Source organism: Bubalus bubalis, chromosome 6 (genome assembly GCF_019923935.1).
Source record: "Bubalus bubalis isolate 160015118507 breed Murrah chromosome 6, NDDB_SH_1, whole genome shotgun sequence".
Lineage (NCBI taxonomy): Eukaryota > Metazoa > Chordata > Mammalia > Artiodactyla > Bovidae > Bubalus > Bubalus bubalis.
In genome coordinates this window covers 105,279,271-105,338,323 of record NC_059162.1, presented here as the reverse complement: position 1 = coordinate 105,338,323, position 59,053 = coordinate 105,279,271, and the positions used below count along the sequence as shown (strand labels likewise).

At 41.5% G+C, this 59,053-nt stretch overlaps 2 protein-coding genes, 1 long non-coding RNA gene and 1 pseudogene across 14 annotated transcripts; 2 read left to right on the top strand and 2 right to left on the bottom strand.

Moving 5' to 3' along the window:
* Positions 1-10,716: 10,716 nt before the first annotated feature.
* LOC123334153 lies at positions 10,717-11,305 on the bottom strand (annotated as a pseudogene).
* A 1,542-nt stretch (positions 11,306-12,847) lies between these two features.
* On the top strand, positions 12,848-27,075 carry ZFP69B (ZFP69 zinc finger protein B). Its single transcript, XM_006047965.4, is given in 8 exon segments — positions 12,848-12,974; positions 16,913-16,926; positions 18,171-18,242; positions 21,180-21,249; positions 21,252-21,305; positions 21,570-21,665; positions 25,660-26,473; positions 26,475-27,075. Coding segments are annotated over 8 exon segments (1,590 nt in total). The 3' UTR covers positions 26,818-27,075.
* LOC123334154 lies at positions 20,898-30,405 on the bottom strand. 2 transcript variants are annotated; one of them, XR_006551966.2, is made up of 3 exons: positions 30,279-30,405; positions 21,536-21,750; positions 20,898-21,049 (listed from the first exon to the last, which is right to left on the bottom strand). It is a non-coding gene; the product is annotated as an uncharacterized LOC123334154 (long non-coding RNA). The 2 variants fall into 2 exon arrangements; XR_006551967.2 differs by having other exon boundaries at positions 21,588-21,750.
* Positions 30,406-30,514: 109 nt separating this feature from the next.
* On the top strand, positions 30,515-49,026 carry ZFP69 (ZFP69 zinc finger protein). 11 transcript variants are annotated; one of them, XM_044945195.2, is made up of 8 exons: positions 30,528-30,703; positions 31,019-31,103; positions 32,073-32,154; positions 32,306-32,771; positions 34,701-34,786; positions 41,969-42,095; positions 42,442-42,540; positions 46,408-49,026. In XM_044945195.2, the coding sequence occupies exons 4-8, from the start codon at positions 32,645-32,647 to the stop codon at positions 47,541-47,543; spliced, it is 1,575 nt and encodes a 524-aa protein (XP_044801130.2). In that variant the 5' UTR covers positions 30,528-30,703; positions 31,019-31,103; positions 32,073-32,154; positions 32,306-32,644; the 3' UTR covers positions 47,544-49,026. The 11 variants fall into 11 exon arrangements, with proteins under 11 accessions (XP_044801135.2, XP_044801134.2, XP_025144783.3 ...); XM_044945194.2 differs by lacking the exon at positions 32,073-32,154; XM_044945196.2 differs by having other exon boundaries at positions 30,528-31,103; positions 32,391-32,771.
* The last annotated feature ends 10,027 nt before the right edge of the window (positions 49,027-59,053 follow it).

Here is a 59,053-nt window from a genome sequence, read left to right as displayed (position 1 = left end):
TATAATCGTGACATTGGCCTTCCACTGAAGAGGTCTATTTTCTCTTCCTTTGAACATGAATAGACCTTTATAACTGCCTTAACCAACAGAATATGGCAGATACTGCCTCACTTCCCAGGCTATGGTTATACAAGGGCTGTATGGCTTCTTCCTGGTTCTCTCTCTCTCTCTCAGGACTCTTGCCCTTCATACCAAGCCAATATATTTTTAAGAAAGCTCAGGCCACATGGAGAAGTCACGTGTGGGTTTCTGGTCAACGGCTCTGGCCAGGCCTAAGTGAAGTCACTCAGTCATGTCCGACTCTTTGCGACCCCATGTACTGTAGCCTACCAGGCTCCTCCCTCCATGGGATTCTCCAGGCAAGAGTACTGGAGTGGATTGCCATTTCCTTCTACAGGGGATCTTCCCAACCCAGGGATCGAACCCAGGTCTCCCGCATTCCAGGCAGATGCTTTAACCTCTGAGCCATGTGACAATAAATAACCTTCAGATGATTCCAGTTCTTTGCCTTTGCATCTTCCAGTTAGGCTCCCAACATCATGGTGCAAAGACACGCTGTCTGCTCTGTGCCCTGTCTGAATTTCTGACTTACAGAAACTGTGAGAAACAATAAAATATTATTGTTGTTTTAAGCAGGAACTAATAGGCAATCTATCATATAAATCAATCTGTAAGGAATCCTGCCATATCAATGAATTATTTGAGGCATGTTGGGCTGATCCTTTTAAAGGAAGGAACAAGTTGTTTTCTGTCCTCTGTATTAAAAAAAGAAGTGCCACACCAGATGAGTCCCTTTGGATTTGTGAAGCACATACACCATAGTCAGATGTATTGACCCAACCGATTTTGGGGCTGATGTGAAAAGCTGCCTATTTCAAGTAGAGCCCAGAACGACAGATGTTTCTCTTATTCAGGCTACAGGCACTTCTTCCCTCAGCTCTTGCAATTCGGTAGATCAGTAGTAGATCAGGATACTGTATGGACCCTCTTACAAGCCCTAAGTAAAGAACCAATAATGGGACTTCCATGGTGGTCCAGTGGCTAAGATTCTGCACTCCCAAAGCAGGGGCCTAGGTTCGATCCCTGGTTAGGGAACTAGATCCCACATATTGCAACTAAGAGTTCACATGCTGCAACTAAAGATACTGAATGCTGTAACGAAGACCTGGTAAAGCCACAGAAATAAATATTAGAAATAAAAAAGAACCACCAAGGAGGCAATTATGGTTTTCGAAACTAAGCTCTCTTTGGCAAGCAACTCTTCCTACTTGGCCTTGGTGTGGATTGAATGCCAGATCAGGAGATCCCAGGTGCCATGGGCTTTCCTGGTGGCTCAGATGGTAAAGAATCTGCCTGCAATGTGGGAGCCCTGGGTTCAATCCCTGGGTTGGGAAGATCTCATGGAGGAGGGCATGGCAACTCACTCCAGTATTCTTGCCTGGAGAATCCCCATGGACAGAGGAGCCTGGCAGGCTACAGTCCATGGGGCCTCAAAGAGTCGGACACAACTCAGCAATTAAGCACACACAGCACATGGGACCAGAGCTGCCCGTAACTGAACCGAGTAATGGTCTGCCTGCATATCCTTGGAGAACCTTCAATGTTAGTATCTTTAGATCTTTTCCTCTTTGGCTGGATGGAGTCACTGGAGAAGTTTTTCAAATTTGCTGCCCAGGGAGTATAGACCTGGGTAGAAGCATTCTGGAAAGAAGACTGAGAGTCTCAAGTTCAGTGTGTAAATGTTCACATATCCTTGCCCTGTTCCCTATATTTCCAGCATAGTGCCCACCCCTCAACTCTGCCTGTTCTTCTTCAGTTCAGAGACCCCTCTGTTTTATCTTTTCCTTAAAGGACTCCTCCAGTCTCCTGCAGAGATGGTCAAAGGACAGTCACCTGACTGGAGTAGTGTAGAGACACTGAGAATCTGCTTCTAACAGATTTATAACCAGTATTCTTCGGCTAGCATTGCCTGAACTCTCCATTTTCAGAGGGACCCCTAGCCAACCAGTTTGTTTGCTTTTGGGGATTCTGGAATGTAAATTAGGTTGCTTCTTGGCTTTCCCTCTGCTCACTAAGGATTCAGCCTTTTCAGGACTCATAAGACTGTCAGCACTCATCCATTCGTTGTTCAGTTGCCAGAATTTTGTTTTTTCCCTCTCTATTCAATGTATCCTTGGGTTTATGCCTTTGGTTTTAAGTCCTTTTTTCTGCAGTTATGATGGATTTTTGTGAGGGAGTGGAGCTAAATACATGTGTTCCATCTGCTCCCTTTAACTAGAACTTAAGACCATATGACAAGGACTAAGAAGGCAGAAAGGACAGGGGATGAGACCCTTCTTTTGGAAAGGGGTGTAGTTTTCCCAGGGAAGAGAGTTATGGACAGACAGCCTCAAGGAAAAGAACACCTGTAGGATGAGGGTTGTGGCTACAGTCCCTGTGAAGTTCAAAGTGCCAAGTACTTTCTTTTTAAGAGAGGTCAAGTTAATTACGACCGAAATTCTGAATTTCCCTGACTCTCCTATAAAAGTTATCATAAAACTGTTCAGTCTGGTGTATGAATCCTGTGAGGGTTTAAGGAAAGCAGGAAGAAGATGGCTTTATTCTGTCCCACTATCTCCACGGAGATCTTTTAGAGCTAAATAATATCTAATAATATTAAGATCTAAGATTTAGATCTTTTAGATCTTTCTCCAGGATGGAGAAAGGGCATTAACTTTGAGTGCCCACCCTGTAGTGAAAGCAATAGATCCTGGAAGATTGTTCCAGAGAGGACAAGAGAAGAAAGAAGATCATCTCTTTACTCTCATGTGTTAGTGAAGGTTGTTCCTTTGAGGAGAAAGAACTCCAGCAAAATCCTGAATTATTTAAGTGGAATGACAAGTTCATTTATAAACCAAATGAATTCATTGGAAGCAGAAGCTCAATGCTGGGGTGACTGTGATGCTGAAAGACAATTTTTATTTTTGATTTTTTTATTGTGGTTGATTTAAAATGTGTTGATTTCTTCTCCATAGCAAATTAACTCAGTAATACAGATTATACATTCTTTTTGATATTCTTTTCCATTATGGTTTATCCCAAAACATTGAATATTGTTCCCTGTGTTATACAGTAGTACCATGCTGTCTGTCCATTCAATATGTTATAGTTTGCATCTCCTAACCCCAAACTCCCTGTCTGTCCCTCCCCCTCACCCATATGTGAAAGTTCACAAATTGTAAATGTGCTTGTATTTATTTTTAATGTATATTAGGAGAAATAGAATTGGTATGTTAAATATAGAATATAGGATTTTATTGCTTTGGATGAGGGTAGTGTGCACTGGTAAGACACTCACTTTACAGGGACCACATGGAAATACCCTGGTGGTCCAGGGGTTGAGACTCTGCTCTTTCACTGCAGGGGGTGAAGATTCAGTCCCTGGTCCAGGAACTAAGATCCCACATTGGCACACAGTGTGGCCAAAACAAAAACAAAAAATACAAAGACCGTATGACTTGTAGGATCATTGTTCATGCCTTCAGTGACTGTCTGATTTGGGTTCTCTCAGAAACATTCTCTGACAAAGGATTGGGCCCAAGTAGTTTATTTGGGAAATACCAATAGGAAATGGGAGAAGGAGGTGGAAGGGAAGGTAGCCAGTAAAAGGTACATTATTAAGCTAGTTACCTCTGTAGGAGTGTTGTGTGCTTAGTCGCTCAGTCATGTCTGACTCTTTGAGACCCCATGGACTGCAGCCTGCCAGGCACCTCTGTCCATGGGGATTCTCCAGGCAGGAACACTGGGTTGCCATGCCCTCCTCCAGGGGATCTTCCCAACTGAGGGATCGAACCCAGGTCTCCCGATTGCAGGTGGATTCTTAACCATCTGAGCTCCCAGGGAAGCCCCCTCTGTAGGAGACTGGAGTTTAATCTCACTGAAACTCTGGGAAACTGCATAATAACCTCAGAATCATGCCATCTAGTGGTGAGCAGTCTGGGTACTGTCAAACCAACTGATGAGAATCATTGGTCGAAGGCTGGTGGTGGGGGTGCTTACATGTCTGCTCAGTCGTGTCCAACTCTTTTCAACCCCATGGACTATAACCTGCCAGGCTCCTCTGTCCATGGGGCTTCTCCAGGCAAGAAGTGGGTTGCTGTACCCTCCTCCAGGGGATCTTACCAACCTGGAGGCTGAATCCACACCACCTATGTCTCCTGCATTGCGGGCAGATTCTTTACCCACTGAGCCACCTGGGAAGCCTGGTGGTGGGGGTAGTTGGAGGGTAATCAGTGTTAATTCCCTGCACAGCTGCAGAGATGCAAATACAGGCAGCTGGCATCGCTGAAGCACACTGGAAAGTCTAAAAGGTATGCATACGACACAAACAGCATCAGCCCCTTACCATTGAAGTGCTTGGAAGCGTTGATAGTATAGATAATTATGAGTGCTAGCATAGATTCCTCCTGCATTTTTTCCATCATTCTTCTGCTGGAAGTTGACAATTATTTGTGATGGAAAATACTTAGAAAGTTAAATAATTATACATTGAAATTGGGCCTCACTCTGTCATTACTCATAATGTTAATTTCTTTTTGACCCTATCAGAAATCAGTGGTGAAAATGGTAATTCTAAAGAATAAGGCCAAACATTGTAATAGAAATGTGAATAGCAACGGTGATTTGAATAAAATTTACAAATGGAAAAGATTAGTTTTCATTCTAATCCTAAAGAAGGGCAATACCAAAGAATGTTCAAACTATCATACAGTTGTACTCATTTCACATGCTAGTAAGGTTATGCTCAAAGTCCTTCAAGCTAGGCTTCAGTGGTATGTGAACCAAGGACTTCCAGATGTACAAGTTGGGTATAGAAAGGCAGAGGAACCAGAGATCAAATTCCCAATATTCCTTGGATCACAGAAAAAGCAAAGGAATTCCAGAAAAACACCTACTTCTGCTTCACTGACTATGCTAAAGCCTTTGCCTGTGTAGAGCACAACAAACTGTGGAAAATTCTGAAAGAAATGAGAATACCAGAGCACCTTACCTGCCTCCTGAGAAATCTGTATGCAGGTCAAGAAGCAGCAGTTAGAACAGGATATGGAAAAATGGACTAGTCCAAAATCGGGAAAGGAGTAGTCAAGGCTGTATATTGTCACCCTGCTTATTTAACTTCTATGCAGAGTACATCATGCAAAATGCCAGACTAGATGAATCACAAGCTGGAATCAAGATTGCTGGGAGAAATATCAATAACCTCAGATATGCAAATAATAACACCAAAATTAATGCAGATGGTGACTGCAGCTACAAAATTAAAAGATGCTTGCTCCTTGGAAGAATAGCTATGACAAACCTAGACAGTGTATTAAAAAGCAGAGACATCACTTTGCTGACAAAGGTCCACATAGTCAAAGCTATGGTTTTTCCAGAAGTCATGTACCGATGGGCTTCCCCAATAGCTCAGTTGGTAAAGAATCCGCCTGCAATGCAGGAGACCCTGGTTCGATTCCTGGGTCGGGAAGATCCCCTGGAGAAGGGATAGACTACCCACTCCAGTATTCTTGGGCTTCCCTTGTGGCTCAGCTGGTAAAGAATCCACTTGCAATGCGGGAGACCTGGGTTCGATCCCTGGGTTGGGAAGATTCCCCTGGAGAAGGCAAAGGTAACCCATTCCAGTATTCCGACCTGGAGAATTCCATGGACTGTATAGTGCATGGGGTTGCAAAGAGTCTGACATGACTGAGCATCTTTCACTTTCACTTTCATGTAAGGATGTGAGAGTTGGACCATAAAGAAGGCTGAGCACTGAAGAATTGATGCTTTTGAACTGTGGTGCTGGAGAAGAGTCCTGGGACTCCCTTGGACTGCAAGGAGATCAAAATAGTGAATCCTAGAGGAAGTCAACCCTGAATATTCAGTGGAAGGACTTTTGCTGAAGCTGAAACTCCAATACTTTGGCCACCTGATGTGAACAGCCAACTCATTGGAAAAGACCCTGATGCTGGGAAAGATAAAAGGCAGGAGGAGAAGGGGGTGACAGAAGATGAGTTGGTTGGATGACATCACTGACTCTATGGACATGAGTTTGAGCAAACTCCAGGACATGGTGAAGGACAGGGAAGCCTGGACTGCTGCTGTCCATGGGGTTGCAAAGAGTCGGACACAACTGAGCGACTGAACAACAAGCCATCCAATTTTGGTATTTAATTCCCTAAATGGCTAACTAGTTGTCTTCCCAACACTTAATGAATAATCATCATCAGTTTGCTAATTTGAAATTCCACTTTTATAATATATTAAATTTAAGTAAACTAACAAGTCTGTTTGGAGGGTTTTAGTTTAATTTTATTAATTTAAGAGTATATTTTGGTGCTGGTTTTATCTTGATTATCAAGCCTTGTATTATATTGGTAAAACAATTTATACAAGTTATATTGGTAGGTCAAGTCTGACATAATTATTGTTGGAAAATTTTATTGGCCATTCTGGAATACTTACCATTCCTGGTAAACTTTAGAATCATTTAACTTATTAAAAGGAAAAGTTGAGATTTTTATTGGGGAGCATTAAAGTGGAGGAAGCTGACATATTTAGAAAGTTCTATTCCAATCCATGAACATGATGTACATCACTATTCTTTCCATTTAAATCAGTAATTTTTGTGACTTTATTGATAAGGTCCTGCATAATTCTTATTTATTCTTAGCAATATTTTATTATGAAAACATTCAAACATACAGGAAAGTTGAAAGACTTTACAGTGAGCATCCATGTACCACTACCTAGACTTTACCGTTAACGTTTTATTATATTTTGTGCCGTGGTTTTGTTGAGTAGCAGGTAGAAGAGCAGACTGCTTGGATTTATCACTTGCAAGCTGTATGATGCAGGACAAGTTACTTAACTTCTCCGAACCTCAGTTTTCTTATCTGCAAATTGGGAATAATAATAGCATTTACCTCAGGAGGTTGTTATGAGGACCACATTGGTTAAAATATATAATGCACTTGGAACAAAGCTTCATACTCTAAATACTACATGCTAGTGTGTTAGTCTGCTTGGGCTGTTATAACAAAATGTCATAGACTGGGTGGCTTAAACAATGGAAATTATTTCTTCATAATTCTGAAAGCTAGAAGTCCCAGATCAAGGTCTGGCAGGATCACTTTCTGGTGAGGGCTCTCTTCCTGGCTGTACATAGTGACTTCTTGCTAAATCCTCATATTAACTTTCCTCAGTGCCTGCCTTCAGAGAGAGATTAAGCCCTCTGCTGTCTCTTCTTAAAAGGACACTAATCCTATGGCATATTGAAAAGCAGAGACATTACTTTGCCAACAAAGGTCTGTCTAGTCAAGGCTATGGATTTTCCAGTGGTCATGTATGGATGTGAGAGTTGGACTGTGAAGAAGGCTGAGCACCGAAGAATTGATGCTTTTGAACTGTGGTGTTGGAAAAGACTCTTGAGAGTCCCTTGGACTGCAAGGAGATCCAACCAGTCCATTCTGAAGGAGATCAGCCCTGGGTATTCTTTGGAAGGGATGATGCTAAAGCTGAAACTCCAGTACTTTGGCTACCTCATGCGAAGAGTTGACTCATTGGAAAAGACTCTGATGCTGGGAGGGATCGGGGGCAGGAGGAGAAGGGGATGACAGAGGATGAGATGGCTGGATGGCATCACTGACTCGATGGACGTGAGTTTGAGTGAACTCCGGGAGTTGGTGATGGACAGGGAGGCCTGGCGTGCTTCGATTCATGGGGTTGCAAAGAGTCGGACCCGACTGAGCAACTGAACTGAACCGAACTGAATCCTGTGGGATCAGGGTCCCATCCTTATGATCTCATTTAGTCTTAATTACAGAGAGTCCCTGACTTATGATTTTTCAATTTTACAGTGGTATGAAAGTGATATGCATTCAGTAGAAACTATAATTTGAATTTTTATTTTTTTCCTGAGCTAGCAATAATCAGTATAATACTCCCTTATGATGCTAGGCAGTGGCAGTGAGCCTCAGCTCCCAGACAGTCACCATCACAAGGATAAACAACCAATACACTTACAACCATTCTGTACCTACACAACCATTCTGTTTTTCACTTTCAGTACAGTATTCAGTAAATTACATGAAATATTTCAATACTTTAATACAAAATAGACTCTGTGCTAGATGATTTTGGCCAACTCTGGCTAATGTTTTAAACACATTTAAGGTAGGCTAAGCTAAGCTAGGTGAGGTGTATTAAATGCATTTTTGACTTACAGTATTTTCAATGTACTATGGGTTTATCCAGATGCAACCCCATCATAAGCTTAGGAAGGTCTGTACATTCTTATTCCAAATATAGCTACTCTGGGGGTTAGAGTTTCAACATATGAATTTGTGGGGCTGGTTGGGAGACAGACATTCAGTTCATAACAGCTAGCAATGACATTGCTTTATTTTGTTTTCTAAATTGTTGCTTTTGTAAGCTATTGATGTAGAAGATAAAATAGCATTAGAGTATAATCATTTCTGCAGAAAATACATAAAAGACATGGAAAAAATGGTGTGTGTATGTGTGTGTGTAGGTGAGTCTGTGCACCAAAAGTTAGCAATGGTTACTCTACTTGGTGAAATTATAGATAAGAATTATTTTGTATTTTGTGGTATTTCAGAAATATAAGGAAAGCAATTAATGTAAGAACTTCTTGAATACTAGAACAAAAAACTATCTAATCGTTGTTGTTCAGCCACTAAGTCGCGTCTGACTTTTAATGAAACACTGGATTCCATTTCACTATCAGTCTTTTCTATGTACATATTAAATGAAAGTGGTATGGTCATTTTACACCAATGTTGTTTCTACAAAAAAGAGATACAGATGTTTTCCTTTGTCAAGGGTTTCAAATCTTCCTGCGGAAACATTCACAAGTCTATGCCCGGCAGAGGAGAGCTGGTTCTATTCAGTAGTCTTCGGGCGGGCGAGAAGACAGGCTCCGTCTCCTTCCGCAGGAGCGGGCTTGCCTTACGCTGGGTTCTAGCCCCAGGCTGCAGGCAAACCAGAGTGATGGAACCACATCCCGGGGCGCACCCCGGAGAGCATTCCCTCAGACGCCCGCAGGCGGGCTGGCTGCCCCGGAAGACGCTGGGAACCGCGCGCCGAGGCTGCTTGTTGCGCAGGCGCATCGGCCACGGCTGCGCTACGTGGGAGCATCTTGTCCCTGCGCGGTGACTGGTCCATGGCCGGCGGAGGGCTAGAGAGTGCGGTCAGACCAGGTGAGACTGTGAGTCAGGGCTCCCTTGGGTCTGGAAAGCGGGCAAACTGGGAAGAGCCGCCTCCGCCCAGCCCGGCGTCATCTGTGGCTCGCGGTGTGCTCCCAGCCTCTGAGTCAGGCTCACACAAAGGCTGCGAGGGCTGGGCCAGGCCGGTCCATCTTTGGAGAAAGGTTTATCATCTCCATTTACGAGGAGGAAACGGGATCAGTGGGATTACGTGGCTTGCCACAGCCGACAAGTGAAGGAGCTGTATTCAAACCCAGATCCTTTTTGATTACAAATCGCAGACTACTTTAAAAGTGTTGTTCAGTCGCTAAGTTGTGACTGACTCTCTGCAGCACTCTAGGCTTCCCTGGCCTTCACTATCTCTTGGAGTGTGCTCAAACTGGTGTCCCTTGAGTGGAAGATGCCATTCAACCATCACATCCTCTGTTGCCTCCTTCTCCTGCCTTCTATCTTTTCCAGCATCACGGTCTTTTCCAATGTGTCCAGTCTTCACATTGGATGGCCAAATTATTAGACCTTCAGCTTCAGCCCTTCCAATGAATATTCAGGTTTTATTTCCTTTAGAGTTGACTGATTTGATTTCCAAGGGACTCTCAACAGTCTTCTCCAGCACCACAGTCCAAAAGCATCAATTCTTCATTGCTCAGCCTTCTTTATGGTCCAACTCTCACATCTGTACACGACTACTGGAAAAACCATAGCTTTGACTATATGGACCTTTGTCAGCAAAGTGATGTCTCAGCTTTTTAATATGCTGTCTAGCGACTTCATTTTCACTTTTCACTTTCATGCCTTGGAGAAGGAAATGGCAGCCCACTCCAGTGTTCTTGCCTGGAGAATCCCAGGGACAAAGGAGCCTGGTGGGCTGCCGTCTGTGGGGTCGCACAGAGTCGGACACGACTGAAGCGACAGCAGCAGCAGCAGCAGCAGCAGGTTGGTCATCGCTTTTCTTCCAAAGAGCAAGCATCTTTTAATTTCATGGCTGCAGTCACCATCTGCAGTGCTTTTGGAGCCCAAGAATATGAAGTCTGTCACTGTTTCCACTTTCCCCCCATCTATTTGCCATGAAGTGATGGGACCAGATGCCATGATCTTAGTTTTGTGAATGTTGAGTTTTAAGCCAGCTTTTTCACTCTTTTTTCACCCTCATCAAGAAGCCCTTTAGTTCCTCTTCACTTTCTGCCATTAGGTAGTATAATCTGCATATCTGAAGTTATTGATATTTCTCCTGGCAGTCTTGATTTCAGCTTGTGGTTGATCCAGGCCGGCATTTCACATGATGTACTTTGCATATATGTTAAATAAGCAGGGTGACAATATACAGCCCTGACGTACTCCTTTCCCAGTTTTGAACCAGTCCGTTTTTCCATGTCCGGTTCTAATTGTTGCCTCTTGACCTGCATACAGGTTTCTCAGGAGGCAGATAAAGTGCTCTGGTATTCCCATCTCTTTCAGAATTTTCCACAGTTTGTTGTGCTCTACACAGTCAAAGGCTTTAGTGTAGTCAATGAAGCAGTTTTTCTGGAATTCCTTTGCTTTTTCTGTGATCCAGTGGATGTTGGGGAATTTTTTTTTTAATTAACAAGCCAAAGTAATTTAGTTACATAAATCAACTCATTTACTATAGGCTACCAACGTTATCAAATGGTGGTGCTTCTACTGGTCCTCAATTCCTTCAGTCTTCTGATGGCAGCCTTTTCTGTGACAGGAGAAGTGGTGGAGGTCCAGGCACCACCAGCAATGCTTTCATGCAGGCACCACAGTACCCAATGCCCACAGCTCGTCTCTTCATCTTGGTTTTGCCACAGAAGGTGCAGGTATTCTTGGCGTGCTGGCTGATTTCAGTTTTCTTCACTGTTTTCCTGAAGGAGGCACCATAACGGGTGGTGTATTTGCCCATGATTCCAACTTTCTTGGTGCATTTCGCCATTTTAACACAACCTAGGTCTGAGCCCAAGAGCAGATGTTGGTAATTTGATCTCTGGTTTCTCTGCCTTTTCTAAGTCCAGCTTGTACATCTGGAATATCTTGGTTCACGTACTGTTGATGCCTAGTTTGAAGGATTTGGGGCATTACTTTGCTAGCTTGTGAAAAGAGTGCAATTGTATGGTAGTTTGAACATTCTTTGGCGTTTCCTTTCTTTGGGATCAGAATGAAAACTTACCTTTTCCAGTCCTGTGGCCACTGCTGAGTTTTCCAAATTTATAATTTCCAAATTACTTTAAAGGTTCAGTTCAGTTCAGTCGCTCAGTCGTGTCCGACTCTTTGCGACCCCATGAATTGCAGCACACCAGGCCTCCCTGTCCATCACCAACTCCTGGAGCTCACTCAGACCCACATCCATCGAGTCAATGATGCCATCCAGCCATCTCATCTTCTGTCATCCCCTTCTCCTCCTGCCCCCAATCCCTCCCAGCATCAGAGTCTTTTCCAATGAGTCAACTCTTCGCACGAGGTGGCCAAAGTACTGGAGCTTCAGCTTCAGCATCATTCCCTCCAAAGAAATCCCAGGGCTGATCTCCTTCAGAATGGACTGGTTGGATCTCCTTGCAGTCCAAGGGACTCTCAAGAGTCTTCTCCAACACCACAGTTCAAAAGCATCAATTCTTCGGTGCTCAGCCTTCTTCACAGTCCAACTCTCACATCCATACATGACCACTGGAAAAACCATAGCCTTGACTAGACGGACATTTGTTGGCAAAGTAATGTCTCTGCTTTTCAATATGCTATCTAGGTTGGTCATAACTTTCCTTCCAAGAAGTAAGCGTCTTTTAATTTCATGGCTGCAGTCACCATCTGCAGTGATTTTGGAGCCCAGAAAAATAAAATCTGACACTGTTTCCCCATCTATTTCCCATGAAGTGATGGGACCAGATGCCATGATCTTCATTTTCTGAATGTTGAGCTTTAAGCCAACTTTTTCACTCTTTCTTTTCCTCAAGAAGCTTTTTAGTTCCTCTTCACTTTCTGCCATAAGGGTGGTGTCATCTGCATATCTGAGGTTATTGATATTTCTCCCAGCAGTCTTGATTCCAGCTTGTGCTTCTTCCAGCCCAGCGTTTCTCATGATGTATTCTGCATATAAGTTAAATAAGTTAAATAACTTTAAAGGTAGGACTGCCTAAACAAATAATTGGGTTTTATTAATTCCTTTATGCTTTTAGACATCAGCAGTGTTTTGGACCATGTGGGTTGTATCTATCCATGATCTCTGTGTATCTGTTGTAAAAGAAATTTTCATTGATTGGTGTAAGTTCTGACCATGTGATTGAACTTCCTAGATCCTTTCACTAACACTGATGTTTTCTGCCCATCGTGGTGATTGGGAATAAATACTTGGAGCCTCCAGCTGCCTGCTGAGGAGACAGATGGAGGCAAGGATGGGAGGTGTTCCTTGACAGCCTAGAGAGTAAAACTGTCCAGACTCTGGATTTTGGTGCTGTTTGTTCCCTGGGTTCCTGAGAGTGGAGGACACCTGTGCAGTTGTAAAGCCTCCTGTCAGAGACTCTGGCAGTTTCCTCATCAGAAAGTGGAGAAGCCCGGTCAGGACTCTGCCCTGTGGGTGGAGCCAGAGTTCCCCAGAAAGGAGTGCTGAAGTCATCATGCTACAGTGACTCCTGATCACCTCGCCCACTGAGGCCAGCACCTGGGTGAAGCTGCACCATCCAGAGAAGACGGTGGTGGGGGCGCCCCTGTGGGAGGACGTGACTGAGATGTTTAAAGAGGAAGGTGAGACTAGACTGCTGGGTGGGAGGGAGGAAGAGCACCATCCTCCAGAGTGGGAAGGAATGTAGACATCTGAGCAGAAGCATCTGTTGGGGAGGCAGTTGGGTAAAAAGTCTCTGGAGTTCTTTATTGCTCCTGGCCTGAGGTTTTCCTAAATAGTAGTGGATAACTCAGCTCCAAACCAGTATTTTAGTGTCATGACTGTGTATGTTATTTCTTTTCAGCTTCCTCGTGGGTGTGTGAGGCTGGGAGAACTTGCCTGATTTTCCATATTTTACAGTGAGGAAATGTGAATCAAAAAAATGACCTGTCCAGGTGCCGGGTATGTAGGTCAGAAGTAGAAGGCAGGAGGGAAAGTACCAGGTGAGATGGAGTATCTTGTGCTCAAATAGCAAGGAAGAGCTCAGAGACTAATGGACCTGTGTTTAAAGGATGCAACAGCCCGGTTCAAACTGGGGACAGTTTAAGTATCCAGATTGATTGTAACACCTTAAATAAGTAAAATTCCACACATTCATGATGATACTTAAAATAGAGGAAGAACAGGGGAGAAAACTCATCTGTCAACATTGGAAGTGATTAAGACACTGATTTTCTTACTTTGAAATTATATTATTATGGGAATGAAGGATGCATTGACCATGCTTTTTAAATCCTTTTCAGAAAATACCTTCCAGTAATGAATGTGAAAGGAATGGTGGGATATTTTACTATAAATGAAATAATTGGAAGATTGATGGGGAATAGGATATTCACAAGGTATCAAAGTTTCACCCCCACAAATGAGATGAAATGAAAGTCGCTCAGTCATATCTGACTCTTTGTGACCCCATGGACTATACAGTCCATAGAATTCTCCAGGCCAGAATAGTGGAGTGGGTAGCCTTTCCCTTCTCCAGGGAATCTTCCCAACCCAGGGAAGATCCCAGGTCTCCCGCATTGCAGGCGGATTCTTTACCAGCTGAGCCACAAGGGAAGCCCAAGAATACTGGAGTGGGTAGTCTATCCCTTCTCCAGAGGACCTTCCTGACCCAGGAATTGAACCAGGGTCTCCTGCATTGCAGACAGATTCTTTACCATCTGAGCTATAACCCCCCCCCCCCTCAAATCACTTGCTAAATGTCAGGGAAAGAACATACTTTTCCAGTGGCAATATCTGGTGGTCACTATCTTAACCAAGTGTTCCAGTGATGGGATGACCTGACATTTTGTGCCTTCTGGGTCATACAATGTAAAGCACATGGTATCACCCATAATATATCCCTTCCTAAAATGTTTCAGTTCAGTTGCTCAGTCATGTCCGGCTCTTTGCGACCCCACGAATCGCAGCACGCCAGACTTCCCTGTCCATCACCAACTCCCGGAGTTCACTGAAACTCACATCCATTGAGTCAGTGATGCCATCCAGCCATCCCATCCTCTGTCGTCCCCTTCTCCTCCTGCCCCCAATCCCTCCCAGCATCAGAGTCTTTTCCAGTGAGTCAACTCTTCTCTTGAGGTGGCCAAAGTACTGGAGTTTCAGCTTTAGCATCATTCCTTCCAAAGAACACCCAGGACTGATCTCCTTCAGAATGGACTGGTTGGATCTCCTTGCAGTCCAAGGAACTCTCAAGAGTCTTCTCCAACACCACAGTTCAAAAGCATCAATTCTTCGGCACTCAGCTTTCTTTACAGTCCAACTCTCACATCCACACATGACAACTGGAAAAACCATAGCCTTGCCTAGACGGACCTTTGTTGGCAAAGTAATGTCTCTGCTTTTGGATATGCTATCTAGGTTGGTCATAACTAACTTGATCCAAATTAAAGGCTGAACTTCTGATTTAAAGAAAATATAGGGGATGGAGAAGTAAGATAAACCTAACCATGAGGATACAGTAAGACGATACCAGTGTTTTAAAAGCCACTGTCGTGAAAAAAGTAAGAGAGGCTTTGAATAACAGCCACTTTGAGTGTGTGAACCTTGGTTGGCTCCTGGTTTGGAAAAAAATCCAGGATAAAAGATAGTTTGGGAACAGTTGAGGAAATCTGAATATTTACTGAATATTTGGATGGATATTATTAACTCTCTGAACTGAGATAAATGGTATTATGGTTATGCAGGAGAAGATTCTTTGAAGTATTCAGGGAGGAGGTATCATGACAGCATGTGGAATCTTAGTTCCCTCTCCAGGGATTGAATCCACGCCCCTTGCAGTGGAGAAGTGTGGAGTCCTAACCACTGGACCTCCAAGGAAGTCCTATGATATCTGCAACTCTGAATGGCTCAGAAAAAAATATAGATAAATGAAGTAAATATGGCAAACGTTAGTGATTATTGCAGAGAAGGCAACGGCACCCCACTCCAAGTACTCTTGCCTGGAAAATCCCATGGATAGAGGACCCTGGTAGGCTGCAGTCCATGGGGTCGTGAAGAGTCAGACACGACTGAGCGACTTCACTTTCACTGTTCACTTTCATGCATTGGAGAAGGAAGTGGCAACCCACTCCAGTGTTCTTGCCTGGAGAATCCCAGGGATGGGGGAGCCTGGTGGGCTGCCATCTATGGGGTCACATAGAGTTGGACACGACTGAAGTGACTTAGCAGCAGCAGCAGCAGTGATTATTGAATGTGGGTGGAAGATATATGGGTGTTCAGTATTCATGATAAAAAGTTAAGGGAAAAATACAAGGACAATAATTCATGTGCTTTTTAAAAAATTTCTCCAACCAAGATGGGTTTATTCAGAATCAGCAGAGAATTGCAGTGTGTGGTCTGCAACTACTGTGAACCATGTACAAGTCTCCAATGATAAGGATAGGAGAATACTTTTATAGAGAAAAAGGAAGTTGGAAGAGCTATAGTTAAAAACAGTCCATAGCTTTTTGCTGGCTGAATGCTTGCCATGAAAGAAGAGGAGTCTCTTCTTCCTGTTGGACTCTATCATTGCAGAGTATGAGAGCTCCCTCTTCTGGTCTCCCAATTTTATTTAATTGAGTGAGTGAAAGTCACTCAGTCGTGTCCCACTCTTTGTAATCCGGTGGACTATACAGTCCATGGAATTCTCTAGGCCAGAATACTGGAGTGGGTAGCCTTTCCCTTCTCCAGGGGATCTTCCCAACCCAGGGATCGAACCCAGGTCTCCCACATTACAGGCAAATTCTTTACCAGCTGAACCACTAGGGAAGCCTTTTTTAAATTGAGGTTTCTGTTAATTTCTACATTTCCTCCTTTTGACCAAGATCTTTCTCTGGAAACTTGGTTAGTCAAGAGTCAGGTTTTCTAGTTTCATCAGCCCTTTTGTCTCTCAATGTCAAGAAAGTTCTTTCTGGGAATAGTGTCTTACATCAGAGGGAAAGTGTACACGTTGGAAACCTATTAAGGTCAATTTGAGTAAAACGAAGGGGTAGGAGGGAGAACTCTCAGGCATTTTTTTATCTCAAGTACTTATGTTATCAAGATCATAGACACTGGAGATTATCTGAAGCATTGCGCCATTGCAGCTTTAGTGACGAACTTCCAAAGGCCTGGTCTGGATATGTTGGGAAAGCTGTCCACCTATCTCTCGTGATATTGTCTGCTTCAGTTTTAGGAAATATTTACTTTTAGGTCACCAGATGATGTGCATTTCTAGTTAGTGTCTTTTTTCAGGCGTGTCATGTGACTCCAGGAGTCTATTCCCTGGAGTGTAGCAGCACAAGGATTGGTTAGCAATACCTGTTAGGAGCCTTTCTAGGGATATAATACAGAGAGTTTTTGGAGGTGTCTTTCCTAATGGATGAAATCTCCATTCTAAGGTGTGACGCTTAAGATCCTCATCTTTCAAGGGAGCACTGCTAGTGTTGGAGGGTCTCCTGTAGAGACGTGGGTCAGAAGTGGGTCTCCAGGGGGATGGGGGTACTGGCAGCAGCAATCCTGGAAAGTGCCCCTTGGCATGAGCCCTCTTGGAGGTCGCCGTTAGCCCTACTATCTCATGTGCTTTAATTACAAGTTGTTTTGTTTTGCTTTTTTCATTTGTTTGCATCTTGTGGGATCTTAGTTAACCTGACCAGGGATTTAACCCTGTAACCTCAGCAGTGAAAGTGCAGAGTCCTGACCACTGAACTACCAGGGGATTCCCTAGTTCATATATTTTTTTAAAAAGATTTATTTGTTTATTTATGGCTGTGCTGGGTCTCTGTTGCTACACACAGGTGTTCTCCAGGTGCGGTGAGTGGGGGCTGCCTACTCTCTAGATGGGGTGTGCAGCCTTCTCACTGTAGTGACTTCTCGTTGCAGAGCACAAGTTCTAGGCGCTTCAACAGTTTCAGCTCGCAGGCTGTAGAGCACGGGCTCAGTAGTTGTGGCATATTGGCTTAGCTGCTCTGTGGCATGTGGAATCTTCCCAGACCAGGGACCAAACTCATATCCCTTGCATTGGCAGGCGGATTCTTTACCACTGAGCCACCACGGAAGCCCCATATTTTTAACATGTCAAATTCAGCCAGTATTTCTTGAGTTCTAGTAGCCTGGCAGGGTGTTATATTTAACTAGCAGATGGGGAAAAGTGAACCAGATAAAGTTTCTACACATATACTCATACTAATACCCAATTGAAGGATATAATTATAAAAATAAATATAATAGGAGGCAGCCTGAGATACCAGATTAGAGAGAAAAACCAAGCTTTGGGGGAATACAGGGGAGAGGAAGTTTTTTTCGCATTAAGGGGATCTGATAAAACTTCACTTGAACTGATCCAGAAGGATACCTCGGTTTTTCACTGAGTAGGCCTTGGGGGAAAGTTCTGAGCTGGGTGCTATTAATATCTAGGTATGTTCAAAGAGTGGATTATGTGGTAGGTGTGTCCAGTATTTAGAGGCAAGAAATACTTGGAGAAATAGCTTTGGACTGTTTGTGGAGGATCTCGAAGTCTATGATATGATAAAGTGTTTGGATTTTTCTTTCTTGTAGTGGGGAACGTTTGAGGATTTTTGAGGTAGGTCTGTGCTTTTGGACCAGCACTGGTCATTGGGAAACATTAATCCTGTAATCAATGCACTGCAGATCCTCCCATTAGGAGGCTCCAGTCTGCTCTTGAGTGGCTCTGAATGTCCCTCTTTGTGAATGTATTGAGAGGGGCTGTGTTCAGCAGGTCTGCAGGAAGTTTTTCTATTTAGGGGGATTTGGAGAGGTGCAAACTTCATAGCTCTTTTCCTTTCCCATCTTGGCTATCTCAGGATGCTGATGAGACCCAGGGATAAAGTTTTGAGGATGAAGTGACCTCTGGGTCCCTGACAGCAGAATCCTAGGTGGGTTGGAGTTTCCTGTCACTTTCATGAAATTGTTTCTCAGATTTTAAGAGCCCTGGACTTTGATTTTCTTTAGCTTGACTTCTTGGATTGGATTTTCTTAGCCTGTTTGAAATCAGCCTGCATGGATTTATTTTACAGGTAATTTCCCCACCAGTAGTAACCTTCCTGAAGAACCCTCTTGTTTCTAGCAAACCTTTAGCCGTTTATCCAACAAATTAAAAAATCATGTTTGTGTGTGTGTGTGTGTATGTGGAAAAAGTACATAAAGTAATTCTTTTTTTGGCCATGCCACACAGATTGCAAGATCTCAGTTCCCTGAGCAGGGATTGAACCCAGGGCCACAGCAGTGAAAGCCCGGAATCCTAACCACTAGGCTACCAAGGAGCTCCCTGTAATTCTTGCTCTTAAAATTCACAAGATGTCATCCAGGGGAAAGACAGGCACTGTAAAACATTTTAAGCAACATTTTAAAATGAACAGAGTGAGGTTCTGATATTCTTGGAGATGCATGCACTTCCTTAAAGACCTTTGAGAGAGGATCTCTGGTCATGTCCAGGAGCAGAATTGTAGATGAATAGAGAAGTGAGTAGAGAAGCTGCTGACAGGTCACAAAGGGCGCAAAGGAAATAGGCTGAGAAGAAAAGGAAGGAAAGCGTCCAAGAGTCATACATTAGCTCATTAGAAAGCCGGTGGTACTGGCAGCAGGCAAAGTTCTGTACAACCAAACCCCAGAAGCACAGGGAAACTCAAGAGAGTTAGAGAATTAGAAAACCAATGTAGAAGGAGATATTAGAGAACAGGAGAGTTTTAAAGTGAAGAGATCTTAGCTTCCAAAATCACATGGTATAGGGTTTAGTCTCATGTCTTTGGGGCTTTCCTGATGGCTCAGACCAATGTAGGAGAATCCGCCTGCCAATATAGGAGACACGGGTTCAATCACTGGGTTGGGAAGATCCCCCAGAGAAGGAAATGGCCACCCACTCCAGTATTCTTGCCGGGAGAATTCCACAGACAGAGGAGCCTGGTGGGCTACAATTCATGGGGTCACAAAGAGTCAGACACAACTGAGTGACTAACACCAAGTCTTTAACTTTGCTCAAATTCAGTTTTCCCATTGGTTAAATGTGGATGCTAGTGATGGCCTCATAGGGCTGAAATACATTCCAGAATTATTTACAATCCATTAAAAGCATTAAAATAGTCTGTATACTTAAGGAATTTGTTATTATTTCAGCCTTCTGGCTTCTGAGTTCTCTTCCCATTTGGTAATATTAAAAAAAAAAACAAACTCAAATGGTTATTTGTGTAGGTTGTTCACAGCAGGCCCTTGTACTTCCCAATACAGTGTCTGCTTTGGTCAAGGGATCTTCCTTACAAGGCACAGTTCATGCTCCCTCCAAAAATGTGCTATTCTCACATACTTTTCTTACTAACAGAAATCCCTAGCTAAGGGTCTTACTCATGTAGAAATGTTCTGATTTATAACCAGTTCTTTCAGCCCAACCAGGGTCCCTGTCTTGTCTTGTGGCCTTAGCCTCCTTTTGGACTCTCCCCTTTCTCAAATATTCCTGATTTTTATTGTCCTTAAATTACTATATACTGTTCTACAACCTTCTTTAATACAGTTCATGAGTATTTTGCCTTCAGCCAAACTGCAAGTTGGAAGAGACAACTTACACGCTCCCTGCATTGTTTTGTAACCTCCATCAGAGAATCAGCCAAATGGTTTTCAAAAGACTGTCCATAGGAGCTGATGAAGGCTGAATGACAAGGAGATCTCCTTCTAGCCTTTCCCACAACAGAGATGGTGTTGGTCTTCTTTATAGACCGGGACCTGGTGGACCAGAGTCGAGGAAAAGAAAGAGAGAAAAAGAGAGAAAGAGAGCAGGATCTCTCAGGTTACATGGAAAACCAATGAAGCCCATACACAGGACTTGTATTGCTCATGAAGGCACAGGGCGTCCTCTCAAGGAGGTCTTGAAAGCCCAGGCGAGAAAGTGAGTTTGGTAGGTTTCCACGCTCCAATGAGAATGAAGACAGAAAGAAGGATGCGGGGGACCCAGGTCTCTAGTGGAGCAAGGGTATTTTATTAGCAGAAATGCACGCTTATATATATATCTTTAGTAAAATGATTACTCAGCTATTACAAAGAGTGAAATTTCATCAGTTGTAACAAAATGGATAGTCTAATACATACAAGGTCGCTAACACTGAAAAGAGTCACTGAAGGGAGTTCCTGGAAGGAATCCAAGCAGGTACCCTTTCCCATGATCTCAGTCCTGAGAACTGCGTGCAGCTCTACTCATTCCTGGAATAGGAACTGATAAGGAACACAGAATCCTTGAGAAATGGCACACAAAGGAAGAAAAGTGCAACATGTTGTATTCCTTAAAGTTGAATGTCCCCTGACAAGATGGGTTCCCACGTGTGGCAGGCTTTCTCATACAGATTGATAGAGACCTATCTGACCTGAGGTGGAGAAGGCAATGGCACCCTACTCCAGTACTCTTGCCTGGAAAATCCCATGGGCAGAGGAGTCTGGTAGGCTGCAGTCCATGGGGTCGCTAGAGTCGGACACGACTGAGTGACTTCACTTTCACTTTTCACTTGTATGCTTTGGAGAAGGAAATGGCAACCCACTCCAGTGTTCTTACCTGGAGAATCCAATGACCGGGGAGCATGGTTGGCTGCCGTCTATGGGGTCGCACAGAGTCGGACACGACTGAAGCGATTAATTAGCAGCAGCAGCAGACCTGAGGAGAATCTCTGCTGAGGGCTGTTTTTCCACCTCTGTGATAGATTTGCTAAAAAAAAAAAAAAAAAAAAGAAGAGGGTCCAGGGTCCAAGAAAACTTGGCTACAATCTCTTAGCATATAGAGAAAGTTAAAACAACTTCCTGATTCAGGCTAAAAAGAAATATATTTGATGTTCTAGGAACCCTTGACCTTCAAGGACATAATTGTGGACTTCACCCAGGAGGAGTGGGGGCATCTGGCCCCTGCTCACGGAATCTGTACGGGGAGGTGATGCTGGAGAACTATGGAAATCTGGTCTCAGTGGGTAAGGGTGGATTCCCTTTGTAAGAAGAACCTGCCTATTGGAATAAGAATCTTTATTTCTAACTGAACTGCTCTGCTTGGGCTTTGGGTTCTGTGTTAGAAATTTCTAGTTCCGTTTGAACAGCAAGTCAGAACTGCTGTGGTCTTTTCTGCCCTGGTCTTTCTACTCTACTCTGCAGAAGGCCTGACTAACAAATGACTGTCTCTAAATTCTTGGGATACCTCTCTGACCTCAGCACATGCAGTTTTTCCTTCTTGTAAGCAGGATACCAGCTTTCCAAACCTGGTGTGATTTCCCAGTTAGAGAAAGGAGAAGAGCCATGTCTGATGAAGACAGAGGTTTCAGGAGGTCCAAGTCCAGGTAAGAGCAAGGCAGGTGGAGCCCTTACATTTGCCAGAGAGTTCACTTCAAGGCTTCTCCAGGCCGTGGGGAAGGCTGCAGTCACCTGGGTGAGACCCACAAAAAACTCGATTACCACTGTGTCCCTCCTTTCCTACACTTGCCTCTTCTCATTAGTTTGTCTGGAGTCAGAGGAAAAGAGATGGCTTTCTCTTCAGGGTTAACTGCCTTTACCATTTCTTCTGACCTGACTTTTGTGGTTTTCTTGCTTTCTCCAGCATTCTAAACCTTGCCCTGATCATAGTTTCTTTCTCCTGTACATTCAGATATCCATGGATCTCTCCTCATTTAAAACAGTGCTCTTGGTACTTCCCTGGTAATCTAGTGGTTAAGAATCCGTGAAGACTTTGTGTTTCCACTGCAGGGAGCATGGGTTCAATCCTTTTCAGGGAACTAGGATCCCTCATGCTGCAGTGCAGCTAAAAAAATCAACCAACCAACCAAACAAAAGGAACACAACAAAAGGCAAACACCCAAAAAAAAATCAGCACCCTTCACCAGATTCTTAAGTCATTTTATCATGACTTTCTCTGATGATTCCATTTAAATTTTTCCCCTATATTCTATGACTATCCCTTCAATTTTGATTCTCTTTTTAACTTGGGTAATTTAACTTTTATTTCAGATAATACACGACTCCTTGAGAAATCACCACAGAATTCCTTCTTAGCAAATCCAGTGGCTTTTAATAGTCTTTGACTTCTAAGAATAGTAAAAATGACACTGTTTTCCAAGCTGGTTTCTATGAATCCTGTACCTACTTTAACCCCATATTACAAATGAGATAAAGAAGGTGCTTAGGTTAAGAAATCTGTCCATAATTGTTTAGCCACTATTAGGTGGAATCCGTGTTTGAATTCTAATCATTGTGCCTCCACAGTTTGAGTTCTTATGGTGCTTTCCTACAGGGCAGGACCTCACCACCTTCGTGGTATTGTTTTCTTCCATCAGCTAGTTTAATAATATTTGTCTCTTTTGTCTCTCTTATTGCTTCTTCAATGCTTCTCATCAATCTCCTTCTTAATGCAGGTGTATCACTTATGCCTTTGTTAGGTTAGGCTAACCTACTATAGAATATAGACTCTCAAGTTTGACTCAAAATGAATAGGGCTTTCTTGCTCATATATTGATCCGGGGAAGTTGGTTAGTTCAGTGGACAGTTTTTTTACCACTTTGCATTCAGGGACAGAGATTCCTTCCACATGGTAGTTCTGTCATTCTTGAGGGCCTCCTCATCATCTAAGTTTGGCCAGCAGTAGAGGAAAAGCACAAGGAGGGCATGGCAACCCACTCCAGTATTCTTGCCTGGAGAATCCCCATGGACAGAGGAGCCTGGCGGGCTACAGTCCATGGGGTTGCAAAGAGTCAGACACGACTGAGCGACTAAGCATAGCACAGCGCAGCACAGAGGAAAAGCACAGAGGAGTTCATTTGGGAGGTTTTTATGGGCCAAACTGGAATGGCTTACATCACTTTTCACTCTTATTCACTTAATGGGGGAGACCTGTTACTTCACTCAAATTCAGGGAAGATTGGGAAGTATAGTATAGTTGTGTGTCCAAAAATAAGGAGATGTTTCGATGAACAGCTAACAGTCTCTGCCACAATCCCTGAGGAGCCTCTCTCTTTTACACTGCTGTCCTGTTTCTGCACAAACTCCCACAGATACATTGTGATGTTCTCAACTATCCCTTTGATATCTGTATTCTCCATATGTTCATTTGTGTCATACATGTTCATATGAACTCTATTCCCTCATCTCCCTGGTGTTTGGAACATCTCTATATAGACACACTGTTGTTACTTCAAGAGCAGTACATCCAAAATTGGAAGCAATTATCTCTCCCAAACTAAGTTCTGATCCTGACTCCTCCTGTCCTTTCAGCCTCTAAGACTAGAAATCATTGTATCAGCAAGGATGTATCATGCTTTCTACTTTGTTCCCCCCCCCCATCCTCCATGTTTTCTTCTTTGGTTTTACCTACTCAGTCCACTTCTACTTTCATCTCTGTTGATGTACTCTTAAGCCAGGTTCCCATTATTCCATGCCAATTACTTTAATTTCCAGCTGTATTTGTGGATATCTTATTTTCTTTTTCAGAATCATTTTGAATGTTACTGCCAGATTGGACTACTCAAAACATCTCATTTATCTTGTTTTTACCCTAAAAAGAAGTTAAGTGACTCCTTATCCCCTATAATAAGTAATCCAACTATCTCTACTTGCTTTTTGAGTCCAGTCCAAAATTTAGCCTGCTATTACCAAGTACTTTGTTTGTACTTTGACTAAAATGAGCTTGGACATCTGGAGAATAAATTTGCTGTGAACAGAAACTATTGATGCTTTAGGATGATAGAGTCTAGAATAGTTGGATAGAAGTAGAGAGTAAAAATCCAGGAAACTCCCTCATCTGATTTATAAAAATCACATCTGAAAATGCTGTGTCATGTGTACTATGGATATATTTACCCTATATATATATATTCTCTATCTTTTAAGATTTTACAGTATAGATAATATTTTGTCACAAATTAAGAAACCATTTTTCACCTCTTATATAGACAATAATCATGAAGATAGATAAAAATCCAGTGAAAGGCACCCATATTCACCAATAGCACATATATCCATAACCTAATAATTTATTTTTAGTAAATCCTATGAAACACTGACAGAAGTATACACAAATTTATATATAAAAAATAAAGGGAAAAAATGGAGACTACCTAAATATTTTTCAGTAGAGAAAAGTCAAAGAAATATGTCTATAAGTGGAATGTGGGCTTCCCTCATAGCTCAACTGAGAATCTGTAAAGATTTATCTGTAAAGAATCTGTCTACAATGCCAGAGACCTGGGTTCGATCCCTGGGTTGGGAAGATCCCCTGGAGAAGGGAAAGGCTGCCCATTCTGATATTCAGGCCTGGAGAATTCCATGGACTGTATAGTCCATGGGGTCGCAAAGAGTCGGACATGACTGAGCGACTTTCACTACTTCGCTAAGTGGAATGCAGTTGTTATAAAGAATATTATAAATCTAAATGTACAGACATGGGGGGGCATAAGATATATATGAGTTAAAAAAAACATGCAGAATTATATTTATGACCATATATACACAATGCACATATTTACATGTATATATTATTGAGAAATATCTGAACAGATTCATTCCATAATCCTAAGAGAATAAAGGAAATGGAGATGAAATTGACAGAGGCTACCCTTTTTTAGTGAATGCATTTCTATATTATTTAATGTTTTATTTGAGCATGCAAAACATATGAGGTACTTAAATTTTTTAAGTGAATAAAATTTTGTCATAGAAATAGGAGGTTGAGATATTGTGTTAAAATTCTTATCTTCCTGTGTTATCTCTTGATATTTGCCCTTATAGTGATGTTTTCTTCTTAGTCCATTTCCTCTTGCAGTTCTCATGGATGAACTCCTCTCAGTTTTCAAAGTCACTTTCACATACATTTTTTTTAAAGTCTTTCATTTTGTATAACTCCTCAGAGCTCCATTTATTTACTTGGCTGTGTCAGTTCTTAGTTGCAGCATGCAGGATCTTTGTTGCATCATGAGGGATCTTTTGTTCTGATGCATGGACTCTCTAATTGTAGCATGCGATGTCCAATTGTGGGCTCAGTTGCCTGGTGGTATGTGGGATCTTAGTTCTCCGACCAGGTATCAAACCCATATGCCCTGCACTGCAAGGCAGATTCTTAACCACTTGATCACCAGGGAAGTCCTATCTCATATTCTTTTAACAGCTTATTTGTTTTGACCACTTTGTTATTTTCATATTAGCTCTCTAGGTGGCAGGATCCTATTTGAAGACTATTCAGCCCTCCTGTACCTAGTATATATTATTTTTCCCTCCTCTTTGCACTGTGGCCATTTATTTTTGAAGTGCAGTGAATATGGATCATTTATATTTTTGGATTTCTTTCAGATTTGGAGGATGAAACAGAAACCAAAGAGACAACTTTAAAGAATGACATTTCATGGGAAGAATTACACCATGCTCTGATGATGGAAAGGTTCCTGAGAGGAAGCACCTTGATTTCCACATTGGGAAGAATCTCCAAATGTCACAAGTTAGAAAAACACCAGGAGAACCAAGGAATGGGTGAGAGACAAATCCCCTTGATCCACAAGAAAAGGCTCACTCAGGAGAGAGGCCAAGAATCTAACAAATTTGAGAAAAATATTAATATAAGCTCAAAAGTTATAGGACCAGTAGGCCCTCCAGAAAAAAGACACCATAGATATGACATATCTGGCAAGAAAAGTAGATGCAATTTAGATTTGATTAATCATTCAAGGAATTATACAAGAATGAAAATCTTTGAATGTAATATATGTGAAAAAATCTTCAAACAGTTCATTCACCTTACAGAACACATGAGAATTCACACCGGAGAGAAACCTTTCAGATGTAAAGAATATGGAAAAGCCTTTAGCCAAAGCTCATCCCTTATTCCACATCAGAGAATCCATATTGGTGAGAAACCCTATGAGTGTAAGGAATGTGGGAAAACCTTCAGACATCCATCATCTCTTACTCAACATGTCAGAATTCATACTGGGGAGAAACCCTATGAATGTGGTGTATGTGAGAAAGCATTTAGCCAAAGCATTGGACTGATCCAGCATCTGAGAACTCATGTCAGAGAGAAACCTTTTACATGCAAAGACTGTGGAAAAGCATTTTTCCATATTAGACACCTCAGGCAACATGAGATTATTCATACTGGTGTGAAACCCTAGTGTATGCAGTAAAACTGTCAGCCACAGCATATACCTAACTCAACACAAGAGAAGTCATACTGGGGAAAGACCATATAAATGTAAGGAATATGGAAAAGCTTTTAGCCAGAGAATACATATTTCTATCCATCAGAGAGTCCATACTGGAGTGAAACCTTATGAATGCAGTCATTGCGGGAAAGGCTTTAGGCATGATTCATCCTTTGCTAAACATCAGAGAATTCATACTGGAGAAAAACCATATGATTGTAATGAATGTGGAAAAGCCTTCAGCTGTAGTTTATCACTTATTTGACACTGCAAAACACACTTAAGAAATACCTTCAGCAATGATGTGTGAAATATGTTCAACATCAAAGAATCCCCCAGTTGGAGCAAAAGCCTCTAAATTTGGATTTTCTGACTTTCAGATTTCAAGAACGAATCATTTTTTTTAATAGTTTGACCCAATGTTACAATTACTAATTTTGCTGTGTTAAAAAAACAAACTACCTATTATCAGCATTGCTTCAGAAAAGAAAGGGCATTTTATTATTTTAAAATATAGGAAGACTGTAATTATAGATAACAGTCTCTTACATTAAATTAGTTTTATGGAAATTTCCCAAATTTGTCTTTATTTTTCTCATTTCACTGTGGGCCAGTGAAATCATCATGACAAGCCAGTGATCTGTGATTGACTTTGAGAGTCATGGATTTAAATATCCCTTTAATGAATCAGAATAAAATATAACCTTTTACTATAGTCCTTTATATGGCTAGAAGAGGTAGAAATAAAAATGTCAATTGTCTCATTCTAGAAATAATGTTAAAGAGAGTTTTCTAGACTTAATAGGTAACCAGCTAAACATGAGGTACTTACATTTTTTGGTTTCATAGAGAAAAACTGGCAAATGTTTTCTGTAAAGGGCCACATAATAAACATGTTAGGTCTTGTAGGCCATATGACCTCTGTCAGAACTACTCAACTCTATCATTTTAGTGCAGAAGTATCCAGAGACAATATATGGGTATCTCATCTGTGGCACTGCTAATGTTTTGGGATGCTTTGTTGTAGGTGGCTGTCCTGCTTTGTGGGATGTTTAGCAGCATCCCTGGCCACTGGATGCCAGTAGTTCCCCCTTCCACAGTGACACCAGAAATTTCCCCAGACCTGGGGAGGGCAAGATAATTCCTAGTTGGGAACCACTGACATGAATGAATTGGTATAACTGCTCCAATCAACTTTGTTTAAAAGACAAGTGTTGGTTTGCATTTAGCCCGAGGATTGTAATTTGTTCATTCCACTATGTAAAATGAATATATGTATAATGATTAATACTGACACTAGACTACCATTTAATGTCATATTTGTACGTTCACTTATATCTATGCCAAAAGTCTTGTTTCCTTATCAATCTCTTTGGTATTTTGTTGCAAAAAGGTTTTTTAAAATCACAATTGTAATGCTGTTGTGGAAACCTAGGAATTATTTATGGAGATATTTATGTAGACTTTAGTTCATAATGATGCTTTTTTTTTTTATTCATCCACAAGTGCTTTGGGATGTATCTCTAAAAGATAACCACGACTCTTTTAAGACTTAACTGCAATGCCATTATTACACCTAAGAAAATTAGACCATAATTCCTAATACATATTGATGTCTTTTGAAGATAGATATATTAAGATTGGTGGATGGCATTTTAATTGTCTTTTACTTTCCAATTGCCAAATGTATGGCATTAAATTAAAAAATGTGTTGTCTTTTGAGCGAGAAGGTCTTTGAAACAGCCCTTAGAAAAACACATTTAGGGGCCCACCAAAGAGGACCAGGAAGACGGTGATTGCAGGGGCCAAAGTATGAGAGGCAGGGAAGTATGAGAGGGGAAGTGAAGGAGTTGATTCGTAGTACTTCACTGTCTTTATAAATACTGCATCCTTTCAAACATCAGTGGAGATTGGTCAAGTTCAGCTTCTTACTCTTAAATGGCAGTTCAAAACAAACAATTTAACTGCCTGAATGTTGTGTGAACTATCAAAAGTAAAGCTCTTAATCCAGAATATATTCCATTATCTCTAGATATTTTATATTAGTATGTTTACCTGAAAAAAACTGGCTTCTAACTCTTAAGTCCTGTATGACTTTGATGGGCAGAAGGACAGAATGAGGGTGCTCACTGTGCCTCTTATATGTTCTTCCATGTTTCTGTCATCTTAGATTTCCCAAGAATTCGGGTTTTTTTGATTGCTTCCTTTAGTGAAAAGCATGGGCATCACTTTTCTCTATCTACAGTCTGTGTCTCAGTGATCCTTCATGATCTTCTGGCTTAAAATAACATCTCTGTTGGTATTTTATGGTTGTATCAACTGCCAAATTCATGTCTCCAGCCAAGACCTCCATTCTGAACTCTAGCCTATTCCTGCCACTGGGCCTTTACACTAGCTGTTCCTTCAGACATCCTACCCTTCCTTCCTCACTTTTGCTCAAATGTTACCTTTTCACTGAAGCCTGTTCTGACCATGCTACTTAATATTGCAACCTTTCCTTGCCCCCTAACTTCTGTATTCCTTCTTTGTCCATATCACATATTACATAACATACTAGATATTGATAATTTACACATTTATTATGCTTATTATTTACTCATATTTTCCCTTAGGAGTATGTAAGCTCCATGAGAGCAGGGATCTGTTTTGTTTACTGGTGCATCACAAGTGCCTGGCATACAGTAGGGACTCAATAAATACTTGCTGAATTGCTTTGATTTGAACCGAATTGAACTGGGTATCTATGATAATAGAGAAAGGCAATTCCTATACTTTCTCATCTAGCTTTTATAGGTGAGGAAATCTTTTTGTTTCCTTTTTTTTTTTAAACACACATTTTTATTTTATGTTTTTAATATTTATTTTTATTTGTTTGTTTGGCTGGCCAGGTCTTAGTTGCGGCACACGGGATATTTAGCTGTGCAATGCAAACTCTTTAGTTGTGTCATGTGGGATCTAAGTCCCTGACCAGGGATCAAACCTGGGGCCCCTGCATTGAGGGCAGAGTCTTGGCCACTGGACCACCAGGGAAGCCCCTCCTTCTTTTCTTTACAAATAGATCAGAATTTATAAGCTTTTAAGAATGGTGAATCATAACAGACATACTTTTAAGATAGCAGGTTATTTTTTAAGTTAATTTGTTTAAAATGCAATTAACTAGGGCTGATTAACTATGTGAGTTTCTCTTTATTTTGTAAACATGAGTTTACATTACCACGTTTCCTCATCCCAAAAGAGACTAGAGTTTATCCTCTGGAGAAGGACAAGTTGCTCTGGAATCAGGCACACCAGAGGCAGTACCTAAAAGAGGTCAGGAAGTAACTCAAAATACAGGAAATAATCTTTTCAGTGATGACTAGATTAAAAGTCATTAACAAGTGATAGCAGAAGGTAAAGGCCCTGCTCATTGACATTATTCCTTAGATATGCTTCTTAACTATCTACAGTCAGCCAGAGGGCAGAAGGTTTCCAGTTTGTCTCCATCCTGAATTCCCCTCAGGGGACACCATTCGTGAGGTCTGCAGCGGCTGATGGCTTGATGGTGGGCAATTCACTGGGATGGCAGACAACATTACCATTCTAGATTATTATTATTATTATTTAATTTTCCCAGAATTAAGATCCAAGAAAGCAGGGACTGAGTTTTGATAACTGGTATTTCCCTAGAGCCTGTAACAATGTGTGAACAGATCTAGGGATTCAGAAGATAGTTGAATAAATGAATGAAGGACAGAGAAAGGGCTTTCGCAGGGGAAGAGCTGGGCCGGTTACCTAGTCTCTTGGGACCGCTGTCAGGAAACGCGGGCGGTCCGCCTGGGTGGCCTCTGTCCAGGGTCTGGCAGTCGTGGGGGCGGCGTGCCCAGGCGCGCTCCGCGGAATCTGGGTTCCGGATTTTCTGGAGCACCTGCCTCCCAGGAGAGGGCGGACTCTCGCCGTTCCTGATGGGCGGAGCCGGCGGCGGGGCGTGCCGAGCCGCCGGAAGACTCGAGGGTACCGGGTTGATAGCACTGCGGCTGCGCCGGGGGCAGCACCCGGACCTGGGCGAAGGCGAACAGCGGCGCGGGCCACGGCGCTTCGCTACTGCGGAGGGGCCGGGACACCCGGCCTGAGGCCCAGGAGGCGGGGCGCCGGTGGGCCTCGCCACTGCCGCCGGCCTGGCATCAAAGCAGCGGCGGGCGAGCGGTAGCCTAGCCCGGGTCCGTTGCAAGCCGGTTCAGGGTTCCCTTGGCCTTGCGGGTCCCCAAAGCCCAGCTCCCGGGGGTGTGGCTGGGAAAGTGCCGTTGGAGGGGCTGTGGGTTTATCTGGTGCCTCAGCACCCGCCCTAGGCCGCCTCTCAGGAATTTAGAAAAGAGCCTTGGTCCCGTCTGGAGGCCGATAGTCCTTTGGGCTTCAGAAGGAAGCCTGCGTGAATGTTCGGCGTTTTTTAAAAAAGTCATTGTGTTGGGTGTCGATGTGGTCTGTCTATAAAAGGCTGGGAAAAAACAAAATCTCTTACCGGTCCTTCTCTAAAGAGACACCCTCTGGAGCTGAAAGCCTCAAGAACCGGCTCTCTCACGCCCCCCATCTCTGGTCGTACCAGCGTCCACGGCCTCTCTGGTGAGTAGGAAGCTACGCTGTCTGTGTCTGCAGTTTCTTAGGTCCGAGAGAGGCATGTCTGGGACTAGTGAGAAGGGGCGTACTCGAAATGAAGCTTCTCTGTCGTTAACCATTTCGGGAATAAGATTGGAAAGTTTCTCCACTTGGGTAACAAACCATTTTACTTTTCATATGTTTGGGGGCAGGATATTTTTCATATGCTCCAATACAGCTCCTTTCTCTGCATCAGTCACAGCTGAAAACAAGAAGCCAAACACCCTGCCCCACAAACTTCAAAAAGTTGGGCCAGCTCCCTTTTTAGGGAGCTAGGACTAGGATTGTTCTTGAAGCCCTAATACACTGTACTTAGTCGCTGTAGAGGCGACTGTTCAGATGCCAAGGGCTTCCACGAAAAGATAAGCGGTTTCCAAAATTTCCTGCCAGGAGCAGTTCTCCAATATTTCTCATTATATTCGAAGTACTATATTTGAGATACTTGAAACTTTAAATTCAGATCTATAATCGTTTTAAAAATAACTTTAAAAAGTAGTGTTGTGGTTGCACATTAAAGCAAAAGGTTTATAATAATGTCTTTTAAGGTACTGTATTCCCAACATTGTTACAAGCCTAAAAGAAGTACACTTCTTATATGCATTTTCTAGATGATGAAATGGAAACTCAGAGAACTGAAGTGTCTTAGAGCTTTTAAGTGCCTGTGTCAAGATTCTAACCCAGACTGTCTGATTCCTAAGCTTGCCCTCTTAACTCCCAAGTCTGTCTGTGTCCAAGCAGAAGATGCATGCAGCTTGTTGTTCAGTTGTCAAGTCGTGTCCGACTCTTTGTGACCCCATGGACTGCAGCATGTCAGGCCTCTCTGTCCCTCACCATCTCCCAGAGTTTGCCCAAGTTCATGTCCACTGAATCAGTGATGTCATCCAACCATCTCATCCTCTGTTGCTCTCTTCTTCTTCTACCTTCAATCTTTCCCAGCATCAGGGTCTTTTCCAGTGAGTCGGCTGTTGCATCAGGTGGCCAAAGTATTGGAGCTTCCAAAGAGGAAAGTCAAGGCAAGGTCTGCGCATGTTTGTGTATCTTTGGTATTTGTGTGTATTTGTGCTGTTTGTGAAAGTGTGTATGGAACTAGAAATTAGAGCTGCATCCAAAGCATAGATTATACTTATTTTCACATTGATACTAAATCTTTGTTTTTGGGTCTTTTTCAGTTTTAAGTATGTTTCTGCAAGTTCTGGAGTTCTATCTGTATGATCAGTTTTCTGGATCCCTCCTCCCTGCCTTTTGCTCCTCTAGAAGAATATGAAGAGGCGTATACTCAGACCTACTCAACCAGCCACCCTGCAATTTTAGAGAGGAATCAGTTTTTCAGAGCTGTGAGAGCCACATCAGCCTCTAGGAGCCCCTAGGTTCTGGTGCCACAGGCACACACAAGAATCCTGAGGCCAGGAGACAGATCACAGGAGGACCACGCAACTGTGAGGCATCTCAGCAGAGGCTCTGGCCGTTTCCTCACCAGAAGTGGACAAGGTCAGTCAGGAGGCATCATCATGCTGCAGCAGCTCCTGATCACCCTGCCCACCGAGGCCAGCACATGGGTGAAGTTGCACCATCCAGAGAAGGCCAAGGAGGGGGCGCCCCTGTGGGAGGATGTGACCAAGATGTTTGAAGGAGGAGGTGAGAATAGGCTGATGGATGGGGGGTGGAGGAGGAAGAAGGGTTCTCAATCTGCTTGGTGAAAATAGGTACAAACATCATTGAAGTGGTCTCTCAGGGAGAAAATTGGGAGAGACTAGGTCCTTGGGGCTTGTGCTTGGGGCTTTGGGGAAAGAGATAGCTGTGTGAGAAAATGTTGGGCTCTTAAGCACTGGGTCCCTGCGACATGTGCTCCATGCTGCTCCCATCTCCTGTCCTCGAATAAACACAGGACAGGAAGACAGAATTCAGGGTGTTCTCCACCAGCAGCTGTATAAGTGTGATTTACAGACATCAGAGTCAAAGGTTTCTACCCCCTCAAGCCCTCCAGTGGTTTTCCTTTATTAATCTCAGTCTAGTCCCAAACCAATGCTTTTTCTTTCTTTTCTTCTCCCACTAGAAGGAAGGAAAGACATGCTTGGCTACTCTCACTTTACCTTGAACTGTTTTGAGTTCAGTGGGAAGCATGTCCAAGGTTACACAGTATTTGCTGGCCGGGTCAGGATAGATGGATGTACAGAGGAATTAGCATATCTCATGGGGTCTCTTCGGAGAAGGCAATGGCACCCCACTCCAGTACTCTTGCCTGGAAAATTCCATGGACGGAGGAGCCTGGTAGGCTCCAGTCCATGGGGTCGCTAAGAGTCGGGCACGACTGAGCGACTTCACTTTCACTTTTCACTTTTCACTTTCATGCATTGGAGAAGGAAATGGCAGCCCACTCCAGTATTCTTGCCTGGAGAATCCCAGGGATGGGGGAACCTGGTGGGCTGCCGTCTATGGGGTCGCACAGAGTCGGACACGACTGAAGCAACTTAGCAACAGTAGCAGCAGCAGCATGGGGTCTCTTAGTTCATCTTTAATACTTCAAAAGTCAGACAGGGACTTTTTTAAGCATCTTGATGGATGGAAAAATGAATAATGATCTCTAATGCTAATTATTAATTGATAGAGATAGATATAGACACCGGAGAAGGCAATGGCACCCCACTCTAGTACTCTTGCCTGGAAAATCCCATGGACGGAGGAGCCTGGTAGGCTGCATTCCATGGGGTCGCTAGAGTCGGACATGACTGAGTGACTTCATTTTCACTTTTCACTTTTACGCATTGGAGAAGGAAATGGCAACCCACTCCAGTGTTCTTGCCTTGAATCCCAGGGACGGGGAAGCCTGGTGGGCTGCTGTCTATGGGGTCGCACAGAGCCGGACACGACTGAAGTGACTTAGCAGCAGCAGCAGCAGCAGAGATAGAAACATACCTGGATGGAAAGAAGAGAAAGTAGCCTAAATACACTTTATGGTAAAATTCTTTTGGAAGACAAGAGACAGGAAAATTCTTCTGATTGTATTTATCAGAGAAATTTTCACAAAGCAGATAGCACTGAATTGAGCCTTAAAAGATGTCAATCGTTTTTATGGAAGAGTTGGGAAAAAAATACAAAAGTGGGGACCTTAAAGAGTGGTTCAGAGAATGGAGACTGTTCTAGTCTCACTGAGGGTTAAGAATGTGGCCGGTGCATGTGTCCCACAGATAAAGGGTGGTGGTTAGAGGAAACTAATGTTGGGAAGATATGCTTCAGGCAGATTGTAGAGTGCCATGAAGTCTGTGGGAAGTGTTTGGATTTTTCTTGCTTGTAAGTGGGGAACCTTTGAGGATTTCTGAACAGAGGAGTGGCCTGGTAGGTCAGTGTTTTTGGACCAGCATTGACCATTGGGAAACATTAATACCCCAATCAGTGCACTGCAGGGCCTCCTCATTAAGGAGACTCCAGTCTGCTCTTGAGTCGCTCTGAATGTCTTTCTTTGTGAGTGTATTCAGAGAAGGGCTGTTTTCAGCAGAACTGCAGGCAGTTTTTCTGTTTAATGGGGTAAGGTAAGATGCAAACTTTCTGGCTCTTTTCCTTCCTCAGCTCTGCTATCTCAGGATGCTGATGAGACCCAGGGAGAAAGTTTAAAGGATAAATTGACCCCCGGGACCCCAACAACAGACTCCCAGGTGGGTTGGAGTTTCCTGTCACTTTCTTGACATGCTTTTTAGTTTTTAAGATTATAATTTGCCCTTTTCTGGGGAGTTGGGTATATTGAGGCTAATGAATTTGCAAGTTAGTCTTGTACAGAAAACTGGTCCACAGTGGTGGCAGTTTCCCTCCTCTTAGAAATCGTTTCTTCGGACTTCCATGGCAGTCCAGTGGTAACGACTCTGCACTTCCACTGCAGGGGGTGCAGGTTTGATCCCTGGTTGGGGCCTTAAGATTCCACATGCTGTGTGGCCAAAAAATATTTTTTTAAAAAAATCTTTCTTTCCAGCCAACATCTAATACAAATTTTTGTAGAGAAAGCAAAATGAATGATTTAATTCTAACCCATAAAAACCAATAGGTACCATTTGGGGTCTAAGATAAACCTCAGTTTTCATGAGTATTTTATACTCAAAAATGGGTGACATCTATCACTCCATGAAGTGGCCCATAGAATAGTGGCATGAGCAGAGGTCAAATAACAGCTAAAGACCTGAGCAGAGAAGAAATGGTCAGGCCATGGAGCACGCGCATTAGACAGGCTGGGCAGTTACAACATGGAAACATGTCCTCACCACCTGGTAGACGCACAGGTGAAACAGAGAAGGAAAACTGTAGAGTAAATGTGAAAGGAAGACTTATTAAAGAGGGGACATTATCCGAGGACAGAAGAGTTTTGAGTGAGAACTTGGGTTTTGAAATTGGATGGTACAGAATTTGAACTTATCTCTGGTATTTACTTGCTCCGTGATTTTTTTTTTTTTTAAGGCTTTTTTATGATGCCATTTTCTTTAGCTAATTCAGGTGCTAACATCTTTTAGGATTGAAATGCATTCCAGGGCTATTTCCAGTAATATGGAAGAAATAGTAATATTCTAATTATTTGGAGAGTTACCTTATCTCTGCATTCCACTTTTCTTTAATTCTCACCTCTTGACAGTTAAAAATACTGGTGGGATTCTTAGCACTGGGAAAAGATTAAATTTCTTAAAATTGAGATATAATTTATATATAGGAAAAACACTTAAGAAAGTATATGGTTCTATTTTGACATTTATACACCATGTAACCAAGTTGAGCATTTCTGCCTCTCAGAATGTTCACTTGTGCCCCTTTCCAATCAAAACTCTGGCCCCCAGTAGAGAGACAGTACATGGGATTTCTGCATTATTTCTTACAACTGCATGTAAATCTATGATTAAAATTATCTTATAAATCTATAATCTCAAAATAAAAACTTTGAGAAAGAATCTGTATGTGGCAGTGGTTAGGTATAATGCTCTACAAATGTCAGGTTAAGTTGATTGATAGGTGTTCAGATCTACATCCTTGATAAATTTTTGTCTACTTGTTCGATCACTTAGTGAGAGGAGTGTTAAAATCTCTAATTATTGTGATTTTGTTCATATCTTCCTTTAGTTCTGTCAAGTCAAATTCTGTTGTCAGGCACATATACACGTAGGATTATTGTCTTCTTAATGAGCTGACCATTTATCTTTAGGAAATGTCTCATCATATTCTTTTTCCTAAGCCCACTTTGTCTGATTTAATGTAACTTCTCCAGTGTTTTTAGTTATTGTTGGTATGGTATAGCTTTTTTCATTCTTTTACTTATTTGTGCCTTTATATTTAAAGTGTGGCCCTTCTTAGATACAGCTGGGCCTTGCATGCTTAGTCTGTTAACAGTTACATAATCATTGATATGGAGCTTCCCAGGTGGCTCAGTGGGTAAGGAATCCACCTACAGGATTTCCCTGGTGGCCCAGTAGCTAAGACTCCATGCTTCCAATGCAGGAGGCCTGGGTTTGATCCCTGGTCAGGGAACTAGATCCCACATGCCACAACTAAAGATCCTGCATGCTGCAACAAAGACCCAGTGCAGCCCAAAAAACCCCAAAACAATCCGTCTGCAATGCAGGACACACAGGAGACATGGGTTCAGTGTCCTGGGTAGGGAAGATCGCTTGGAGGAGGGCATGGCAACTCACTCCAGTATTCTTGCCTGAAGAATCCCAAGGACAAGAGGAGCCTGGTGGGCTATAGTCCATAGAGCCACAAAGAGTAGGACACAACGGAAGTGACTGAGCACACAGGCAATCACTGATATGCTTGGAATTTAAGTGTATATTCTTGTCCTTTGCTGTTTGTCAAACCTATTCTTTCATTTCTTTGTTCTTTCTCTCCTGCCCTCTTTTGGATTGTGAAGTTTTTTAGTATTCTATTTTATGTCCTCTAATGACTTTTTTAGCTATACTTTGATTTGTTTTTAGTGGTTGTCCTGGCCATTACAATATGCATTTTAAACGTGTCACAGTTGAATTACTATTATACTGTTTCACAAAGAATATGAAAATCATATTTTCCTATTTACTCTTCCCATTCTTTGTGTGTTGTCATCATGCTTTTCACTTTACATGTTATATACCCCATAATACATGTCCTTATTTTTGCTTTTAACAGTAAGAGTTAAAGTCTCATAAGAGATTAAGAAAAGGAAAAAAAATGAGCCTTTCATATTTGCCCACATATTTACCAGTGCAGGCTTTCCTGGTGGCTCAGACAGTAAAGGATCCGCCTACAATGCAGGAGACCTGGGTTTGATCCCTGGGTTAGGAAGATCCCCTGGAGAAGGAAATGTCAACCCACTCCAGTTCTCTTACCTGGAGAATTCCAAGGACAGAGGAGCCTGGTAGGCTCCAGTCCATAGGGGTCACAAAGAGTCGGACACAACTAAGTGACTTTCTTTCACTTTACCAGTTGGAGCACTTTTCAGTCCTTCCTTTAGGTTCTAAGTTTCTGACATCATTTCCCTTCAGCCTAAAGAACATCATTTAGCATTCCCTGTAGTGTGGGTCTTCAGATGACGAATTCTCACAGCTTTGGCGATCTAGAAATGTCTTTATATGGTCTTCCTATTAGAGGATCTTTTACTGGATATAGAATTCTAGGGTGACCATTTTTTTCTTTTAAGCACTTTAAGGATGTTCCATTGTCTTTTGGTTTATATTGCTTCAGATAAAAAGTGAGCTGTTTTTCTTATTCTTTATCCAGATGTGACATGTCTTTTTGTTTATTTTATACTAACTTTTCTGGTTTTCCTGTTCTTCCTTTCTTACTTTCTTTTCACTACTTTTATAATCTTCCCTTTTATCTTTGCTCTTCAGCAGTTTTAATGATGTGCATAGACATGGTGGAGAAGGCAATGGCACCCCACTCCAGTACTCTTGCCTGGAAAATCCCATGGACGGAGGAGCCTGGTAGGCTGCAGTCCTTGGTGTCGCTAAGAGTCGGGGACGACTGAAAGACTTCATTTTCACTTTTCACTTTCATGCATTGGAGAAGGAAATGGCAACCCACTCCAGTATTCTTGCCTGGAGAATCCCAGGGACAGAGGAGCCTAGTGGGCTGCCGTCTATTGGGTCGCACAGAGTCGGACACGACTGAAGTGACTTAGCAGCATAGACATGGTATTCTTTGAATTTTTTTTTTTTTTGGTGGAGGATTTGCTGCCTTTTGTATTTATAGGTTGATTTTTTTTTTTAATCAACTTGGAAAATTTTCAGCCTTTATTTCTTCAAATATTCTTTTCTTCTCATTCTTCTCCTTCTGAGATTTTAATTACATGTATATTAGACCATGTGATATTATCCCCCCCTCTTTTTTTTTCTTTTTCTCTCTTGGTGCTTCCATTTGAATACTGTCTATTGACCTGTGTTAAGTTTCATTGATCTTGTCTTCATCAGGGTCTATTTGATGTTAAGCCCATCCAGTGGATTTTTCAGATATTGTATTTTTCAGTTGTAGAATTGTTTTTTAGTTTTTTTTTTGGCATTTCTATCTCTCCTCAATTACCCTGACATTTTGACCTATTCCATCCATATTTTATTGTAAACTCTTCAACATATATTTTAATAATTGCTTTAAATTTCTTGTCTGCTTCTTACAGTGACTTGGTGACCTAGGTTTGTTTCTTATGTTTTTATTTCTTGATTATAGGTCAGATTTTCCTCCATCACTTGCCTAATACTTTTTTATTATGGTTCAGATATTCTGTATAAAAGAACAGTGGAGGATGAAATATGCATAGATAGATCCATTTCCCCATCAGCCTGGAAGGACATTGGTATTGAGAATAACTACAATGGCTTCCAGTTTTTTAATGAAACCTCAGATGTGTGGCCTCCTGGCCAAGCATCTGCAATTTCATATTGTTAGAGCAATCATTGTATCGCTGGGAGTTGCAACTTTCTACAAGTTTGCTTTGGTGAACCAAGAAAGACAGAATAAAGGACAGAAATGGCAAGGACCTAACATAAGCAGAAAAGATTAAGAAGAGGTGGCAAGAATACACAGAAAAACTGTACAAAAAAGATTTAATGACCCAGATAATCGTTTTGGTGTGGTCACTCACCTAGAGTCAGACATCTTGGAGTGTGCAGTCAAGGCAGCCTTAGGAAGCATTACTACAAGCAAAGCTAGTGGAGGTGATAGAATTCCAGTTGAACTGTTTCAAATCCTAAAAGATGATGCTGTGAAAGTGCTGCACTCAATATGCCAACAAATTTGGAAAACTCAGCAATGGCCACAGGACTGGAAAAGGTCAAGTTTTCATTCCAGTCCCAAAGAAAGGCAATGCCAAAGAATGTTCAAATTACTTTACAGTTGTGCTCATTTCACATGCTAGCAAGGTAATACTCAAAATACTTTAAGCTAGGCTTCAAAAATATGTGAACTAAGAACTTCCAGATGTTCAAGCCAGATTTAGAAAAGGCAGAGGAACCCCGAGATCAAATTGTCAACATCTGTTGGATCATAGAAAAAGCAAGGGAATTAAAAAAAAAAATCCACTTCTGCTTCATTGACTCTGCTAAAGCCTTTGACTGTGTGGATTACAACAAACTGTGGAAAATTCTTAATGAGATGGGAATACCAGACCACTTTACTTGTCTCCTGAAAAACCTGTATGCGGGTCAAGAAGCAACAGTAGAACTGGACATAGAACAATGGACTGGTTCAAAATTGGGAAAGGAGTATGTCAAGGCTATATATTGTCACCCTGCTTATTTAACTTCTATCCAGAGTTCGTCATGTGAGATGCTGGGCTGGATGAATCACAAGCTGAAATCAAGATTGCCAGGAGAAATGTCAACAACCTCAGATATGCAGATGATACCAGCATAATGGCAGAAAGTCAAGAGGAACTAAAGAGCCTCTTGATGAAGGTGAAAGAGGAGAGTGAAAAAGCTGGCTTAAAACTCAACATTCAAAAAACTAAGATCAGGGCATCTAGTTCCATCACTTAATGGCAAATAGATGGGGGAAAAATGGAAACAGTGGCAGGTTTTATTTTCTCCTGCTCCAAAGCAGGGCTCCAAAATCACTGTGAATGGTGACTGCAGCCATGAAATTAAAAGATGCTTGCTCCTTGGAAGAAAAACTGTGACAAAGCTAGACAGCATATTAAAAAGCAGAGATATCACTTTGCTGACAAAGGTCCATTTAGTCAAAGCTGTGGTTTTTCCAGTTGTTGTGTGTAGATGTGAGAGTTGGACCATAAAGAAGGCTGAGCCCCGAAGATGCTTTCAGACTGTGGTGCTGGAGAAGACTCTTGAGAGTCCCTTGGACAGCAAGGAGATCAAACCAGTCAATCCTAAAGGAAAACAACCCTGAATATTCATTAGAGGGACTGATGCTGAAGCTGAAGCTCCAATACTTTGGCCGTCTGAGGAGAAGAGCCGATTTATAGAAAAGACCCTGATGCTGGAAAAGATTGAGGGCAGGAGGAGAAGGGGGGCGACAGAGAATGAAATAGTTGGATGGCATCACTGACTCAATGGACATGAGTTTGAGCAAACTCCAGGACAGAGTGAAGGACAGGGGAGCCTGGTGTGCTGCAGTCCATGGGGCAGCAGAGTCAGACATGACTTAGCGACTTAACAACAAACAACAAGAATGCCGGCATATGCAGATTCTGCAGAAAGTATGGTTCTGTGAAAAATTTTAAGGTGATGAGAAAGGCTGGTATCTTTCAGAGTGCAAAATGATTTCAGAATGTAAAAAATTTCTTTGGGTTGCGTTGCATGAAATTCATCCCTGACCTGTGTTTGTTAATTGTGAAGCATGAATATCTGGGCTATGGAATAGTTTCTCTTGATAAATAAACAATAAATAAATGTATATATGTATAGATAGATAGATATAGTCTGTTTGTTTTGTCTGTTCTGTTTATTTGCAGAAAACTCTAAGCCTTTTCCTCTTGACTGGTGGTTAAGGTGAGGGACTGATTATTCATATTTTTCCTAGAGCTGTGGCTGAGCTCTGGCTGAGATGCACTTTAGTTTGATTGAATTCACTTTTTTTCTTTTTTTAGTTGCATGGCATGTGGGATCTTAGCTCCCAACCTTGGTCTGAACCCATACCCCCTGCAGTGGAAGGTATGGACCTTCCACCGCCAGGGTCCTTGATTGAGTTCACTTCTGATTAACCCAGCTACTAGCACCCCATGCCATCAGTGCTGAAGGGCTGATCCTTTTTTATCTGTTCAGTATTTGAGCTAAGGAAGAGCTCGATCACAGTTCCAAACCGTTTTGTTCATCTTGCATTAAACTCCAGCAGGGCCCCAGATTTCAGCCCTGGAGGAATGCATTTGTCTTTTTGACAGTAAGTACTGAAAGCCTCTCTCCCCGTCCCCTGGACCCTCTGGTCTCATCTACTTCCACTTGCCCGCCTCCAGCAATCCTGGCCACTCTCCTGCTCCTCAGACAAGCCAAGGACATGCACTCCTCAGGTCCTTTGTTCCTGCTTGGAATGCTCTCCCCTCAGATTTCTGTGTGGCTCTTTCCTACTGAGTTCATGTCTCTGTTTGAATATCCCCCTTTTAGGAAGACTTACCCTAACACCCTACACGAAAGATCTTCCCCATCCTCACTGTGGCTCTCCCTGGTGCCATTATCCTGCTTCATTTTGTTGTTTTCTAAGACACATATAATAACCATCTGTCCTTCCATATATTGTTTATGATAGTCTCCAGGGAATTACCAAACAGATCCAGAGGAGACTCCCAGTAAAACTAATTTAGAATCTCTCAGAAGACTGTCAGAACATATTGGATCTTGATGGAGGTGGTCTCAGGCTGAAAAGGAATATATTGGATATTCTAGGAACTGTTGACCTTCAAGGACATATCTGTGGACTTCACCCAGGAGGAGTGGGGGCAGCTGGCGCCTGCTCACCGGAATCTGTACCGGGAGGTGATGCTGGAGAACTATGGGAATCTGGTCTCAGTGGGTAAGGACAGGCTACACATACATCCAGAATCCTGCCTATTAACAGGATTAATATTTAATTTAGTATTAATAATTCCTAAATTATTAAAAGCAGTAGATTCCCTGGAGCCTGGCCTTGGGTTCTGTGTTGGAGATGGATGTTGCTTACCTTTGAAAACAAGTCAGAACATACCTGAATCTCTTCCCTTCGGGGAACACTTTACTTTGTAGAGCGAGAATAGGAAAACATGCTATGGTGCCCCTTTCCATCTTCAGAGACCCTAAATACCTGAGGATTGAAACTACATCCCAGGGATGGTTCTTTGACCTCAACATAAATATTCATACCCTTTTTTTCACTCCATAAGCAGGTTGTCAGCTTTCCAAACCTAGTGTAATTTCCCAGTTGGAGAAAGGAGAAGAGCCATGGATGACAGAGAAAGAAGGCCCAGGAGATCCCAATTCAGGTGAGCCAAGGCAGATGGTGCCTTTTAATATGTAGGCCAAAGTGCCCAGCATCTTCCCAGGCTGCGGAAAGGCTGAGCGGGTGGACAGGCATGCTCTGAACTAGATTTCATCCCTCTGTCTGCAGTCCTTTTCTTCATCTGACCTAGCAGAAGTCTGTGGAGTTGGAGGGAAGATAAGTCTTCTCTTCATTAAGGTTTTCCTTCTTTCTTCAATATCCTAAAGTCTGCCAATCGAAAGCTCCTTTCCCCATGCTCTGAGATGTACGTAGTAGTCTCTTCTCACAGAAAGCAGATCTCTTTTCAGGACTCTCACTGCATTCTCCAGATCTTTAATCTTCTCTCTTGCATCCTATTTCCACTTTTCATCAACTTTCATTTTATAATCTTAACTTTGAGTCTCACTCTCCTTTGAACTAAAGTATCCTTATTTATTGTAACAAATGTTTTATGGAAAATCCTGCAAGAAAAATGACCATGGGATTCCTTTTCATCAAATCCAGTGATCTTTAACAGTCTTCTTAAACTTCGTTTTTATTGCGAAATATTTTAGACATTCAGAAAGGCAGAGGACATTACAATAAATTGCTATGTACTTTCTACCTAGATTAAGAAATAAAACAGAGTTTAAATCCCAGTACTCCCATCTTTGCTTGAGAAATAACCAACTCTTCTGACTTTAAACATTGTCATTCCTATATGTGTCTTTATATTTGTATTGTATGTGTATATTCCCAAAAAATATATATTATTTTTTGAATTTTTTATTGAAAGATAATTGTATTTATAATATTGTGTTCATTTCTGCCATATATCAACATGTATCAGCCATAGGTATACATATGTCCCCTCCCTCTTGAACTTCCTTCTCACCTTCCACCCCATCCCACCCTTCTAGGTTGTCACGGAGACCTGGTTTGAGTTCTCTGAGTCATACAGCAAATTCCCACTGGCCATGTGTTTTGCATATGATGGTGTATATGTTTCCATGCTACTCTCTCCATTCATTCCACCCTCTCCTTCCCCCCACTCACTTATTTCCATAAGTCTATTCTCTATGTCTGCATCTCCATTGCTGCCCTGAATATAGGTTCATCAGTACCTCTTTCTAGATTCCTTATAAATGTGTTAATATACAATTTTTTTTCTCTTTCTGACTTTCTTCAGTTTGTATAATAGGCTCTAGTTTCATCTACCTCATTAGCACTTACTCACGTTCCCTTTTATGGCTGAGTAATATTCCACTGTATATATGTACTACAGCTTCTTTATCCATTCATCTGTCAATGGACATCTAGGTTGCTTCCATATCCTAGCTATAGTAAATAGTGCATCAGTGAACATTGGGGTATGTGTGTCTTTTTCAGTTATGGTTTTCTCAGGATATATGCCCAGTGGTGGGATTGTTGGGTCATATGGTAGTTTTATTCCTAGTTTTTTAAGAAATCTCCATACTGTCTTGCACAGTGGTCATACCAATTTGTATTCCCACCAACAGTGCAAGAGGTTCCCTTTTCTCCACACCCTCTCCAGAATTTATTGCTTGTAAATTTTGTGATGATAGCCATTCTGACCAGTGTGAGGTGATATATCACTGTAGTTTTGATTTGCATTTCTGTAGTAATGAGTGATATTGAGCATCTTTTCATGTGTTTACTAGCCATCTGTATGCCTTCTTTGGAGAAATGTCTATTTAGGTGTTTTGCCCACTTTTTTATTGGGTTGTTTTGTTTTTCTGGTATTGAATTGCATGAACTGCTTGTATATTTTGGAAATTAATCCTTTGTCAGTTGTTTCATTTGCTATTATTTTCTCCCATTCTGAGGGGTTTCTTTTCACCTTGTTTATAATTTCCTTTGCTATGCAAAATTTTTCAGTTTAATTATATCCCACTTGTTTATTTTTATTTTATTTCCGTTACTCTAGGAGGTGGATCATAGAGGATCTTGCTGTGACTTATAGCACATAAATTACTACTTATAATACTGTTTTGCATATTCTTATTCTTGAAAAAAATGGTATATGTACTTCTTCCACTTGCTTTTCTCATTCAACACTGTTGATATTTACCCATATTATTCATTCATATTTATCCATATCATTCATTTCCATTGAGTTAATAAAGCACAATTTATCCATTTTCCTGTTGATAGAAATTTGGGGGTTACAGAGATAATGCAATAAAACTTTGTATATGTAACTTCTTGTGTAAGTATGTAAGTATTTCTCTGAGATATTTGATAGAAGCAGACTTGTTGGGTCATGGAGCAGATATACCTTTATGTTTCAGGAAATTGTTCTTCAAAGTAGTTGCACCAGTTGGTACTCCCATCTGAGAGTTTTGAGAGGTTCTAGAACTCAGCATCTTTGTCAACACTTGGCATTGTCAAACTTTCACATTTTTATAAATTCAGTGGTTGAATATGGTGTCTTGTTTTTTCATTTTTATGATTACTAATAAGAGGGAGCATGTTTTTAATGTTTGTTAGCCATCCTTCCAGGATTTCTTTTCCGCATTACAGTCAAACACTTTACAGTCTGAGCCACCAGGGAAGCCCTTCTATAAATTACCTGTTTATATCCTTTGCAAATCTTTCTATTATTTTTTCCTTATTGATTTATAGAAAAAATATATATTATTTTATATCTTTAAAATTTTATTTTCCATATTTAGATTTGAATCTGCATATATTTTATATATAGTGTGAGGTGAGGCTCTAGTTTAACTTTTTACATGTGGATAATAAGCCCAAGAACCATTTATTGAATAGTTTATGCTACTTGGTCACCTGCCAAGTTTCTTTATATGCCTGAGTCTATTTCTGGGCTCTATCTATTCTGTTCCATTTTTCTATTTTCTATCCTTACTCTAATGTCAGACTGTCTTAATTACTGTATTTCATAGTGAGATTCAATATCTTGTTCTTCAAAATTGTCCTGGCTATTGTTAGCCCCTTGCTTTTCCATATGAATTACATAATGAGTGCATCAATTACGCACACAAATTCTCTGGTGGTATTTTGATTGGAATATATTGAATCTATAGATCAATTTAGAGGGGAATTAATGTTATGATATTGAGTCCTGTTGTCTAGGAACGTGGTATATTGTTCCACTTATTGATATTTTCTAATTTTTTAAAATAAATTTTCAGGATTTTCCCCCATAAAAGTCTTGTATACATTACACATCTTTTGTCAGATTCATCCTAAAGGACATACATTTTATTGCTATTCTGTTTTTTTATTTTTTAGCCACACTGCATATCTTGTGGGATTTTAGCTCCTTGATGAAGCATTGAACCCTCACCCTCAGCTGTGAAAGCTTGGAGTGCTAATCACTGGACCGCCAGGGAATTCCCTCAACCTGTTTTCTGAACTAGCTGGAGTGGGAAGGGGGAAATCTTTTTATCTTTCTGAGAATGTTTTCCAAAAAGAGTTATCAGTTAAAAAGCCACTGTTAAGACATAGCCCTGAAATATCATTTTTTAGTATTAATAGAAAGAAGAAGATTAAAATGTTCAAATTTTTACTCTGTATATAAAATCACACTTTTACCTTGTTCATCGTGTCTTAATTTCCCATTACCTTTCCAGGCTACATAACCATATTTAAATACACTCAGAATTTCATGGAACTTCCATGGTACTCCAGTGGTTAAGACTGCATGCTCCCAATGCAGGGGGCACAGGTTGGATCTCTGGTCAGGAAACTAAGAACCCACATGCCTCATGCAAAAAATAAATATACTCAAAATTTCATGTACTTCACATGTATTGTTATCTAAATCTGTATTCCATACCCAGTATAATAATTGATTTTTCAAAGCAAAATGAATATGAGTTATTTGCATTTTTTCCATTTCTTTCAGACTTGAAGAGTAAAACAGAAACCAGTGCATCAAATGCAAAATACAACATTTTACAAGAACAGTTATATCATGGCATGATGATGGAAAGGTTCATGAGGGATGATGTCATTTATCCCACATTGAAGAAAGTCTCAAAATATGATGATGAGTTAGAAAAGCACCGGGATCACCATGGAAGAAATGTGAGACAAACCATTATGACCCATAAGAAGAGAAGCCAAGAAACTTACAAATTTGGCAAAAATATCGTGAGTTCAAATGTTGTTATAGAACAGAGGCTCCGTAAATGTGACGCACCTAGAAAGAGAAACAAATGCAAATCAGATTTGATTAATCATCCAACAAGTTACATAAGAGTAAAAACCTATGAATGTAATATATGTGAAAAGGCCTTCAAACAACCCATTCACCTTACTGAACACATGAGAATTCATACTGGTGAGAAACCTTTCAGATGTAAGGAATGTGGTAGGGCCTTCAGTCAAAGTGCATCCCTTACCACACACCAGAGAATCCATACTGGTGAGAAGCCCTTTGAATGTGAAGAATGTGGCAAAGCCTTCAGACATCGCTCATCTCTTAATCAGCATCATAGAACCCACACTGGGGAGAAACCCTACATATGTGATAAATGTCAGAAAGCTTTCAGCCAGAACATTAGCTTGATCCAGCATTTGAGAACTCATTCTGGAGAGAAACCCTTTACGTGCAATGAATGTGGGAAAACCTTTAGACAGATTAGACACCTTAGTGAACATATAAGAATTCATACTGGGGAAAAGCCCTATGCATGTACTGCATGTTGTAAAACCTTTAGTCATAGAGCTTATCTGACACATCACCAGAGAATCCATACTGGGGAGAGACCCTACAAATGTAAAGAATGTGGGAAAGCCTTTAGGCAGAGGATACACCTTAGCAACCATAAAACTGTTCATACAGGAGTGAAAGCATATGAATGCAACCGCTGTGGAAAAGCATACAGGCATGATTCATCCTTTAAAAAACATCAGAGGCATCACACAGGAGAAAAACCTTATGAATGTAATGAATGTGGAAAAGCCTTCAGCTATAATTCATCACTAACTCGACACCATGAAATACACAGAAGAAATGTCTTCCAAAATAGTATCTGAAAACAGATTATGCACCATGAGAACAAAAGGTAAATCTAAATCAATAACTCTGTGCTTTGAATTTTAGGACTCTAAATTTGAGGAATTGACAGAATGATGCCAACTTCTAGTTTTGCTCATTGTGTAAATAAACACTACATTGATAACTACTATTTACTAATACCTCCACACAAAGTTACTTAATCGAGAATAAAAGATGGCCCTTCAAATTAAATTCAACAATATAGAAAATTTTGTACATCATTATTTTTATGACTTCATGGTAGATTAATAAATTGTTTTTCTTGGGCATTCACAGATACAGGCCAGCATTTGGAAACTACTGTTTAAAACATCACCACCACCCCTAATTTTTTAATTAAAATTTTATTTTTTTGATGGGGAAACCCTTCACATGGTATAAATTTCAAAAGGTATGGTCAGTTTTGTAAGTGAAAAGCCTTCTTTCTCCATCCTCCACACAAAATTCTACCTACAGGCAACCATTTTTTATAACTCATATTTTGTACACCCTTCGAGAGAGCTTTCTGTTTAAATTCAAGAGAATACAAGCATACATTTTTTTTACTTTTAAGCATAAATCACAGCTCCCTAAACAAATGCATATTACTTTTATTACTTCACTGTGTATCATGGAGGTTATTCCATATCAGTAAACAAAGTGCCTACTTGTTCTTAACAGCTGTATAGTATTCCATGGTTTGAATGTACTTTATTTAGCCATTTCATTGTAGATGACCTTTTGGATTTCCAGTCTTTTATTTATATAATTTTGCAGTGAATACTCTTACACATTTTTTTTGTTTCTCACATGTAAGAAGATGCAGAGGGTAAATTCCTAGAATGGGAATTTCTGTGCTAAAGGATATGTGCATTTGTATGATGGATACTGCCAAACTGACCTTCAGAGAGGTTTGACCAATTTATTTTCCTACTAGCAAGATAGAGAAGCCATGTGGGAGCCATATCTGGTACTGAAGCATCTCCAGCAGCCTTATAATCCATTAAAGAAGTATCAGTTTATCTCAATAACATAGCCTAGAAGTACAGTCTAAGCTCATCCCCCAAAAGAGCAGTACTTGCCATCCCTGGAGTCAGCATTAGCTGGATCTTATCAAATAGCAGCCAAGGCAACCAGTCTCTGTTGGAGAAGAAAACATCTTTCCACCAACTGCTCCAGTCCCTAACTTCTGAGGTTGGAACTGTCTGATGAAGTATAGTCACTTAAGAGACTGATCCACCTGCCTTAGCAAGTATAATCCTGGCTACAACATCTTTGTTTGGAATGGAGGAAAATGGACAGTTCAGTCAGGATACTTAAGATGGCAGGCTAAACTACAAAGGATCAACTGACCATACATAGCATTTTATGGCTATGTTAGTGAGTTACAGTTCACTTGTGGAAGGAGACAGAAATGAGATAGGACATGACTTTCTAATTAATAAACATTAATTAATGAGAGCATTAATTTGTTGACATTGCTTATTACATTGTGAAAGCTGAGTGCCAATGAAAGGACCACAGTGATTTTGTAGATGTTCACTTTTCATTTTGGCAGTTTTATTATTTAAAATTTTAGTGATTCTGTAGTGTTGATGGATTTCCCATCTCCATCACTACAGCCACTAATCGAGCTATAAACCAAAGCCTGGCACTCATTACATCTAGTCTACCTTATAGCTTCACCTTCCATTTACTTTTCTCTTTCCCATATGAGCTCTGCTGCTGCTGCTGCTAAGTCACTTCAGTCGTGTCTGACTCTATGTGATGAGAACCTTTTAAGTTGCAAGTAACAGAAATCAACTAAGGCAGTTAAGTCTTAAAGGGGGATGTTAATAGAAGGATATTGGGGTATCATGGAATTCAGGGCAGTGATACATTATAACAGTGGTCTGAGACAGAGATCTGAAATGCTTTGGAAAACCCAGGCAGTTTTCTCTCCATCTCTGATCTTTGCTTCTTGTGTCTTCATTCTTCAGCCGCCCCCCTCCCCCACCCCCAACACCTCATTGCAAATCACGGTTATCATCAACTTTAGATTTGACATATATTCCCTTTTCATTACCCAGAGAAAAACTGTCTTCTCTTCCTTACTTTTTATCTCAAAATCCTGAGGAAGGTCTTATATTGACCCAGCTAGGTCAGCTGCCTACCCTAAACAATCAATTGTAAGCAGATATCTCAGCTTCTGTGGGAACCACGTGGAGGGTGTGATGGTGAATGGGAGAGGAGGGCTGGAGGGGCAGGAGAGCAAAAGAAAGAGTTACTGTTCATAGAATTCCAGATCCTACTCACTCTTCAATGCTGGCTTATCAGATCAGAACTTAAGAGCTGGAAAGGGTCTAGGAATCCACCTAATTGAAACTTCTCCCTTTATAGATGAAGAAGTGAAGAATCCCCTTCTTTAATTACTCACATCTTTTCACCTGAATCATATTTTTTTTTTATCATTTTTTCCTCTAAATTTGTTAACTTGGTTCTCCAAACACTTGCCCTTAATGGCTGACCATAGCTGCACTTCATCATTCTAAGAATTTTACTTCTTAAATCTGCTATTTCCCCAAGGAGATCTTTCATAAATTGTGCTTCAGAACCTGCCCACTAGTTTTGCCTTTTATCACTGCCTATTCATTCATTCAGTCTGTCCGCCAGGCACTTCTTCTGTTGGTCTTGTGAATGTTCTTCCCCAGAATTGTGTCCTTAGGCACATTCTCTTCTCAAGTTAGACATTTTGTCTGATTGATTTTGTTACCATCCCAACACCTCTTATATCTACATCTATATTTTACAAATCTCTCCTGAACCCAGGTCATTATCTTCAACATTCCAGCATGTATCTCCCCTTGGATATTTCATAGTAAACCTCAAAGTCAGCATGTCCAAACTCAACTCAGCTTTGGGGATAAAATCTGTATTCCTTAATCCAGGAAATGGTATCACCACTCATTCAATTCTCCAGTTTAAACTTCTCCCTCTCATCCATTTCCCCCACCCCGCATCAGGGTCACCTGATGACAGTCAGTCACAGACTGATGACAATCAGTCAGCAGGTCCTATACATTCTATTTAGGACCTCATCAGTTTATACCCTCTGTTCTATTTCCATTGTCAGGGCTTTAATCAGGCTCTTATCATTTCCTAATTGCTTAGATTCCAAACTATTTTTTCTATATCTAATCTGGACTTATCTATCTTCCCAACTGCTGCTAAAGTAGTCATTCTAAAATATATAACTAATCAAGTTATTGCTAGAAATCCTTCAATGGTTTCTCATAAAAAGTAAAGGTCAATTTCCTTAATAGAATACTTGGTGTAGAGCATTGCCTAGTTTTCTAGCAGTGCCTCCCAAATTTCTCCCCAAGCAGACGTCTCTCCAGACAAAACATCTTATGGTCCTCTAAATTCTATGCTCTTATGGTTTCTGTTCATCAGTTATGCTATGTTTTCCTCCTTCTGCCTAACTTCTTTGTTTAGTTAGCTCCTACTCATCCTCCCAGATTTAGTTTGTGCACATCTTCAGAGAATACTGTGGAGCTTTATACCAAGGTCACAAGTGTGAAGCTTATACCTCCTTTACTAGAAAAACATCCTACTTTTCTTAAACAACCATGAACTGTCCTTTATATTATCTTTCTGTAGATTGGTGAAAATAACCAGTGATAATTTCTAAAAACATTTCCTTTCTTATAGGGAACATCTCAGGATGGCACCAAACATATTCATTAATAGTTCAAAATATCTTTAGTTTCTCTGTAAAAGGAAGCCAATGTTTAGTAATTAATGTTTCAGTATCTTATTTTACTTGGGAGTGACCTAGCTATTCAATAAACTTCCAACACTTAATATAGCACAACCCTAGAAATTCAAGTTACCAAAATCTGGAGAGACTAAAACAAAATTATTTTTAATCAGTCAGTTCAGTCAGTTCAGTCGCTCAGTCGTGTCCAACTCTTTGCAACCCCATGAATCGCAGCATGCCAGACCTCCCTGTCCATCACCAACTCCCGGAGTTCACTCAAACTCACATCCATTGAGTCAGTGATGCCATCCAGCCATCCCATCCTCTCTCGTCCCCTTCTCCTCCTGCCCCCAATCCCTCCCAGCATCAGGGCCTTTTCCAATGAGTCAACTCTTCGCATGAGGTGGCCAAAGTACTGGAGTTTCAGCTTCAGCATCATTCCTTCCAAAGAAATCCCAGGGCTGATCTCCTTTAGAATGGACTGGTTGGATCTCCTTGCAGTCCAAGGGACACTCAAGAGTCTTCTCCAGCACCACAATTCAAAGAATCAGTTCTTTGGCGCTCAGCCTTCTTCACAGTCCAACTCTCACATCCATACATGACCACTGGAAAAACCATAGCCTTGACTAGAAGAACTTTTGTTGGCAAAGTAATGTCTCTGCTTTTGAATATTTTTAATAGAGTTTACCTAAAAATGCTTACCTTACATTTTCTTTCCTTAAAAGTTCATTCACTTTTATTTATTTATTTATTTTTATTTATTTATTTTTTTAAAGTTCATTCACTTTTAAATAAAGGGGTCTTGAGTTACTTCCCTTATGGACAAATTTGCAACAGATATAATAAGCTCATCTTTAGTTTATATTAAACAGGTACAATAAAAGTATTAAGCATAATGTTGATTATTCTTAAGATATGTCTATATTAATTAGATCAACAAACATTAAATACCAGGTATTAATTTAATATTGACTATTCCCCATTCACATGAACCTGGAAACCTTTAGCTTAATTTCTCTTGTATTTAGAATTGTTTGATTTATAGGTACTTACTTTAGGCCAATTAAATTAGAGCTCATTTACAAATTAACCTCAGCAATATTATCCAAAGACTAAGACATACACTGAGACCTAAATCCAGAGAGACAGAGATCTGATATCATAGTTTTTCACTTGAGATTTAAAATGTCTCTTTGTTCCTTTTTTCCCTTGACTTGAAGTTCTACCAATTTACCAAAGGCTGAAGTCTCAGAAAATGTGGGCTGTGTATCTCAAGGACATGATAAGAGTTAACTTCAGGCTTTTCCTAGGCATATTTCTGTTTAACAACCTGGCTTTTTCTAATTGTACATGCTAGGAAAACTGGTTTTATAATTTCAGAAAGATTTCACTTTAACCAGTTTTCTCTGGAATCTAAAGAATATCCTGGTCATATTGTTTTTTTCCCTTCTGTGATCATGGTCTAATAGCTAAAATTTAAATTAGAGTGCTCAGATCAGCTCTGTTAACAGGGGCAGACTGACTGATAAAATGTTGTCCTAGCAAGGATTGTCCCTCTGGGGAGGTGGGGTCTTAGTTTGATCAGAAGAATCTGGAGGAGTAAGGGAACTTGCAGGAGTATGGAAAGCTTGGTTCCCCCCAACACCCCCACCCCGAGAGATGAGAGAAGTTAGAAGGGGATTCTTTAGAATGTTAGAGTTTTTTGATCCCTCAGGCTAGAAGAAAGTCCTGGACCAAAGGGAACTTCAGAATCCCTTCCTTGTCTGCAACGATGAAGATCAAATGTGGACAGGAAAGGTTGAGTTGGGGTCATCTGGGAGATCTGATGGAGAGGGAGACAAAGGGATAGGGATGGGGGGTGGGCATGGGGATAAGGCGGCAACAGAAAGACATGTGGCATGTGTACCCAGAACAAAGTTCTGATTAAGGGTCATAAAGATTTGAACATAAGGGACTTCTGAGTGAGTCCTTTTTCCCTGCTTTCGGCAAAAGAGATCAAGTTGGAGGATGGAGGTATAATTTAGTGTGCCATTAAGAGATCAGTTTTCTTGTTCCTCCAATTTTTATTGAGGTCAGTCTAGATTTTCAAATTTTTCCAGTTCCTGAGAATGTAGCCAAAGGTGAGCCTGAGGGAGGCTCCTGGATGTGCTGCTGCTGCTGCTGCTGCTGCTAAGTTGCTTCAGTCGTGTCCGACTCTGTGCGACCCCATAGACGGCAGCCCACCAGGCTCCCCCGTCCCTGGGATTCTCCAAGCAAGAACACTAGAGTGGGTTGCCATTTCCTTCTCCAATGCATGAAAGTGAAAAGTGAAAGTGAAAGTGAAGTCGTGCCCGACTCTCAGCAACCCCATGGACTGCAGCCCACCAGGCTCCTCCATCCATGGGATTTTCCAGGCAAAAGTACTGGAGTGGGGTGCCATTGCCTTCTCCACCTGGATGTACTAGTACCCATTTTTAGCCTATATGCTGTAGAATGGGGATACTGAGAGTCACTAGTTGACTCAAAGTCATCCCTTTTGTCCCAGTGAGCCCTCCATTCAACTAGTGGCACAAAATGGCTGACCATCCCAACAGTTGCATCCAACAGTGAGAGGTGACCCCTAAGTGTAAGCCATGAGGCTAAGGCACCAACCATGTAACTTAGGCACGGACAGACAGAAAAGAGAGAGATTCCCAGGACCAATGGATAACTCTCCAATTGGCGATTTCCTGAAACATGGAAGGCACACTTGGGATGGTTCAGAGGCAATACCTAGGCTCCTGTAAATCAATCTGGACTGAAAGAGAAGTGAAAATAACAGGGAAGACAGGCTGAGGAATCTGTCTTTTAGTCTTAACGGGAAAGTGGTGGCCAGGGAAGTGGGCTTAGTGTTTTGCTTGAACCAATATATGCCTCATGGTGCAAGAAAGTTGTCTTGCTGAGGGTGGATGTCCTGTAGCCTGGTCCATTCCATGACCACCTTATCCTGTCACAGGAGTCTTCAAGCAGCAGGTGCAGTGATGTCTTTTAAGTGCCTGACCCATACCAGCACATGATCAATTGGCCTAATCCTCAGCCTAAGGAAGAAAGAGGAAAGGAGAGCCCTGACCCACTTGGGTGACGGCTACTGGGGTGCAGTGGGCTACGGCGCCTTTGGAACATGCCAGAGGGTAACCCTAGCCAGAGTTTCTCAATTGCTTTCATAGCCATTTGCCTGTTTGCAGAGGGTTTGAGGAGAAAGCAACAAGCAAGTGGTGGAGGAAAATCCCCAAGAGTCCCTGTATGGGAGGTGCTTTCATACTTTCAGGTAAAGATTTTCATAAGTCCAATTCTTGAATCTTCTCATACCTAGAGAAACATTTAATACCACAGATCAATGTCTGGTTCTGGTTCTGGCTAGCCCCTCTTCTAAGCCGCTTGGCAGCCTTTCTACTTCTATTAATCTTCAGGCCATGTATCTTCAAACTTCTTGGTAAATTTGTTTCTTCTAGAATACAACAAATAAATCTCCAGATGATAGCAGAACAAGAATATCACCTGGCCAACGCTCAGACAATGCTTGAACAAGCTGCCTTGTCATTCTGTGGACTCTCATCTCCCTCTGTAAATGCACCCTGTCAGAGAGCAGGCACTGGAACCCAGGACCCCACGATGTCTCTGTTAAGCCTGAAGAATCTAGGAATGGTCATCATCCCTTTCCCAGTGACCTGTGTCCCCATGACCTGAGATGGGGTAGGTAGTCGGTTCATCATGAGCAGGCCAAATATTTGGCCCAGAAATAAAAAGAGATGGGATTATGGAGCCCTTTACCAAGGTCACAGGTGTGGAGCCTAATATCAAGGTCACAGGACAAAAATTTCCAGAATTAACCAAGCCCCGTAAGAGTTGTTGCCATAAGCCTCCTGATCTACACTAGCCAGTTGCTGGACCCCCTATGAGGTAAAATACCCACCCTATTACCCACCCTATAGCATCCTAACCAATCGCCTAAGGCCACCCTTCCAGGAGTTTTCTCTCTCTGGAGGCTATAAAAATTGGCTACTAGCCTGCAAATGGGGTCAGTTTTCCCTTGAGCTGCCCCACTGTTCTAACAGTATCTCCTGCTCTAATAAACTCTTTTCTCCTTTCATTTTACCTCATGTCTGGAAATTCTCTTTCAACCTGCACACAGACCATGGCAAATACTACCCCAAATTTATGAAATTTTGGATGAACACTTGAGTTCTTGACTGAATCTATTAATAATGATCTAGATCGGGTTTTTTCCTAGATGGGATTTTAATTTTATGAAATTACTCTGGAATCACTGTGGAAGACGATGGCTCAACACGACACAATAGCCAGTGCTGTTCCACTTCAGTTTGCTTCACACTGTTGTTGGCTACATTTCCTTCTTTTCTTACCTCTGGTACCATGGTTTTGCAGCTTTGCTTTGTGTTTTGGTGACGCCACACTGCATGTGGGACCTAGTTCCCTAACCAGGGATTGAAACCACGCCCCCTGCATTGGAAGCATAAGTCTTAACCACTAGACCACCAGGGAAGTCCTGGGTTTGTACCTAAAAAAAAAAAAAAAAAGCATCTAATCCTTGCCTCAGTCTCTGTTTTGTTTTTGGTGACTCTGGTTAAGACAAGTATATAGCCCCAGTTTGAGTTCAGTTCAGTTCAGTTCAGTGGCTCAGTCGTGTCCAACTCTTTGCGACCCCATGAATCGCAGCACACCAGGCCTCCCTGTCCATCACCAACTCCGGGAGTTCACTCAGACTCACGTCCATCGAGTCAGTGATGCCATCCAGCCATCTCATCCTCTGTCATCCCTTCTCCTCCTGCCCACAATCCCTCCCAGCATCAGAGTATTTTCCAGTGAGTCAACTCTTCACATGAGGTGGCCAAAGTACTGGAGTTTCAGCTTTAGCATCATTCCTTCCAAAGAAATCCCAGGGCTGATCTCCTTCAGAATGGACTGGTTGGATCTCCTTGCAGTCCAAGGGACTCTCAAGAGTCTTCTCCAACACCACAGTTCAAAAGCATCAATTCTTTGGCACTCAGCCTTCTTCACAGTCCAACTCTCACATCCATACATGACCACAGGAAAAACCATAGCCTTGACTAGACAGACCTTCGTTGGCAAAGTAATGTCTCTGCTTTTCAATATGCTATCTAGGTTGGTCATAACTTTCCTTCCAAGGAGTAAGCGTCTTTTAATTTCAGGGCTGCAGTCACCATCTGCAGTGATTTTGGAGCCCCCAAAAATAAAGTCTGACACTGTTTCCACTGTTTCCCCATCTATTTCCCATGAAGTGATGGGACCAGATGCCATGATCTTCGTTTTCTGAATGTTGAGTTTTAAGCCAACTTTTTCACTCTCCTCTTTCACTTTCATCAAGAGGCTTTTTAGTTCCTCTTCACTTTCTGCCATAAGGGTGGTGTCATCTGCATACCTGAGGTTATTGGTATTTCTCCTGGCAATCTTGATTCCAGCTTGTGCTTCTTCCAGCCCAGCATTTCTCATGATGTACTCTGCATAGAAGTTAAATAAGCAGGGTGACAATATACAGCCTTGACGTACTCCTTTTCCTGTTTGGAACCAGTCTGTTGTTCCATGTCCAGTTCTAATTGTTGCTTCCTGACCTGCATATAGGTTTCTCAAGAGGCAGGTCAGGTGGTCTGGTATTCCCATCTCTTTCAGAATTTTCCACAGTTCATTGTGATCCACACAGTCAAAGGCTTTGGCATAGTCAATAAAGCAGAAATAGATGTTTTTCTGGAACTCTCTTGCTTTTTCAATGATCCAGTGGATGTTGGCAATTTGATCTCTGATTCCTCTGCCTTTTCTAAAACAGCTTGAACATCTGGAAGTTCACAGTTCATGTATTGCTGAAGCCTGGCTTGGAGAATTTTGAGCATTACTTTACTAGCGTGTGAGATGAGTGCAATTGTGGGGTATTTTAAGAATTCTTTGGCATTGCCTTTCTTTGGGATTGGAATGAAAACTGAAGTTTTGGACAATTCCTGGACTTATATTTGAGATATTAGGGAATGGACTGTTTTTTCCATGGGACAAAAACCTGGAAGTGGCCCTGGAAGCTACTGACAGAGGAAGAGGAGGAAGAGTGCAGACATGAAACACAGAGCAAACAGATCCAAAAACTGGAGAGCGAAAACTCAGTTCTGATCACACTGATTGAGACCTGGATCAAGCTTCACTTGAAGCTAGAGCTCCTGGGTTTTCGAACTGATAAATGAATAAACCCTATTTGAGTCAAGGGTTCAAATGTCCTACATCTGAGGCTGCCTGTATTAGCAGAAGCATAGCTTAGTCTTACATTCTTAACACAGGTCCCCTAACTTCCTAGCTTTCAGTTCAGTTCGGTCGCTCAGTTGTGTCTGACTCTTTGCGACACCATGGACTGCAGCATGCCAGGCCTCCCTGTCCATCACCAACTCCCGGAATTTACTCAAACTCATGTCCATTGAGTCGGTGATGCCATCCAACCATCTCATTCTCTGTCGTCCCCTTCACCTCCCGCCTTCAATCTTTTCCAGCATCAGGATCTTTTCAAATGAGTCAGTTCTTTGCATCAGGTGGCCAAAGTATTGGAGTTTCAGCTTCATCATCAGTCCTTCCAGTGAATATCCAGGACTGATTTCCTTTAGGATGGACTGGTTGGATCTCCTTGCAGTCCAAGGGTCTCTCAAGAGTCTTCTCCAACACCACAGTTCAAAAGCATCAATTCTTCAGTGCTCAGCTTTCTTTATAGTTCAACTCTCACATCCATACATGACTACTGGAAAAACCGTAACTTTGACTACATGGACCTTTGCTGGCAAAGTAATGTCTCTGCTTTTTAATATGCTGTCCAGCTTGGTCATAAATTTCCTTCCAAGGAATAAGCGTCTTTTAATTTCATGGCTGCAGTCACCATCTGCAGTGATTTTGGAGCCCAGAAAAATAAAGTCTGACACTGTTTCCACTGTTTCCCCATCTATTTCCCATGAAGTGATGGGACCAGATGCCATGATCTTCGTTTTCTGAAGCTTTAAGCCAACTTCTTCACTCTCCTCTTTCACTTTCATCAAGAGGCTCTTTAGTTCCTCTTCACTTTCTGCTATAAGGGTAGTGTCATCTGCATATTTGAGGTTATTGATATTTCTCCCAGCAATCTTGATTCCAGCTTGTGCTTCATCCAGCCCAGCATTTCTCATGATGTACTCTGCATAGAAGTTAAATAAGCAGGGTGACAATATACAGCCTTGACGTACTCCTTTTCCTATTTGGAACCACTCTGTTGTTCCATGTCCAATTCTAACTGTTGCTTCTTGACCTGCATACAGATTTCGTAAAAGGCAGTTCAGGTGGTCTGGTATTCCCATCTCTTTCAGAATTTTCCATTTCTGCTTTATTTACTATGCCAAAGCCTTTGACTGTGTGGATCACAATAAACTGTGGAAAATTCCTAGCTTTAGGGCTACCTTTTCTGGCTTTCTCCAACTAAGCAATACTCTTTTCAATTATCAGAAACTGGTGTTTTGCTGAAGAGAGCCTGATCCTAACACAGGGAAGAAGAGATTCTCAAATACAGAATATCATCAGTGGGTTTCTCTTAAGCATGTAACAATTATATCAATAATTGTTCTAGCACTTGTGACAAACAAAAACTTGAGTAAGATAAATTCCCTGCCCTTATATTCTGATGCTCAAGAAAAGCACTGTCCAAGGGCGATGTAATGTGAGTCAAAATAAAAATGCAAATCATATAAGGAATTTAAAATTTTCTAGCAACCAAACTAA

What these genes read in the sequence shown, in the direction of transcription:
- ZFP69 (XM_044945194.2), top strand. Translation starts at nt 32,645, where the DNA reads ATGCTGCAGCAGCTCCTGATCACCCTGCCCACCGAGGCCAGCACATGG. An exon ending in CAAGATGTTTGAAGGAGGAG is followed by an intron (nt 32,772 to 34,700) that starts GTGAGAATAGGC and finishes TTCCTTCCTCAG; the next exon opens with CTCTGCTATCTCAGGATGCT. An exon ending in CCCAGGAGATCCCAATTCAG is followed by an intron (nt 42,541 to 46,407) that starts GTGAGCCAAGGC and finishes CATTTCTTTCAG; the next exon opens with ACTTGAAGAGTAAAACAGAA.